At 35.1% G+C, this 72089-nt stretch overlaps 1 protein-coding gene across 1 annotated transcript; it reads right to left on the bottom strand.

Annotated features, from left to right (window-relative positions):
* Positions 1–34517: 34517 nt before the first annotated feature.
* Positions 34518–56133, bottom strand: PPP1R15 (Protein phosphatase 1 regulatory subunit 15). The gene is made up of 3 exons (XM_081728410.1): positions 54372–56133; positions 46017–46208; positions 34518–41818 (listed from the first exon to the last, which is right to left on the bottom strand). Exons 1-3 carry the CDS (start codon positions 55674–55676, stop codon positions 41561–41563), a joined length of 1755 nt encoding a protein of 584 aa, XP_081584536.1. The 5' UTR covers positions 55677–56133; the 3' UTR covers positions 34518–41560.
* Between the last annotated feature and the right edge of the window lie 15956 nt (positions 56134–72089).

Here is a 72089-nt window from a genome sequence, read left to right as displayed (position 1 = left end):
GAAGTCATTGACCCTCCGTAGCTACCTTTGTTTATGCTAAGAATTCGATTAAAAATTTCCTAAATAAAAAGAAATTAAAAAATGAATTGCCTTACGTACTTACACAATACTGAGGGTATGAAACGGCGGGGTTCCAAACCACATTTAGATTTCAGTTTGCTGCAGTGGGGGTGTGAACAGACCATTACGTAAGATCGTCTCACACAGAGCAGGTTCTTGTCCACTACTTACCTCATCTCCTAGACAGCTAGCTGTATTACAGAACCACCTCGAAACTCCCGACAGTAGACTGCAAGAGAGTTCCGTAAACTACTTTGAGCTAAAAAGAAAAGTCCAATACTGATTATTAGGGAAGGAAAGGTAGTTTGGAATTTAATTTAATGTATTTTTGACCCCTGAGGCTAAATGAAACGAGACTTACAGTTTATTGTACAACATGAATAAGGTGTAATTATATTGGGAATTGAATCCGGGACCACGAGCAAAATAACAAGGAAGGGGTATGGTTACTTGATTACTCTATATTGAAGTTTCTTAACCAAATCAATGATCTTCACCAAGCTCTTCGTCACATTACCTTACTTCCGTGTATTGGGGGAGGGGGAGGACACAATGGCTCTTTGGTAGAGAATTCATATTTCATTTCTTTTACGATAGTTCCTGGTTCAATTCTGGGAAACGACTTTGTGGTGAACAACACCGTATCGGCGTATTTTTTCGGAGTTCTCCCGTTTCCTCTGATATTCTCGTAACGTGATAAAAATAACACAATAGCAATAAAAAAATAGTCTTTATATATGAAATGCTATTTAATTTACTAATGTTTATTTTCAAGTATTTTCATATAATAGAAATTTGAGTGCCCAGTACATAATTGCTTCATAAAGCCAGGGCCGTAGCTAGAGATTTTGGCACCCGGGGCGAAGTAGAATTCGGCGCCCCTACACACCACACCAAGCTTGCTTTTTTTTCATATAATAGAAGCCGCTTACAACGGTACGTTGTATATTTTTATATTGTTATTACTTGTAAATTTAGGGCATAAAGTATTTTATATATGTACTAGACTGGTTAGATTATTCAAAGAAGAAAAAGAAGTAAAAGAAGGAAGTTAGATATAATATCGATATATATATATAAAAAAAAGAGATATTCATACGTTTTAAAAATAATATGATTGTCGTTAGGAGATTATCAGAACAACGAGATATATAAATAAAATGGAATTAGTACAAAAACGGAGTGTGTGTTATTTAATGGCTCAATTTATATAAAAAGAACCAGTGATATCGTTGTATATGGTACCGAAACCCGGGAAGTGAAGAAAAAGTTGATATCGTTGTATATGGTGCCGAAACCCCGAGAGTAATCGTATCGTTTTGGAAGTATAATAAAAAGTTATCAATATTGAGCCATATATAAATTGTACTATTTTGAGAAGTGGCCGGATTATATATAGGAACATTATGAATGTTACTGATAGTGGAACGATGGACGATCAAGTAATAAATTCATCAGACAACATGTTGGAAGCCTTATAAGAAATATCACGACAAATCAAGGACCAAGCTAGACGTAGTGATGAGCAGTTTGAGAAGATTAAGGACCAAGTTCATGAACAGTTTGAAAAGGTAAATCAGCACCTGGAAAAACTGGACCAGAAGGTGAATCAACAAGATCAGCATTTTGACGAAAGATTAGAGCAGTTGCAGCAACATAATGATGGCATACAACAGCAATTACAACAGATGAATCAACAAATTGCTGCCAAATTCGGACGTTACGATGAAAATATGGAAAAGATGGTACAGAGATGCACAGGAGTTTAGGACACAGTTGATATTATAGGAACTACGGTAAATGAGCATACCAACCAAAGCAAACAGTTGCCGAATGAAGTAAACTCCATTAAAGAAAAGTGTATTCACGAGAATGCAGTGCGAAATGGTGGGCACATTACATTAGTGAAATGTACGGAGTTTTCACAGAAGCATACTGCCGTATTGGTTGGATCAGATTATCCTAACTTCTTTCCTCATTCGAATATTTTTGACTGCTTTGTTGATACTGTGTGTAATGAAGATCCTGGTATGTGTCAGTGTGCAAAAAGTTATGATCATCTTCATCTTGAGAACGTTATTGACTGTCTGTGTTCCCCGTATGTTCAACATGAAATTAATCCTGTGGTTTATGTAGCAGTAGGTAAGTTGATTCCAATATTCGTGAAATGCAGAAAGAAAACGTGTGTTCCTATTAGTGCTTGTGTTGATTGGTCGATCGAATTGAATCTGTTGAATTCTTCATTCAACGAAAAGACCAAAAAGATGTTAGTAAACAATCTGATGATGTTTTCACAAAACGTGGTGCAGTGCATTGACTTTAATAATCTAAGCATGATATTGCAAAGTTTTGAAAATCCATCAATGGTGCAATACAGTGCTAGCTTGAATCAAACTAACCTTCGTAACCAAGTTCGAAGTGTCCATGTGAGACTAAAGTGTGATCCCAATGTAAAAGGTGATATTAAATCCATATGTACCGGTAATGTAACCGAGCCTAACTACAGAAGAAACAGAAACCATGGCAGGACAGACTACCGTGGATGTCATGTAAAGGACAAATACAGATCCATTAGGAGGCACGATATTTCACCTCCAGTGAAACGAAGGAGAACTGAACCTAGTGTTACCGGTAAGATAACCGAACCTAACCTTAGTAGTGACGGAAAATGGGATTGTGTGACTCGACCTAATCTTAGTGTAGTAAGATTACGTTCACCTAAGAAGCATGCAAGCATTAGATCTAATCACGTTCGGTGGAGATTTCGTAGAAATCCCATAGATGACGAAAATTCTCAAAGTAAGAAACAAAGAGCTCTAGATGTAAATAACGCGCAAGACTGTATTCCGGTTTATGACTTTCAATGCAACCTAAACAAATTCATTGGTCATGTAACTTAACCTAATGTAGGGAAGTCCGAAAGGATATATCAAATTGATTCTTAATATGACCACATATGTCTTAATGTTATGTGTTTTCTTTGATATTTGTATTATCAATCACATTATTCGTGTTCCATGTTATTGAAGTATATTTAAAAGCATCTTTGTAATGCTAGGATATATATTGAAGTTAATAATTTATGTTTTCTATAAGGAATTTGTATTTTAAACAATTCTTACTTTTGTGTTCTTGTTACATTCGAATTATATGCTAATAATATAAATATATCCGATTATTTTACGTTCGAAGAACAACTATATGAATATCACATATATCTTTTTCAAAACCTTCTTCATGTTGCCTAAATATATAATTAATAATTTGTAACAAGCATTTAATGGACCCGAAAAAGGACTTAAATAACTTACAAATCAAATTTCGAATGTGCCTTATCGTCGTTGAAATGTATAAATAAATAAAGATGATTATAAAGTTTAAAATAAATATGATAATAAGTATGATAATAATATTGTTATAAAATTAAATATGATATATATGTATAATTATATGAATTGTAGTTTTCAAATATACGAGGTGCATTCGAAAACTCGAATGATCAACATGTAAAGGTAAACGGTCCAGAATTATTTTTCTTTTTATTGCGTAAATGAATAAAAAGAAAAGTCCGTCGGGCGCCATAATATATAACGGTACGTTGTATATATTTTTATATTGTTATTACTTGTAAATTTTGGGCATAAAGTATTTTATATATGTACTAGACTGGTTAGATTATTCGAAGAAGAAAAAGAAAAAAAGAAGGAAGTTAGATATAATATATATGTAAAAGAGAGATTCATATGTTTTAAAAATTATGATTGTCGTTAGGAGGTTGTCAGGACAACGAGATATATAAATAAAATGGAATTAGTACAAAAACGGAGTATGTGTTATTTAATGGCTCAATTTATATAAAAAGAACCAGTGATATTCGTTGTAAGCTTTTGTTGTTATGCTATGCTGAATTTTTATGAAGTTGCTTGGACAGACCATTATGTGTACGAGCTGTTTTCAAAAATCTTATTTTTAACTTTTTGTTAAACTTGACAAAACTACCTTTGGTTGTATACAAATCCACTTGAAGAACAGTTACGGAAATTACAACAATTTGTAACGTTTCATACTATCAATAAGAAATGAAATTTCAATACATTAGAAACTATATGTTTTAAAATGTTCGAAATGGGTGACAGCATTAATTTCCACTAATAATTGTAAACTTTTGTAATTTTCTTCTGTATGTGACCACACAAATAGCATCTTAATTTCGATTCTTTTAATAGGGCTATCAGCAATTAAACGGGTTGAACTTGTTAATGATAGACTTTCTTTTATTACTCTTAAAGGTCGGTGATGTGATACTATTGTTTTAAATGTATACTCATGTCCAAAATTATTGTCGCATGTCTATAAATATGTTGTTGTAGGAATATAATTTGATAACGAATTCCCCCGGTATTTCTTATAATGTTAGTATGTGTATAATCGGCAAAGACATGTATGTGGCCAATGTCATGTCAAAAGAGCAGTAAATAAGAACAATAAAACGAAAATAAAGCTTTCATGTCCATTTAGCAACATTTTGTTTTACTCATTCTAATTTTCGTATTCATAATTCTTTTCCTATGAAATTTACCACAAATATATATTTCCCGATTATACACATAGTATCAATATTAAAAGAGCCCTGCAAAATCATTATCAAATTATATTCTTGCAAGAAGATAGTTATAGATCATTTTGGACATGAGTGTACATGCCCAAATAGAAGATAAGGATGACGATATAAAAGACACTTTTTAAGAAGAAGTATCACGGGTATTCGACCAAGTCCCGCGATACCAAATGAAAATTCTATTAGAGGATATCAATACGAAGGTGGGGCGACAGGATGTTTTCAAACCAGTTATAGGGAAAGAAAGTCTGCATAAGGAAAGTAAAAACAACTGGGTTAGTTTTGTGAACTTTAGAACATCCAAAAACCTTATCGTGAAGAGTACAAAATTACCACATCGGGATGTTCATAAATACACATGGACCTCGCCACATGGTAGAATACACAATCAAATTGATCACGTTTGAGTAGATACAAGAAGACGGTCTTCGGTCGTTCAAAGAACCTGAATGTGACACTGATCACTATCAGATAGCAGCGATAATAAGAGAGAGATTATCGTTGAATAAAGAAATACTCAACATCTGAAAACAGAAATGTTTAAAGAAATTAGAGGAGAACCAGGCGAGAGGGGAATATCAGATTGAAGTGTAATAAATTATCCTTTTTAGAAGGTTTTGAGAGCTCTAATGTTGAGGATACTTGGGCTTAAAGTAGGGATAGCATTAAAATTTCAACCAGAGAAAAATTGGGGCACGCGGAAGTATGTGGGAACAAATAGGCACCGAAGTAACGGAGAAGGGAAAATAGGCGAATTTGCGTTGGATACAAAATCCGAACTATATAACTACACTAAATTTCGTTGATATTAGACGGGAAACTTCCAAAATGTTTAGAAGAGAGAAACACGATTTTTTGAAAGCTTAAACTAATGAACTTGAAGATGATAGTAAAAGAAAAATTCGAGACATGTTCAAGGGCATCAACGAATTTAAGAAAGGGCATCAACCTCGCGCGTATATATTAAAGAGAGACGACGGAACAATTCTTTCTGATACAGATGACTTCTTGAATAGATGGAAAGATTTCTTTGACGATTTGCTTAACACAGCCAAAAACTAATATTCGTCGGGAAAGGGAAATGCACAGCAGAATCACAAATTTCAGATCCTAGTCGAACAGAAGTACAAATTGCTATAATAAAAAAAAAATATTAAAGAAACACAAATCTCCGGGTGTAGACAAAATTCTGGATGAGTTAGCTAGAGGGGAAAATTGTAAAACAAGATACACAAACTCATTCTCCTTATCTGGAACAAGGAGTAATTACCACAAGAGTGGAAAGAATGAATCATTGTTCCAACTCACAATAAAGGCGACAAAGCGGAGTGTAATAAGTTTGGAGGCATTTCTTTTCTGTCAACATTCTATAAAATTCTCTCAAACTTTTTATTAGCAAGATTAATCCCATACGCGGATGAAATTATTGGAGATTATCAGTATGGATTTAGACGAAATCAATCAACTATGGACCAGATATTTACATTCGGCAAATACTCGAAAAGAAATGTTAATACAATACCTCGATACATCAGTTATTTATTCATTTTAGAAAGACTTACAATTATATTAGGAGATAAATATTATACAACATTCTTGCTGAATTTGGAATACCGAAGAAAGCTAGTTATATTAATTAAAATGTGTTAAAATGTGGAATTCCAAAGTAAACTCCGAGTAGGAAAATTTCTGTCCACGAACTTCCTCGTCGAGAATGGCCTGAAACAAGGAGATGCGTTGTCGACAATATTATTCATCTTTATTCTGAAGTACGCTATAAGGAAAATCAAAGATAGCAATCAGGGCCTAGAGCTGAATGGTATTCACCAGGTTATGGCGTATGCTGATGAAGTAAATCTGCTAGGAAATGATAGAACAATAGAATGAAATGTAGAGACATTATTAAATGCTTGCAGGCTTAGAAGTAAATGTTTAAAAAAAAAAGTACTAAATACATGGAAGTTCACTGGGATCGTAATACTGCAGATTATGGATGCGTCGAAGTATCAAATAATATTTTCGATAAAGTGGATACTTTCAAATATCCAGGATCAATATTAACAGACCAAAATCATATCCACGAAGAAATTAAATGTCGACTGAAAGCAGAGAATTCATGCTATTATTCAGTTCAAAATCTTTTGTCGTCGCGAATTCTGTCGAGGAATTTGAAGCTCAAAATATATAGAACGATAATCATGCCTGTTGTTCTGTATTGTTGCGAAACATAGTCGCTTATTTTAAGGGAAGAAAGCAAATTGAAAGTATCTGAGAATAAAATCCTGAGACGAATATTCGAACTCAAGGAGAACGGAAAACGGGAATGGCGGAAACTTCATAATGAGCAATCGCATAATTTACACCCTATACCAAACATTGTTAGGATCATCAAGTCTAGGAGGCTCAAGTGGGCAGGTCATGTAGCGAGAATGAAAGAAAGCAGGAATGCTTTCAAAGTTTTGACTGGAAATCCAATCGTAAAACGTGCATTTGGAAGACCTAGACGCAGATGGAAGGACAATATTAAGATGAATCTCGCAGAAATAGGAATACAAAGTAGAAACTGGATTCAGTTGTGTAAGGACAGAAGTCACTGGAAAGGTTTTATGAACGCGGCATTGAACCTCCGGGTTCTATAGGCCATAGATAGAGGCGAGTTTTTCGCAATGCGCGATAAAACAAAATGCGTCAGAATTAAGTAATTTTCAGTTTCTTGACGTTTTATGATATTCTGTGTGTAGTTTCATTGGTTTCCGTTGTGCGATAAAACGCGAAATTGGAAATTTTGCGCGAAATTTCTAACAATGCGCGAAATGATGCGAAATTTTAAAAATAAGTTTTAATTAATTTAAAAACGACAGTTTTCCGCTGTAGAACGGTAGAATGTGGCATGAACGGTGCATTTTGGATGATTCGGACACTGCTATAGAGAACATGTTGCGCATTAGCTATCGCCATCGCAGCTGAATGGGGAGAAGCCGTTTTAATTAGCTAGCTAATGGCATGAACTAGTGATAAGTGACAAAAGTACAACAATGATGGAGGAAAATGTGGAAACATGTAACGTGCTTATATTTAATGCTTAAATGTAATTTGTGCCTATGTGGTTTCAGAAGACAGCAAAACTTTCTTACTTATAATAATTTTAGCTACTGATTTTCCTTCAGTTTAATTTTAAAAAATATATAATTTTCTATAAGTGAAATTTACAATGCCAAGTGAAATATTCAGTGTATTAGGTTTTTAACTAATTAATGGCTTATTTTTGTGGTGATCTATGAATAAAAGGAACAATTTTTAAAATGTCAGAGAATATCTTTTTCACAAGAGCTACAAAATGTGAAACTTTACTTGGAAAATGCGACGAAACGCGAAATACGAAAAACGGTACGCGAAATTTTCAAATTCTTCGTGCGAAAAACTCGTGCCCCTAGCCATATAGTTTGTTTGTTGTTTTACGGTAAAAAATATTTTGTGAAATATAACGGAAATGTAGAAGGTTTATGTTTTGTTTATATGTAGATAGATGAAACAAAGCATAACTGATACGTATGCACAGAAAACATATCCTGGCGATACAAGTAGTTGATGGAAAAACGAACCCAATAAATTCCATCAAATTGGAAGCATTTCATATGTCAATGGAATTTTAAAAAATCACTGCTAGTGATTAGTTTTTGAAAAAGACGAAATTCGATGGGTTAAGTTCTGACCCTTTTAGCCCCTACTCTACGATTTTGAAAATGTTATTATTACCCTTGTTTACCTTCATTTTTAATATTTCTGCGCAAACAGCAGCTTGCGTGTCTCTCTTCACTCCTCTCATTCTCTCACTTCAAACCTTCACTCCTCTCATTCTTTCCTGTCTATCACTTCACACCTTCATCCTCACCATCATGATTAATCCGATTGGGTAGATAAGCGTGCTTAACTAAGCGAACTCATCACGATTATAACGCTGAACACGTATTTCAGACTTTGACCGTTTCCGATTTTAAAGACTCTCCTGCGTACACTAGAAGTCATTACTCGACAGCTTATATATCACATCGTCATTAATAAATCATATATAATAACTTCCTTTAAGTAATAAGTAAAAACTTGTTGTGACTCTTATAAAAATTTGGGTTGAGAGCGGAGCGAGCAAGAAAATTTTTAACAAATGTGTTTCTTTGCAAACCGACAATATTGATTTAATAGGGCGCCAATACCTTCTATATTATAAAATTGTGACTCTTGAACCACCTTACGATCTTGATCAAATTTTCAACATAGAATAAGTTCGGGACTGGAATGATTTTTATCATTATACTTTGACGATGCAACGTAGCAAAAGGGGAGGGGATATATATATGTAAATAATAATAATAATAATAATAATAATAATAATAATAATAATAATAATAATAATAATAATAATAATAATAATAATAATAATAATAATAATAATAATGAAAGTGACTGTCTTTGTGACTTCATCACTCTTGAACCACCCGACCGATCTCGATCAAATTTTCAACATAAATGATATTCGGACCTGAATTTTTTTTTTGTATCACTTTGACGGTGCAGGTTAGGGGAGGTAGAGAGACATTTAAAAATGATCGAAAATGACCGATATTATTATCGAATTTATATAACAATAGATAACCATGTATGGCATCTAAACTTGAAAATGTAAATTAGCCGCATATAAACGGCAAGACAACGAAGCAATGAGCTAAATCATAATAAATATGTTATCTGAAAACATTTCAATGTTTTACTTGTTTCCTTGAAGTTCCTTTACAACAGCAAGTAATGGGAAACCATGGTCCTAGTTAAAAGTGAGATTCCAACAGTCTTCCGCACAAAAGACTACAGCACTAATCACTTACACACATTGACACTCGCAATGGAATTGAAATATTTCTAAACCTATTTTCTCCTTTTTTCAAGTAGAGTGGCTGCCTTAACCAGGGCTGGTCCTAAACAACTCGCCGCTCTGTGCAATAGCATCATTTGTTTTCCGTCGAAAGAACACTTCTTAAAAGTCACGATTTTAAATACACTACCCTATTATAATTTCAGTTCTAAAAGTATACAATTCGCTGAACAATTATAATAATAAACATATTTTAGTTCACATGCATAAAGATTTAGGAAAATTTTCTACCACTAAGAGTTACATGGAAAAGAAAATCAGCTCCCGGTCTCTCCAGCGGAAGTTTACATACTATTACCAATATTTCGGCATCAGTTAAAGGACATATCCCATCACGTAGGCTCATGTGAGTTTCAAATTCATTATTTAAGTTTTGCGAATTTGATTTGTTTTTATTTAATTTAATTTATTTATTTATTTTTAATGTTTTCCCTCACTAGTAGTAATTTCGATATTGCTAGATAGTACTTCTACCACAACTTCAACTTCATGTGATAGTTTTACTTACTTCTGTGTTACATGTTTTTATCCAGTGTTCAAATATTTATACGAAGTCTCGCTTTATTGCAGAATACTGAGTTCGTTTTCGGATCCATTTCCAGATATTTGATACCTGCTATTACGAAGTGATTATATTTAAGCCTTTTAATTGTCAGTTTGTTACAATATATATAAATGAGCTAACGCTGCACTGCTGTAATCTATATAAATAAAATGAAAGTGACTATGTTTGTGACTTAATAACTTTTGAACCACCTGACCGATCTCCATCATCTTTTCATCAGAGATGAGGTTTTGACCTGGAATCATTTTCATCATTTCACTTTGACGGCGCAACTTATAGTAGAGGGAAGGGAGAGATGCTTAAAAATGATCGAAAATGACTGATATTAGTGTTGATTCCATACTTTTTGGCATTGCTGAGATAAACAGTGACCAGTGACATTTCCGATGTCATTTAAATCCAAATTCACTCCCCGCAACTTGGGGAGGGGATATATATATATGGTGTTTCAAAACAATACCGACAACCTTTGGGAAGTGATTCCTGACACCAAGATAATACGAAAAGTATGGACCAACCTGGGTGCACAAATGCTTCCTTTCGAAGTTATAAGCTGCCGAAAACATGAAAAAATGAACTTTAAGAGTCCATAGCTCTAAATACTATGGGACCTACCATTGTTGGGTCAAGACTTCACTTTAGAACTGATATGTGGGCTATCCAAAAATACATGTTTCAGAATCTTAAGGTACTCACGCAACAATTTTTATAGAGGCAGTTTGGCTGTGGGCATATAATTTGAAGTACTCGATAACTGTATACATATATATATATATATATATATATTATCGAAAAAAACGAAATCAGAGAGCACTTTCTTATCTTAACCCCGAGAAGCGAGAAATTGACGCTAGTATATATATATATATATATATATATATATATATATATATATATATATATATATATATATATATATATATATATATGAAATGAAATGAAATGAAAATGAAATGAAAATGTCTTTATTGAAGCGGGCGAGGTTCAGCCATGGCTGCTCTACCACCTAACCCTTGTCAAAAGAATACAATATTAAACATTACACATCAAAAGAACAGAAAAAGTAAAAAAAAAAAGAAAAAAAAGAAATACAAGTAAAAGAATAAATCAGAAAATAAACAAGTGACATATGCAATATAAAGCATCGATATTGTTGGATTTAGCTAAGTTGTTACATAAAACTGTACATGTCGTAAGTGCCAGAGGCCAGTCGCTGGGATTTCATCAAATGTGATTTTAATGAATTTCGAAATGAATTAAATGTCTTTATTTCCGTGAGAGCTTTTGGTATTGCATTCCATACTCTCGGACCTGCTCTAGAAAATGATCCTTGCACTATCTTCAGTTTAAGTCTTTGTACATTGAATTTCTCACTGTTACGCGTAACGTGAGAGTGAATTTGTGACCGCTTTGTAAATTTACAATATAAATATTGTGGGGATTGAGTTTTAAGAATTTTATATATCAGACAACTATAACGTAGGTATCTTCTTCTCGACATTGTTAAAATATCGTTTCTATTTAGCACTGGTAGGATATGTTCCGATTTCTTTAAGTTAAAGGCAAACCTAATGCACGAGTTCTGTATTTTCTGTATAGTTTTAGAATTGTAAACGAAGAGAGATGATCCATAGACAGTGTCACAGTAGTCTAATAACGGTAAAACAAGAACTTGTATGAGATATAATTTCATAGACTGAGATAGAAAGTTTTTGGCTTTGTAAAGTCGACGTAATAAAGTAATAGCTTTATTACACTGAGTAGATATATGATTATTATAGTTTAGTTACTTATCCAATATGAGTCCTAAGCTTTTCACATGGGTAGAGTAAGAAATATAAGTGTCCATAATTTTTATTTTTAGATCCGCTGCCTTGATTTTACTCAACTGTTGCGAGGTTCCTATAATCGTAAATGTACACTTACTGGGGTTGATGACCAGACCGTTATCGGTACACCATTCAGAAATCGAGGTCAAATCTCTATTAACAAGTTCTACAGTTTGTTCAATATTTTGTGGTGATGACATGATGCAAAGTTCTGTGTCATCAGCGTAGCAATGCACAGTAGAGTATTTAATGGAATCTATGAGGTCAGCAATGTAAATAGAAAATAAAAGGGGACCCAAGATTGATCCTTGAGGTACTCCTTTGTTTATAACGAGTGACGAAGATAAGGGATTTTGAGCTGTCCTAAGATATACTTGTTGCTTCCTGCCTAGTAAGTAGCTTTCAATCCAGTTTATAACGGTATCAGAGAATTTATAATACCTTAGTTTAGCCAACAACAGGTTATGATTAACTAGATCGAAGGCCTTGGTTAGGTCTAAGAGAACTATGATTGCAACTTGAGAGTTATCAACTGCGTTTAATATCCCATCTGTTACCTCGAGCATCACACTGACAGTACTATGATGCTTACAAAAACCGGATTGAATAATAGGGATAATATTATTATGATTTACATAGTCGTATAATTGCTGGTTTACTAATTTCTCTACAACCTTTGACATTATTGGTAAGATACTAATTGGACGTAGCTCGTTTAAGGAAGTTACGCGGGGTTTCTTTGGTAGCGGCACCACTTTTGCTGTTTTCCAGGCAGTAGGAAAGCAGCCGTTAAGTAGTGAATAATTAATTATTTTTGTTAGAGGTGATATTATGAATGGCAACGCTAATTTGATCATTTTAGTGCTTATTGCATCAAGGCCAGCTGAGTTAGATTTTATGCTGTGTGCCGCCTTTCTCACATCGGATTCATTTACTGGGTTGAATAGAAATGTTGTCTGCAACTGTGGATGTTTTTTAGACAGAAATTTCTTAGTTTGATTGTCAACTCTCTCAGAATTAATAAGAGGCAAACCAGGAAGACTGACGAAATGATCATTAATAATATCTGGATCATTGATTTCACTAGAAAGTGCTACATCATTGTTCCTGTTACAAAGACCCAACTCTTGTATTACTTTCCATTTGTCTTTAACTGCAGTGCAGTTTTTAATACGATAAGAGAAGTAAGCAATTTTTTCTTGTCGAACCACTGACGTTGTAAAGTTCCTAAGCCTTTTAAACTCTTCCCAATCTTGTTGGGTTCTGGTACGCTTGAACTTGACATGTGCTCGATCACGCATTTTCATTAATAGCTTCGTATTACTTGAGAGATATGGGAGTTTAGTTTTAGAAAGCTTGATCTTTTTAATAGGAGCATGCACATCAAATATATGTGTTAATGCGTCCTGTACAAAGGAAACCTTCCCGTCTATTGTTTCAAATGACTCAATGTTTTCCCAGTGTATGTATTGAGCATCGCTAAAGAAAAGATTTTCATCAAAACTACCATAATCTCGACAGCTAAGAATTTCAGGTTTCGGACTAGGCGGTTTATTAATATCAAGAACCATGTATATAACACAGTGATCAGAATTTCCAATAGGGGGACTAACACCATGGAACGCCAGTCTCTCTCTGTTATCAGTAACAATAACATCTAACAAAGATTCACTTGTTTCAGTTATCCTAGTAGGCTCATTAATTATTTGAATAAGATTTAATCTATTTAATATTGAATTTAAATATACCGTTTCAGGTTTGTTTATGGAAGTTTGGTCACAGTTCATGTCGCCAATTAAATACAGAGAATCGACCTGTGGATAGAGCTCGATGACAATATCTTCAATGATTGATAGTGAAGTATACGATATATTGGGTGATCTGTATAATGCAGCAAAACCTATTGAATAAGAGTTTATTTTTACAGTAAAGTTAAGAAATTCTATGTTTGGTTTCTCTAATCCGTCACCAGAGCTGGATGCAAAAGTCGTAAGTTCTAGGTTTTTAAGATAATATACTACTATTCCCCCACCCCTGCCCGTGTCTTGTCGTAAAACAGAACATGGAAAGACACAATAATAGAGTGCCTAAACACCACTACACATACAAAGCCTTACAAGTCTTACAGCAAAAGATCCTTGATCGGATTTTCTCCATCTACTACTAAAATTTATGTAACTTTGAAGCAGACGGTAATTCGTAAACATAAAATCATTATAACATCATTTGAAAACTAAAATGAATTCTATTATTCTGTAATTAAAGATAATGTTATAATTTTGCTTAATATCTGGCCAAAGCAAACACTTATTATTACATTTTTGGAAATATATCATTGCCTTCTTCACATAGGTTACCATCAAATCCCCTTGCTCCACGCGACTGATGAAAATAATGATACATTGCCCAAAACTGTAACACAGATTATTAATAATAAGTGGTTGCTTTGGGCAGATGTTATTTTTATTAAGTTATACGCTCAGTGAAACCTTGTTAATCAGGGCTAATTGAGGAATAAGTTGACAGATTAACTGAAATAACCTAAAAAGAACAGTAGGAAAAGCATTAAAACTATGTTTATTGCTGCAAAACAAGTTTATTGTGGTGCATTTAAAGTGCATTGACCTAAATACACATACTACTATTGTACAGCTCACAGATGACGAAAAGAACCTTAAAACAGGGATAGTGGGGAAAGGTCAACGACACGGTCAAGTCCATTTTCGGTTTTTGAGGTGTGGTCTATACTTAGATGTCGTCTGCTACTCCGGGTAGTTATCTGTGTGCTATTCCGTGGTGTCATTTGACACCCACGTGCGAAAAGTGGGCGAGCCCATACCCACGTCACACTACTTCTGCTGGGGTTCTTCTCGTCATCTGTGAGCTGTACTGTAGTATACTGCCCACTATATATTCCAACAATGGGTAAATACGGTACAGAATTTTTAACCGTCATGGAGCTGTGTGACGAATGCGATTGTTGACTTCTAGACACATTTAAAACTTCTTTTTCTTATTTCTGATTCAGATTAAGTGAAATCCAGCTTATCGAGATTCGGATTGATGACTTTTACTATAGTTAAAAGACTATAATGAGCATTATTAAGATATAATTTTGCAAATATTGAAGAATATATTATTTTAATATGCAAATTTGATAAATATCATAAATAATAGGTTTTTAACAGCTTAAAACCTACTGTATTTTAAATTATAATAAGTAACGGTTTCGGATATCTACCATATACTTCTTCAGACACTATCAAACATCTTTTTTTGATAGTGTCTGAAGAAGGATATGTTAGATATCCAAAACCGTTACTTATTATAATTTAAAATACAATGGGTGTTAAGCTTTGGTCAGTGTTTCTTTTGTTAAAATAATCAATCCCAATCCATGGATAGTCTTGCTAAATAGGTTTTTAATCTAGAATTCTCAGATTCAACTGAAAGCAAGCCCGGAGAAAGCGGAATTTGTGTGATTGGGGATACAAATTTGAGACTGAAGGTGTCTGCATGTTAATTGTATTACCACCATTACTTTTAACACTTATAACAACAGGAAACTACGATAACTGAATTGATAGTTTAAAACATGGAGGAAAGCAGAAAGGTGAAAACAACGGACATCAAAGAATACAGAAGGCAGAATAATGAATTGAGAAGAGAGACGGACAAAGCCGAGCAAAAGTGCGTGGAACAGATATGTGAAGAGATAATGGAACTTCAACAAAGCGGCAGATATGACCTAACGTATCAGAAACCACAAGAATTAGGAGGAAAAGCTAACAAAAGTGTACGCACGTTTGGGATCGAAGATCAACAAGGTCATGTAGTCACTGATCGTCGAAGAGACATTAGCATTTGAGAGGAATAAAAGATCTATATGATAAGAAGAACCGCCCCAAAGGAATTGTGATCGAAGCAGAGAAAGAGGTGGATGACGAAGAAAAGGTACCAATATATTGAAAAATGAAGCAGTAAAAGCCATCAAAGACATGAAAGGCCATTGAAGACGTCGACATATCAGCAGATTTACTCAAGGAATAGGAATTAATGCAATGAAAGTACTGACTTCACTTCACAACAAGATCTACCTGAGTGGGCAAAGCTAAAGGATTTTCTTGATGTTACAATGATTGCATTACCTAAGAAAAAGGAAGCAAACAAGTGCAACAATCACAGAATCATTAACCTTATTTCCCACACCGGAAAGATTATTGCACGTATACTGAACAGGCGGCTGGAAAGTAAAATAATAGAGATTAGAAGAAAATCAATTTGGATTTCGGAAAGGAAAAGGCACCAGAGATGCTATTGGGATATTGAGAATTATATCAAAACGAGTAGGTAAAGGAAGCGTTGTTTTGTGCTTCATCGACTGGCATATAGCTTTCGACCGGGTCAATTGAACGAAACGTCTGAAAATACTTAAAGAAATTAGGGTCAATTGAAGAGACCACTGACTCATTCGCAACCTGTACATAGGACGACTGAAGCTGCGCTTAAATGAAAGAGAAACCAATAGTGTGGAGATTGGAAGAGGAGTCAGACAAGGATGTAGTATGTCATCCCAATTATTCAACATTTACAGTGACTGTTTAACAAAGGAAACAATAGTGGGAATTAGGGATTTCAAGATTGGAAGGCATATCATTAACGAGAACAGGTATGCAGATAATACGGTTATTACAGCTAGAACCGAAGAAGAACTACAGGAGATGATTGACAAAATAGGTGACAGTGGAAAACTATATGGAATGTAACTCAACATCAAACAATCGAAAGTCATAAGAATAATTCGTGGAAATGCGCCCTTACGGGTTTATGTAGAACAAAGAGAACTTGAAGAGGTCAATCATGTCAAACATCTTGGAAATATTTTGACGAGAGACGCTTACTGCACCAAAGAGATCAAGTCAAGAATTGCCGTAGCCAAAGAAGCATTCAACAAGAAAATATCACTCTTAACTGGTAGGCTTAATATTGGACTAAGGAAGTAACTGGTCAAGTGCTATATATGAAGAATTGGACTGTATAGTTCAGAGACTGAACATTACGGAAGTTAGAGAAGAAATATTTAGAGAACTTCGAAATGTGGTGGTGTTGGAGCAAGATAGAGAAGAAATATTTAGAGAACTTCGAAATGTGGTGGTGTTGGAGCAAGATAGAGAAGATAAAATGGACAGAGAGAGAGTAACAAACGAAGACGTTTTAAAACGGATAGGAGAGAAAACGACGCTTCTAGCATCCTTCGTAGGAAGGTCAATTGGATTGAATACATCTTGCGAAGAAATTTTCTTCTTCATACCGCTATAGAAGGAAAGCGAGGAATAGGAAGAACATAACTGACTGATGATTTGAAAAATAAAAGAAAATATTGGTAGTTAAAAAGGAAGCTGAAAATCGAGAAACGTGGAAGAAACATTTCTAGGCTCAAACCTAAAATTGAAAAAAAAAAAAAATCATCAGTCACAGGACGTGCAAAAAGGCACAGTACTTAATAATAATAATCACTAACTGCTAACAAGCTCATTACTTTTAGTCAAATGTATTCTGTACTAAACTAAATGAAAATAACACAAAACACACATTTTATTATTATTATTATTATTATTATTATTATTATTATTATTATTATTATTATTATTATTATTATTATTATTATTATTATTATTATTATTAAGTATTCTGCCTGTTGGCAGGTCTTAGGACTAATGAGTTTTTTGGGGAGGAGGGGGGGAAAGGGATGTTCGGGTCTGAAAATGTTTCTTTCAAGTTTCTTTATCTTCAATTTCCTCTCTTAACTTCCAATATTTTCTTGTATTTTTCAAATCATCAGTCAGTTATGTTCTTTCTACTCCTTGCTGTCCTTCCATCTTTCCTTCTATGGAGGTATGAAGAAGACAATTTCTCCACAAGATGTGTCCAATCCAATTGTCCTTCCTACGAAGGATGCTGGCTAAAAGCGTCTTCTTCTCTCAGATCCGTTTTAAAACATCTTCGTTTATTATTCTTTCCGTACATTTTTTTTTTTTCCATCTTCCTCCAACATCAAGTTTCGAAAGTCTCTATTTCTTCTGTAACTTCCGTTATGTCCAAGTCTCTGAACCACGCATTCCAATACTCCATATATAGCACTTTACCAGTTTTTTCCTTAATCCAATATTAAGCCTACCGGTACTGGTTAAGAGTGATTTTTTCTTGTTGAATGAACCTTTGGATATGGCAATTCTTGACCTGATCTCTTTAGTGCAATAAGCGTCTGTCGACAAAATATTTCCAACACGTTTGAAATGATCGACTTCTACTCTCACCCGTAAGGGTGTGTTTCCACGGGATATTCTCATGACTTTCGATTTTCGACGTTGATTTCATATTGTTTCCCAGAGTCAACTATTTTCTTCACCCCCCTGTAGTTGTCGTTCGAATTGTTTTAATAATCGTGTCATCAGCATATCTAACGTTGTTAATAAGCTGTCCACCAAACTTGAAATCTCTAACTCCCATTAATGCTTCCTTCATTAGGCATGAATATTTGAAGTGACATACTAGATCCTTGTCTGACTGTTCTTCCAATCTCCACACTATTGGTTTCTCCTTGGTTCAAGCGCAACTTCAGTCTTGTCTTATGTAGAGGTTGCGAATGAATCGTCGATCTCTCGAGTTGAGCCCAATTGCTTTAAGTATTTTCAGAAATTTCGTCCAATTGAGTCAGTTGAAACCCTTTTGCCAGTCGCTGAAGCACAAACACAACTCTTCCTTTACGTGAAGAACTCTTTCTAATGCAATTCTCATCAACCTTGTAGCATTTCTGAGCTTTTTCCTTTCCGAAATCCAAACTGATTTTCCTCCAACATCTCTTCTTACTTACCAGCCACCTGTTCAGTATACGCGCAAAAATCTAAAATGACGTGGTCACACAATCATTACCTTTATTTCCCAGTGGGAAATAAGAGTAATTGTTCTGTGACCACGTCTTTTTTTTTTTTTTTTTTTTTTTTTTTTTTTGCCTGCTTTTCCTTAGGTAATGTAACCATTGTAACACTAAGAAAATCCTTTGGTTATTCTCCTTTCAAGTAGATATTGGTAATAAGTGAAGCCAGTACTTTCATTGCTTTATCTCCTATTGCCTTGAGCAAATCCCTCGCGCAGTTCAGCTGACCACAAATTTCAGCTATCCCAACAAGTTCTGTTGACATCATATTTTTACTCTTGACAATAAAACTTTCATTACACTAAACACTCGTTTAATGTGTACATTACTGAATGGTATAGCGAGTGTATACTGGATTATTTTGAACAAGTTTGGTGCTCTCAGTTTCTCATAAAACGTATTCCATAATTTATAACAAATATTATTATGCGTCCAACAAGAGTTGACATTACAGATTTCAAAATTGAAAATTCATTTCATTCTCATAGAGACAAATTTTTAAGTTTGATTCTCGGTTCTGTTAAACCAATTGTGCAATAGATAATACAGTCGCAACAATGAAAAATTAAGCCTAGCTTTTTGTTACAATCCTTGCAAATAATTAACAACTAAATGTAACATATATTGTAAGAGATAACTGGCATAGAAAATTAACTGTAGACAATAGATAATTTAATACTTAAGCCCACAGAGTTAGTTCGTTGGCCCGTAAGTTTCGAATCCAGGCACTCTGGGCGGGTGAGGTCCGGAAATCTGTGGGGGCTTTGACCGTTCGTGCGTTTGGGAGATTTGTCCATTTGTGTGGGTTATGACCGATCGTGTGGGCGTTTTGACATTTCTTGAGTGTGGGCGTTTTGAATTTCTTGAGTGTGGGAGTTTTGGCTGTGGGGGTTTTGACCGTTCGTGCGTTTGGGAGATTTGTCCATTTGTGTGGGAGTTATGACCGATCGTGTGGGCAGTTTGACATTTCTTGTGTGGGGGAGTTTTGGCTGTGGGGGTTTTGACCGTTCGTGCGTTTGGGAGATTTGTCCATTTGTGTGGGAGTTATGACCGATCGTGTGGGCATTTTGACATTTCTTGAGTGTAGGGGTTTTGACCTAGACCCTGTCAGTAAACATATGAATTTCACCATCATAGAGAAAAAAAGAAGAAAAACCAATGTCAACATTTTTCAATTATTTCTGTAAAAGGCCCACTTAACATCAACCTCAAATTTTCAAAATAACTAGCTCTGGTATTCCTGTTTATCCTATAAAAATATTAGGAGGGTGTTTTTTGATATGTTGAAGGGGGGAAAAAATAATTCAAGTCTTATATTATTTAATTTTCTTGTAATACGACTTGCATGGCTGAGTATGTTCCTTTACAATGGTTGATGATTCTTATGAAAAAAGTAATAAAAAACGTAAAAATCCTTCCTTAAATGTAATTTGTGAAATTCTTTTAAAACAATATGTGCCAATTATGTAGCCTATATAGCAGTAACGGACGGTGGTTTGTGGTTTCGGGTGTTGCAGTACGAACGATCGGAGACAGAAGATATAAAGTGGACTCATTGACTAATCAGCATAAATTTAGATGCAAATGCTATGCGACATGTTAAATTAAATAACAATCTGTTTTTAAAAAATAAAAAATGGAAAACATTTAATCCGATTAATCACCTTATTTAATTAGTAAGTTCATTCTTCTCTCTTTGATTGGAACAAATCTGCCTAATACATGCTGGTTGAACTCTAGTATTCTTATTGTCAGGTCTTTTTCGATGGAAAGCATAACCAATGGTGATAACCTTCTTTGGGACATTCAATTTTTGAAAGTGTGAATTCTTTTTGATGTGAAAAAGAACTTTTCTTCTTTTACTGACGCCATAGGTACAGTTAATATTAAGTGCAGAAGCTTTGTAGATTCACTAAATATTTTTTCTAGATTTTTGTGAACAATTCATTCTAGCAAACTCAGTCCCTGACAGTGATCCGAATTCCTCTTCAGTGTAGACTGAAGAGAGTTCGTAGCAGAGATTAATGTTATAAAAAAAAATGTACATTGAACACGCTTTATTCACAATTTATCTAGGAAAATTTCAAATAAATTGTGGAAATGTACCTAGTGCATACAACATTACTGCCATAAGGTGTCCTGTAAACTTAAACTTTTTTTTTTTTTTTTCAAACACTCTCCTGAATTGCCCTTTGCTTGTTTTGTCTAAGCCTTAATTGTAAGTTTTCCTCAGTTGAAAGCTGGGCAATGTTTTTTGTAAGTTATTTACAGAAGTCATGATATGCAATTCATTCAGAATTTGTAGGTTATGTACAGAACTAAAGCACACACAATAAAATTAAATCTAATAACTAATAACCAAAACAGCTGATACAAAAGAGATACTAATATATGAATTGCGAATGTCACATATTCATACATAGGGCTGTAAACTGGCCGGCTTTTCATTGGCCTGGCCGGAAAAATTGATGTTATTTTGATTAAAGCCGGTGACGGGTAAAAACTTCTCACCAGCCCCTTTATAACCATTTTTTTTTTCAAACTTGTATCTAGTTCGAAGTATATACATTGAAAAATAGCTGTCATTCTGTACACTCAAAACTGTTACCTTTCACCATGTATCAACGATTAATATATTTTGTTCACCTGTTTAGACAATTTTAGAGAGATAACAGGGACTGTATCAGGGAAAATTTGAAATTTACTTTCAAGCAATTTTATACATTTATTAAGAGTGGAAAAGGACTTCTTAAAGCAATTTCCTATAGTTGAAGTAGAGACTATATGTTTAAAGAGTGAATTTCATTTTCCAAATCCAAAATTGTCACGTAATGATTATTATACTTTTGTTCATCTGTTTCGATAATTTTAAAGGAATGGTAGTTACTGGTAAATACAATAAATTGATCAATGCCGATTGATCAATTTCAGTTTCTCATTTATAGCACAATGTATCTATGAAGCTTATTAGTGAATGTTCTAAGGACATACAGAATATATGTGTTAATGCATTTTCGTTCACGATAGTACATTTCCTTTCCATGGATAGGTCCGAACAGAGATACTTCACGCTGAGACCTATATCACAGAGAATTTTGAGGGTGTCGGTTCTTTTTATTTTACAGAGTTGGCAATCCTATTCATATATCAACACACACACACACACACACACACACACACTTGTGCGTAAAAGAAAAAAAGAACTACATTCCAAATCATCCGTCTTGGTTGTTACGCAATGCACGATGAACACAATATACTTCCACATGAGGCGAAACAATGTTTATCAAGGTTCTGGAAAGCAACCTTGAAACCCGCCAGATATAGGAACAACATGTTAGCTGGGAGGGGTCCAAAGTATTTGAGGAAGGTCCAATACGTCTACGTAATAACGAACCTGTCTTTTACTGTACCCGAAAAGATAAGTAATTCTTAATTACTGTCACCTATATTTTTAGAAAAAAATGATAGAACGATTATTTCTATAACAAAAGAAAGAGTACATGATGAGGCGTAAAATAAAATATTTAGCTTACATCAATCATTTCTCTGTTAAACAAGTATAGTTCGTTAAGAAAGTCCACAAATGCTAGTCGGGTTTCAAAATTTTGGGAAGGTCCGGACCCGGTGGACCCCCTCGTGGCTACGCCTCTGAGCATTGCTAACTAGTCCCAAATTCAATGTGGCGTTCCCCACTATACAGTTCTTTCTATCAAGAGTATAAAATATACTTATTTTATAAAAGAAATATGTATATACTAAAATACTATCCACAGAGGGGGGGGGGGGGAATTCTGCATATTGACTTATTAATATTTGGTTCACAAATTACTGTAGAAGAAGTTTTCATTACCTATATAAGCTAAGAATTAACTTGTAAATGCGGATCTACTTTCATTTGATTTCTGCTCTACTATATATTTTATTTTTTATTTTGTAATTCTGCTATCACTTTTTTTAATTGTCATTATATTGATTTGCTTCAGTATTAGTACCGTAATATAAAAATATGAATGCATAAAAACAAATTCTATTTGCTAACTGCTAGTGAAATAAAATTTAGAAATCTTATTTAGCGCGAAAACCTTCTCGTTCACTCGAAACCGTGCTGTGTTGCAGAAGCACTGCAACGACCAGACCCTTTAACTTCTGAGATACGGGAAAGGAGACTTAACATTTGCTCCAATTCCCGCGCTGAAGGAATCTGGTCGTTGTATGCTCGCTACAACACAATATAAATTAGAGACTCTGTGACGGATTATTTTTCGCTTTTTAAAACGGATTAACGAAACGGACAGTTAGAGAAGTAAAGAAAAATATGTTATTTAAAGTATATATGGGAGTATTAGAAAGTATTTTTTCTGTTCTTTACTACTATTGCTAATAATATTTTTTTTTCTTGAAATACTTTGGTCGTTGCGCAACGCTGCAACACTAACATTAGCCGCCACTGCTATATAGTGCTTATTGATTTAACAAAACAAATACTGAACAATAGTAAAATATCGTTGTATCATACACAAACATTTATATGTTTGGTTGGATATTGAGCCTAAGATCTCTTACCACCAATTTCAGAGAGGGTCTTCTCAGCTTGAATTTCTTCTTCAGAAATGCTGTAATTTCTGCCAGTACCAGTTGAAATGCTGGGTACTCCAATATTAATGATACACTTTTCGTATAGAATCCAGCATGTGTCAGGTGTTTTTGGCCAAAAGAACATTTTTTTGGGTTCATGGGGATGAAGGATATTCACATTAGTCACGATGTTCCTGTGAATTCTCAACTGTTTTTCCAATCTACCATTTATCTTCAGAAATGCACGCAATAAATTGCTCACATGAAAAATTAATGTATTTCGATTCTGCTCAAGTATTTAGTGAATGTTGTCTTTGAAGAAGATACACGACTGACTTAAGTTTCAACAGGCTTATGTGTTCATAATGATGAATTTCACGCGTTCCTTGCAACGTTATGGTTTTCCAGTCTCTTTTGAAGCATTGGACGAAGGTTTCCAACACATTCCAGGATAAAAAAAACATTTGGTTATAGTTTGACATTGACTGTAGTTTGACAAAATTCGAAGAAATCGGCAAAAGTAACAATCGGTCACCCAGTGGCTCTGTACACTAGCATATCTCGCTAGACATTTTAGAGTCTAACATATGCCATCGAAAACACTTTTGCCGTGGATTGTGGCAAAATACTTCAACTCACAAGTGAATCCAAAATCACTCATGCACGCATAAGTTGACATAAGTTTTTTTATAGTCTTTATATCTGGCACATCTCCAAAGTAGATAACGTGTTTAATCTGAGGAAAAACATCGTTAACATACTTCAAAAAATAACTTGGAAAGCATAAAATGTAACTGTATGGTGCTTTAACATATCACTGACACAACATAATGAAACATTTGATAACAGAAGTTACAGGATCTCTTAGGAAAAATGAAATGAAATCTTCGAGTTTTACTTCCCACGTTATGCCGGTTAGGCTAAAGGAGGCGGTGAATGAAATGAATGGTGGAATGAAGAAAGTGGAAGAAAACGGGAGAACTCCGAGAAAACCCACGCACACGGTTTGTCCACCACAAAGTTCACTTGGGGGGGCTGGGATCGAACCCGGGACCCCAAGCACCAGAGGTGAACGCTCTACCACTGAGCCATCGCGGCCCCCAGGATTTCTTAGGATGTTGCATTTAAAAAGATTAGAATGTTGCAGAATTGAGTAGAATGTTGGTCCAGTTTCAGCGAAATCAACTATAATTAAGCATGATTTCTCATCCAAAGTCTCTATTGTGTGTATATGAAGAAGTCGCTCTGGGATTTGGCTATGAACTGTTGCTGCTCTAATTTGTCATTTTTTCCTACCAAAATTTCAATGAAGTCGTCTGTATCTTTAATCATTGTCTCCATTTGGGATCTGTCAGTTTGAACCCACTGTTTGTACTTATATATTCTGAGTGAGTCAGTTCTTTTAATGCACGAACAGATACTCGGTTTTTTGAAGAGTTTCAATAGTTTTCATAGTCGTCCATGATTTTGGAACTAATGACAGAATCTGAGTTCCTTCAGCATTAGTACTTGAAGTTTGAAATTTCTAGGACAATTCATTTGTTCAATCACCTCAGTCTTGGCAATTATAAACATTTTTAATACGGAAAATTGGAAATTTGGGTTTTTTGTGCAAAAATTGCCTAAATCCGCCCTCAACTTACATTGTCATAATTTGTTTTTCTTAAATATACAAAAAAACACCCTCCTAACATTTTAATGTTAAAGAGGAACACCAGAGCTACTTACTTTTTGAAATTTGAAGTTGATGGTAGGTGGGCCATTTTCAGAAATAATTGCCAAATTTTGACATTCTTTCTTCTTTTTTTGAAATGCTACAAATTCTAAGATTGTTTTAGTGAAAATCATTTACAAATAGCTTCAATATCTCCAGAGATCTAGCGGTTTCAGTATTTTAAGTCGAAGGTCGACTTAGGTGTCTTTCACACAAAACCCTCAAATTTCGAATGGCTCCTACAGCAGTCCCCTTTGAGGTAGAGTTGCAAAATCTGACAGGTGTGCTATATTTGGATACCACAACATTTATACAAAATTTGAAGAAAATCTAAAATACCTGAGCCACCTTGATTTGTTGATTTCATATGGAATGGGCCTTCTGTAAGTTTTGTGGTTGTTTTATTATGTTTTGAGGGAATAAAAGTTATACACATATATTGGAAAGAAGTGTTTGGATGTTTTTCAAGAAATTAAATACAATAGTTTATATATAGATTTGATCACGACTTAGGTTTTTATATTATCAATTTTGTATATTTTATGTCGGTTTTAAGCTGCCCCGTGCAAATGCGCATAAGGTAGAGCCAGCCTTACCAATTATGAAAGAATACCTGGCGAACTTAATTACATAAGAATTTGGATATAAATGTAATAATTTCATCATTACGGCTGTTATCCGGAAGTTCATGTAAAACTGTCATGGCTGTTCGTTCTTGATATAGTAAAAACCACATTTTACAGGACTTAATGCGTAATGACGTAAGGTATTCGTATAGAAATACAGTTCAGCGAAACTAAGAAGTTCAGTAACCTTCGATTTAATGGACAGTATTTAACTAATTAAGCAAATGAAATTCGGATCCGGGAGTGTTGACTTACGAACATTTCAGCAAGTTTAGATATTTATGAAGAAACAGCCAAGGGAAAGCATCTGAAGCTTGAAGCTCTTTTTAACCTTTGTAATAAGCTGTAGTAAGGAGCTTTTTTATTTAATTTTTTTAATTAACATCGTATGTATGTATTTTAGAAGTTTTACATTATACAGCGCAATTTCAAGTATATAGATGTTGTTTCGGATCTATGGTGACGAAATTACACACCTTGTGCAGCACCACCACAAGCGGGAAGAAAAGGAAGTTGCCAGTCGTATGGGTACCTTGGACCATTGGCGAGACAGGTGTGATAAGTACATATCGGGACCGCTGAAAATAAGTGCTTATTGGGAGGGCTACCTAACTGCCCTTTCCAACGTGAACTACAGTTACAGTGTCATTATCAAACTGCGCAAGGAGCGTGGATTCACTGTCCAAAAATGTTATATCACGGGTGTTGAAAGGGGCAGATAAGGCGAGGCGTGGGATAATTCCTGTGGGGCAGAAAGAGGTCAACCCCAGGCCTGAAACGAGCAAGAATTCGGGAAGTCGGGGCTGTGGTCACCAGAGCGAATCCACCCACACAGAGGAGTATCACGAACCGGTTACAGACACCACTGAAGACAGTGCACACAATCATTCACCGCGATTTGAGGTTGGTAAAGCGGCGGAAGAGGCCTATTCATAAGCCTTTGCCAAAACACATCCAAGAACGTCGCACCAACTGTCGAAACTAAATGAGTGGTACCTGGCCGGTGAAAAGTGGAAGTTCGTTGTAACACTGGATGACTGTTACAAGCCACGTGCTTTTTATTTATCGATCAACAGGTGCGAGGGACTTTTAAAGATGATTCACTGAATGCAAGGGAAGTTTTGGCACAAGTTTCATTTTCATTGCTGGATACTCGTACCAGGGCAAACTGACATCACATGTAGCAAAAATACGAAGGTGAATTCGGAATATTATCATCAGGCTAACACCCGTTTATCACCATGACATTCCCCATCTGTACGAAACGGACAAGAATCGTGTGGGTAAATCAAGACAAGGCGTCAAGGCACACATCTCGTTCAATCCGCCTCTTCCTCCAACAAATGACAACATAAAATGGAATTCATGCCATTCCTTTCACAGACACTCCAGTGAAGTCCCCTGATGCGTCACCGATGGACTTTTGTGCCTTCGGCAGGGTTTGCCCAAGTGGGCCCAGCCCGAAAAAACCCGGTGGTTTTTTTCGGATTGGACCCACCTGAAAACCCCACTTTAAAACCCACCTGGGTTTTTGACCTTTTTGTTAGTATATTATTGATACAACTAAGTTGATCACATTGTAAGTGATTTTTACCAGATTTTAGACTTTCCTTGGGCGAATTAGAGGCTTTCACGTTAAGCTATTCAACATAAGACATAAGACCTTTATATATGAATTATATATAAATGAATGTAAATGAATATATATATGTAAATGAATATATATATATATATATATATATATATATATATATATATATATATATATATATATATATATATATATATATATATATATATATATATAAACCTTAGCTTGAGATAGTTATAGAACAAATTAATGTATGGGTTATGCTTCTAGCCTATTTGAATTAAAATAAGCAATTTTGTACTTTAGAAAATATTTTCCGTGAATAGTATAATCGTCGACTTGGCGACACCGAGGGACATTATCACTCATACGTTTGACGGGTTTAAGGTCATAGGTGCCGGTACTAATAGTACATATGTAAATACATTAGTAAAACTATTTCTTATCTTTGATGTAAAACACAAGGTTCTTCAGCTAAAATTTGGTTTTCCAACAATAACAGTTTAATTCAGTCATTTGTTGCTACTCTTCAAATAAGCATTCTGTAGAATCAACACCAGCAATAGCGTAAAAATTCTTGTCAAATTTAAGAAGCTTAATGCTCGGGGTTCCGAAGACTATGTAACGCTTACTATTTCAAGTGCTGAGTTCAAATTTCCGTACTAGTGATGTACACGCCGTGAAAGTGCTCGGGAAATTTCTGAATTAAACGCAGAAGGATCGGAAATGAATGCTTCAACAATAAAACTATTTATTTTACGCTTAAGCCTGCCATACGTCCCGTAAAAAACGGGAATGTCCCATTTTTGGGCCCGAGTGCCTCGCGTCCCCGTAAATTTAGTCGGGACAGGGAAATGTCCCGTACTTTAACTCCGTTCCATTTCTGCTATCAATATCAGCTTTTTCGAAAAGTGAAAAACAAAAAATTCTGACGGGAATCCTGTAACTAGTAAATGAACAGTACGCTGTTGCATGTAACAGTTTCGAGGAAGTTATATCACCACCCTGTTAGACTTGATAGCGAGCAAAATTTGCAATGCTACTTTTTCCATTATACATACACATACACTGTATCGTGTAAAACCAGAGTGAACCAAACACCAGAGTGTTCACCATGGAGAAAATTAAGGTTAAAGTTGGCGTTATATTGAAAAATCCTGGACATTGATTTTATTAGTTTCTTTTTTGAACTTGCTTTATAAAAGTACCAAAAATGTGTACATAAAGTATTTGAATGAAAAAAACAAGTTTTGTGACATGAAAAATATATCGGAAAACAGTGCTTTGTAGTTAGTTCAGTTTGGCATTATACTTACATACGATTTTGTACATAGTGCACTCAACTACGTATTATAACACAGGAAAATAGTTTTAGAAAATGTTTCAAACCTTAGCAATGCAACAACGGAAACCCTTTATACCATATCATGAAATTCATGATCATTGTCGAAACCATGATTATGATTATTCAAGTTCACGATCTTCAGCACGACAATCTTCTACTGATTGCAGGTTCTGGTAAAATGGGTGGTGAACTGGTGGAACAAACTGTAGGAGATAAAGAAGATCTGTCTTCTTTGCTGCACTTATGGAATGTCTAGAAGGATACAAAGAGGATAAGAGGATAAATGTACTGAACTCAGATCTTTTGGTCATCCTTTCACATTTCTTTAAAGTTGATGGAATCATATTCGTCCATATGGAAAGATATCTTGTAATACGTTATTCCAGGAGTATACTTTTCAACTTTTATTTCATTTATCTTCAACCATGGAACTTTGCACTTATTCGAATTCCCTTTCCTGTAGAGTGTCTGTCTGCCAAGCAGCACTGGGTGCCGTGCGTGCAAACGAATCCTGCTACGAGAGGCCATCCTGACCGAAGTGTTCCCTGAGTTTCCTCAGTCCCACCTGGCGAATGTTGGAATGGTACCTTCTGTAAGGCCGAAACTGCTGCTTTTTCACATCCTTCCCCTTCCCTCTCTTGGCCTGAGCATTAGTTGCCTACTGACCATAAATAACAATTCAAATCAAAATACAATGAATTCCTCTTTTACCAATAAGACAAAAATGAAGTAAAATATTGAAAACAAATTGTTAATAATATAAACTGACATAAATGTCTGTTTGGGAACCACATTTCTGATTAAAAACACCAGAGGGTCAGATTAGGGGGGACCAGAGAGAACCTCATATCTGATTCATTACAAATGTTTAATTTATTCGCTTCTACAAAAATAACAAGAAAATACTGGGTCGTTTTGTTCCGTGGTAAGAACAAGCACTTTGCGAAGCATTCGGCTGTTTTGGCAACTTGGCAACGCTGGAATCATAGCCCAGCGAAATGTGAGAACCAGAAACAGAACGGCCCGATATATACATTATCGTTTCATAGTGATCTATCTCCAAGCTAATATAGAGAACATTATCATGCCATAGTGAACTATCTCCAAAATTAATGCATAGAGTCATTGCGTGCATGTGTTCACCAAAAGTACTTTCACTGTCATGTAGCTACTCTTCATCTCTAGCATTTGGCGAATTTTTATGCATCAAATTCTTCATTTACAGATTATTTGGACAATTTTCCTTTAGTTCACTATGGCACAATTCTGTTCTTAACATATAGCGACTGGAAAGCAACAACGTAGTAATATTACATATTACTTTTAAGAAAGTAGTAAGTAACAGTTTTCTTTACATTCCTCAGTGCTGGGAGCATATTGCGATCCACTAACACTAATATCACTCGTGCCTTCTTGAAATTCAATGTTATTACTGCTAGGTTTCTTGGCCCTTAGTTCACGATTGCTTCTGCTGGCAGCCATGTTCTACGTCTCTTAGTTCAGTGTGGCACAAACAAATACAGGTTGTTTTCGAATGGTGATATTTTCGTTACCTGATGTCGCTATCTTACACTCTTTTCCGGTGGTTCTCTCTGCCTCTACAAAATTGAACCATACCTACACTACCCAAATAATACTAAATCCGCAAATCGGCGGAAAGTGGAGTTGGTTCACTCTGGCTTTACACGATACATATATATCAATGGCTTTGAGTGTTTCTACATTTACAAACACAGGGAAGGTGACTAACCTTTTCTTCAGCAACACATTAGATAAGTTAACAAGAATTATTTTTTTTCAGAGGCTAGGAGCACAGAATTGTGCATTGGTCCAGATCTTAGAAAAATGTAAATCTGGTCCTGACACAAGGAGAAAAATCAGCTTTTCATCAGATTAAACTGAAGAACGTAATTTTGGCAAATACAGCCATGTAAATAAATATTGCTAAACGCGCGAAAAATATTGAAAGTAGATTGTACCACTGATTTAAATCTTTTGCATATTGTTTTCCTGTAAAGCATTTTTATAGCACATCTTAAGTTTCTAGGCATCTTCAGTCTATACAATTAATTGCAGGGTACGAACAGAGAAAAGCAGCTGCTGCTTAGTGAACTTTCGCCTATTATATTATTGAAAAAAAAATTAAATAAAATGAAATCTTTTAGTTTTAGTCTCACGGTTATGCCTGCTATGCTCAAGGTGACGGTGATGATGAGAAATGAATGAAATGACGGAAGGAAGAAAGTGGGAGGAAACGTGAGAAGCCCGAGAAAACCTACGCACAAGGTGTTTGTCCACCACAAAGCTCACTTGGCCCGAGCTGGGATCGAAGTAGGAACTCCATGCACTAGAGGTGAAAGCTCTACTACTGAGCCACCGCGGCCTATTATACTTTTGTTCATAACCAGACCACAGTTCATTGCATTGTGTTGGAAAGTTGAGGAAGTGGGGGGGGGGGGATCTGAGGTGTCCCGTATTCTCATGGAGAAAATATGGCAGGTTTATTTACGCTGGAAGATGTTAATTTCATATAAGACATTTTAAAACCTTTATTTATTTCATACAACATGAATTGTATCTTTGTTTTAAATTAATAGACCCCTTTTGGTATTCATATTTGGCGATCGTCAGTCAGGTTTCTGGATGACTTGATCTACATTTGTTCGTTTGTCTGCCGAGCTCCTTCACGGCTATGCGGTTTGTGTACGCGTCTTCCGCGTGGGACCCGGGTTTGCTTCCCGGGGGGAGCTCAAGTGGTTCAGATTCCACGTTAATCAGTAGGTCCCGTCTCATATAGCATCGCTGCTGAAAGGGACGTTAAACACAAAATCAACTCATTTCGTTTGTCTGCCTCTACCACACACACTACAGGGTACAACTTTCGGCCTTTTAAGTTAAAATTTTCAGAATACAAGCACGAGACACTAAATTTCCTGTATAGATTTTGGCGGCATACCAACGTAAAATATCAAAATGGGGGCCATTTTTTTCAAAACAGCGAGTATCCACGCTACGAAGCGCAATTTTGTCTTTTAAGTTGAAATTTTGACGGTGGAAGCACGAGATATGCTAAATTTGCTGTATAGATTTTCTCGGCGATTGAATGTAAAATTTCAAAATGGCGGCCATTTTTTTCAAAACGACAGTAAGTAGAAAATTGTTACAAGTTGTGACAATGACAATCTTGAAATATAAATCATATTTTAACACTTTTACCCCAGAGACATTGAAATATTTCGAAAAAAACGATAAAACCCAATTAAACCCGAAAAACCCATATGGGCCCAGGCGGGTTGGGCTTTTTCAAAAAAGCTCGGTTTTTTTCAAACCCTGGCCTTCGGCCTCCTAAAACGAGCCTTGTCTTACAGGAGACCATGCACCGTTGAAAGGCTATGGAAAGCCTGCCAGGAGAAATGGTTGCGGCTTTACATGACTACATTGCGTGCCAGTCTTATACAGTGGAAACTTCGCTGTCTGGCAGTTACCGGTTCACCAAATTGAACACCCCCGATGATAGTTACATGATTTCTCTTAAGGTAAGTGCAGTTGGAAATCATCATAGGTCGGAAACAATCTCTGTAACATCCATCTTTGAATAACTTTTATAACACAATTCGCAATTTAACGAAGTACTGATTTGACATAAACCCTTTCGCTCCAATTAGTCTGTTAAATGAATGGTTTACTGTAGTTCATTTTCAAAATAATTAAGTAAAAGAGAATTTTGCAACTTAGGCTCCATAGCGATATAGCATCGAAAGCATAATGAAACAAAATAGTGATCGCCACTGTTTTATTGCTTTTTTGACCACTTCATTAACGGACACTATCATAGTGATGGAAAACTTTTTCGTATTTTTTAGGTACTACATCCTTACAGGGCACAAATCTTGACACTGTTTAGTTTTGTCATAATGAAGAAGAAAAAAAGACTGACTTCCTATTGGGTTGCATTATTGATATACAAGGTAATCAAAAAAGTTCTTGCCGTTCTTGACGTCACTTAATCATGCGCTCACAGAGAGGAAACGAAAGAACGCACGTTCCTGCCAAGCGATCGGGAGTTTTCCGACCATCGACCTTCAGTAATACAGCCACGTTGCCCACATACGGCAGTCATAGCTCGTCCAGTGTCAAAGAGAAATGGAAGTATCGAAACCACTTGTTTGTGTTTCTTGTTTAACTTTAAAGTGTGCCTATCAGCTGCCGCATGTCAGGCATTTGGAGAAAATGCCGTGAACGAACGCACCGCCAGGCTTTGGTTCCATAAATTCCATTCTGGTGAAACAGTCCGACTGCACCTGCATGAGATAGGAAAGCCATACAAGTTAAGCAAAGTTTTGTATTATTTTTACAGGCAATCAGTGACAAGGTAGATGATGTGAAAAGTTCATCGTTAGATCTCGGTTCATGATTTTGTGATGAATAGCACAGTGTTGCGTTTTCTTGGGGTTCTCCCATTTTCATTAAACATCCTTCATTAGCCTAAAAGGCATAACCGTGGATGCTAAATTATTATTATTATTGTTGTTTCTCGAAAATATAAAGTAATTTCGTATAACGCAGAATGAAAAAGTAACTAACTGCACCAGGATTCGAACCCGGGACCTCCGGCATACCGTGCCACTGCGTTAACCACTACGCCACCGAGTCCGCTTCACAGAACAGCCACTCTCTCTCTCTCCCTCGAGGTCGGTGCTCTCATCTCGGACCACATGGGTTGTACCGCAGACTTCTGCTGTGATTGGATAATTCTGTGTGCATATACCGAGCACCTTATGACGGTTGTAATGCCACATATGACGCACGTTACAACCGTTAACTAATAAAAGGAGGAATCAACTGACTTTTTATTTTACACACCAAATCCTCTATAGGTGCGAATTTTAATGCAAAGAATTCTAATTTCATATACATACCTTGATACCCCACATGTAAACTCTAGTACAGTGAAACCTGTCTTTAGCGAAATCGAGCGGGACTCGCAAAAATTTCCGTTAAAGTCAGGTTTCCGCTTAATAGAGGTAGACCTTTCCTTTTAAAAATATACAATAAATATGCTTATAACGGACATATTGAGAAAATACTGTATGTTGTTGTGCGTAGCTTGTTCAACTAATTAGTAGCTTTCTTCTACTAATAAATACACACACAAAAAACACCTTAAAATGAGCACAAAATATTATATGCATTCCTGCTTGCTGTATACATTGCTGCTTGACTCTGCACACACACTGCAGCCTGAGAAACTACATTAAGTAAATGAGTCATTTTTCCGTAAGGCAAATTGTCCAGAAAGGTTTAAAAAAAAAGCGAAGACGTTATTGCAGACAGTGTAATATATATGTTTGCTCCTCATAGAATGTCTAAAAATTTTCTAAACCCTGTAGTCCGGAACCCAGAATTTTCCGTGAAAGGTTTATTTTGCTTTCCGTTGTCCGCGTAACACAGTTTCCGCTTAACGAAGGGATTTCTACACGTTTTTTGCTCCAAAATTCATGGGACCGTGAAATATTTCCGTTCAATAAAGGGTCCGTTGAAGGCAGGTTTTACTGTATTAATTTAGCAATGTATCTAATGAAGATGAAGAGTGATTTAATATACTGTTACATTATGGTTCTATTTTGGATATTAAACATACAACCAAATAAAGAAACCTGGCGTATTATTCATCCTGCATGAAAGACACCTACAAAATACATAGGTAAGAAAATGGGTGCAAACAAAAACTTAATTTTCATGCATTCTTTTAATTGCAAATTAAATCCCAAAAAAATAATATTACATACATCATATATATATCTATCTGATAATTACATACAGAAGTACTGATACAACATATCATAATCTACTACTAATATAGGTCTATGATTTTATACAGCAAATACAATTATTTATACATTAACAAAAAATTACAAATAAAGTACAAAATCTTTTGCCGTATAATTCTATAATTATCATAGTTGGTATCAATGTAGCAGTTACGCTACATTTTACACAAATTAAGGAATTTTTCTTAATCTTACTACAACATGCAGTATTACAAGTATTAACTCACCAAAGTAACTGAATTAATATTTCACATTATTAAGCAGGATATAGAGGAGAAAAAATACGAAAAATACTCACAAAATGAACTCTCAACGGTTAAAACAAAAACAACCACTCAAACATTCGGAACAACACGAAATAAGCTAAGTACAATGTTTTAACTGTTACTGAAAGAACACATTAAAAAAAAAAATATTCAAGGACAATTTCAAAGTCACACTGGGCTAACGAAAGATATATCAACAGAGATAAATGTTTTGAAAAAAAAATATTTTCATTAGTGGAAATAAGACTGCTGCATGTACCACATTGTGTAATTGAGACGGGAAACAAATTCTGTTAACTTTCTTTAATTAGAACGTATTTCAGACATAACATCTTACAACGAGGGAAAAAATGTGTAATGTGTGTATTGAACCAGCATCATAATACGTTCAAGAAACAATTAAAATATGAGATAATTACGCACTTAATAGCTATATGCACACACACTTCAATATTACAAAATTAATTTACATAGCCTCTGAATTAGATGATTTTTTTTCCCTGAACAGCTCAGCCATAGGGCCTATCTACCTGCACCCGAAGGTAGCATGTTGAATCCATCGTAATTTCACAATTGCAAGTGTTGATTAGCCAGTGATTTTCTATAAGAAACTCTATCTTATTCGACTCCGTAATTGTACATACGCATAGTAAACAAATAAAAACCCAGTAACAAAGTACCATTACATTAATCAATTCACTGTAATTAATTTTGAACAGCAGATATTATTTTGAGCCTTCTAACCTATAAAAACTGATGTAAATTCACATTGCAAAACCACACTCAGGAATTACAGAAACCTGTAAGTGGAATGATAGCCTAAATTCACAACTGCGTCCTAGAAGTTCTTTCAGGAAAACGCTGCAGCATGCGGTAGCACCAAGAATGTAATATTTGAAATTCGGCATACGATTTGAGAAAAGATAATAGTGAGTATAATAAATTAAAAAGTTTGTCGACTGTGATGTTTTACTAAAATAACATCTGAGTTGTTTAAATTTATTGCTTCTTAAAGTTACGAATATTTAGATTTATGATTCAAAATGTCTACTCCAAAAACTTTCTTTTGTACTCACCATTTTAAAAAATAATGGTAAGTCCTTAGAATGTACTCCAGGTAAAAAGGATTAACTACGATTATTTAAAACAATCAACATGGTAAATTGTTTGGAGTGATTAAGTGCGTGATTTAGCGTTTGAACGATATTCACTTTACAGGTGTCGCTTTTCTCTCTCTCTCTCTCTCTCTTTAATACTTCAGTATTACAATAATGAACACACTATTTTGCATGCATTATAAGATAAAAGGTAGTTTCACATTACTATACCTAGAACTGATAATAGTTATCGGTGATCCATCTTCCAGAAATCGCTTTTGGTTACAGAAATATTAGTTACACAGACCGTAAAAGAACATTCCTTATGTACAAGTCAAGTTCTGATACAGTCACAACTGAGAATGGCGCATATACGTAATTCAGCGATGGATAATTTCTTGGAACTACGGGAACATATCGTAGAGTCTACTAAAGAAACTAGTATTAAAAAGAATGGAACAAAAAATTGTTTGATCGTCATATTGACAATGATTATAGAATAATAAACATATATTAATTCGAAGATACTAACAGAATTCACGAAAAACTGTAAAATCATCTTACTTTTCCACAATATATTCCAAAAATTAACTCGCAGAATCGCTGCCCTGAATAGAGATCCTAATTATTAATTTGAATGTACAATGGCATAGCAATGTAATCTTATTAAGTAAATATGTTACATACTGAAGACAGTGGTACTGTTACAACTTCTTTCAAAAATTAAACAAATACACACATTACACCTCTGATAACCAATTAATAATAGATTTAAGAGCTTGGGAATACCTAACATAGACGTAGACACGTCAATTCCTTTCAATAATGTTTGGAATGTTACAGCTTACAGCTCTTGCTCTTTATTTACTGCATTGTGCAATAAATATACAATGCAAACAGTTTATAAGGCACACAGTTGCAGAATACTAAACACGGAGTAAGTTGTATATGACAACATTGGTACTGTTTGTAACTTCACACTGTCATGATGACATCTACGAACATTACTTTACTTTCATTAATTCCACTAAAAATTTAATATTGTGATATCAGTTACGTTCACGCCACCTGTGTACTGGCATTTACAAATAATCAGGAAATAATATGATCAACAATATTCAATACTTTTAATAGTACATTTTTTTTAAATATATATCTAGACTGCAATCAATTCTTCATGGTGTAGAAATATAACTTACAGCAATTTCTCTTCAGTACACTTTTGTCCAACAGGTTCACAGAAGTTCAATCTTATCTTCTTATATAAATATCTAAAATGGTTCTACCTTCGAATCATTAAGGCAGACTTCTCAACAATATGTATTAATTTTAACAGAACTTTAGTTAATGATGTTTTGTAAGTACAAGTAAACTACGCTACAGTTTACTTGTACTTAGGAAACACCATAAAACCTGTAGCGGACTGTTTTGATATTTTCACAGAACGTCCATAATTTATTTTCTAGTCTTGTTTCAAAATATACGGCGAAAGCGCCAAAATTTTGTTTGGAACACAAACTGAAATTTGTATAGATGTTTTCCAATTCACAAGTTACCTATTACACAAAGCTTAAATTTTACTGCTGAGATTAATTAAAATACATACAGCAGCCCTAGTGCTTACTTTTTTGTGATACCATTATGTCTACACTTTGCAGTTCCCCGTTCTGTTAATTATAACAGCTACCGTTATGTGATAAATTCAATAACTTATCACTTACTAAAAATATTTCACCTTGTCAATGACTAGTCTCATTTTATCACAATTCATCCACGCATACATAATACTCCTTTTCTATTAAAATACAACTCGAACAGCGTCCTCTTATGTTTACAAGACCAATACTGATGTCTAGTCAAGACTTGTACTTTGATTAAAGTGGTCGCTTGAGGAAGAAGCTTTTAATGTCTCCACTAATATCCCGTTCATCCTTCGGTATGCTTAATATCAATCAAAATCGTGTGTGTAAGACAGAAGCCATTAGAAACAGAATTCGAACAACAAAATGCGTAAAATTTATCTTTAAACATACACTTGCATATGATCTTAACATGCAAGACCAGATCTCCACAAAAATATGCAAGTATTTTAATTTGTAGAATTTTTAAAACTTGTTTCTATGTTAAACTCTACTACCCGTACGCAATGCTTTACAATATTGATGAAAAAAAAGACATGATTATGATAATGATATAAAACATTTTCATATCATAAAATAAAATATTTTGTGAAAAAACTGTTTTCAGATATATAGGCGAATCACAGAAACTTTTCATATTCTAATATACCATACATTCTAGGTAGCACATTTAAAAAATAGGATTTGTACTAACGGAAATACAGTTTATAATTTTTGTAATAAGTTATTCATTTTAAATTTCGTGACTGGCCCTTCTCATTATTTCCGACAAATAACGAATTTCTTATTTAAACGAATATAAACAACATCAATCACTTAACCACTTTTGTTCGACAAACAACACCGTATTAACATATTATAAGACATATTTTTGCGTAATATTCATCCATTTTCCCTCATGAGAAGTACAATACCGTATTTACGAGAATCTAAGACGCCCTTAAATGTAAGACGCACCCCCAATTTTTGAAGGAAAAATTGGAAAAATAAAATTCCTCGAATGTAAGACGCACCCTTGGCGAAAATGAGAAAAAACTACTGCACTAATTTTAAATAATAATAATAATAAATATATGAATTTAAGGTATATTCATGTGCATCTGCTAGTATTTTTTTTCTAATGTAATTACGGTACAACACTTGCTTGCTCAGTTTTATAGCAACCCATTATCGGTATCATATTACATCAGTATGTAGTAATTTTTGGCAAAACTCCATCTAATCTGGTCTAAATTTGCATAACTCAAATCTAAGACGCACCTTGATTTTGGAGGGGAAAAAATCGACAAGAAAGTGCGTCTTAGAATCGCATAAATACGGTATATAATTACTCTAAAACGCTACCACGCCCTTAAAATTTCTCCAACAATAACTTATATAAAGAATATCAGTACTGGTTTTGTTTTACAACAAAGAATTAAATATGTACAATCTTGAAAGAAATAAAAAGATCATATGTACATTACATTTTCAAAAATAAAAGAAAGAAAGAAAAAATACTAACTTAAGGAAAAATATTAGCAATTCGTATTAATTTCTTATTGTTAAATATAGCTCTGTGCTATAAAATGTTTAAACATTTTCAGCTCATACCATGAAAACTAGTGAAGTATACATTACAGTATTTCATGAGATCCTTCAAACATAGTATCAATCAAATCACTACACCCCACGTTCACAATATATCCTTGACTGTTTCTAGCTTAAATTTCCATCCTCAATTCAGATAGCCTAAAACACTGATGCTAAGAAATACTTGAAGTAAAAACAAGCAAACACTGCTTTTAATTGAGAAAATTCAACTTTCAAAAGAGAGGCATCATTACTTCACACTGCATTTGTTGTTACCACACTAGTTCCCTTCCATCAGCTTCTCCGACTCTGATTTTCTTTTTAATAGAAACTATAAAAATACCAATAATATTAATTCCATTTATCTGTGAGCACAGGACGTAGAATAAAACAGATAAAACTTATCTTGTATACTATCAATATTTCAATCACCAGCTGGGTTTTGTTCACGAATCCACAAGGACGTAATTTCAACCTTACTTACGGATTTATGAACGAAGTCACAGCTAATAGCTGAAATCCTGATAATGCCAAGTGCTTACGAGGTAAGACAAGACTATATATAGAGTTCTATTTAACCAAGTTACGTGTCACTGATATTAGAACGGGGCAAATATTTTGAGCCTAATTACTGATCGTTTTGTATTAGACCATTTGCTTGTTCATTAATTCATTCATTTGTATTCGATGTTTTTAACATGCAAATAGTTCTTGAAATAATTTACGTACTACAGTGCTGATTAGTCCTACATCGCTTTTTTATATTTTGAAATGTCCGGAAAATCACAGAAGAATAATTTCTGTCATCATAATCAGCGAAATTCCGACGATTAAAGATTGTTTTGAATGGATCCATAGCCAAAACGAGCAAGTTGATTGATTGGGAGTTTAGCATCCCTTTAACACAGAAGCTATATGAGATGAGGATCTACAGTCTAATGTTGTATCAGAACCACATACCACCAGGAATCTAACAGGGCACTCCGCACCGAGGGTGCGTACGCTTACTATACAGCCGAAATAAGTAGTACGGTAGGTAGTTTTGTGTTCAGTTAGACATTGTGTATTTTCTAGCTCCTACAAAAAATTATACAGCTCTAAAAAAAAAGGTCAAGATGTGCATCACTGCCAAAGCAAATGACTTCAAATCAATTAAGTCACCGATTTGCTTACGAAACAAACCACTTCAGCAATTAAAACTTCTCGACAACTTTATCCTACTAAGCAGTATTTCTCAAAAAGCAGAAAACGACGCAGTAACATTGTGACAATATAATTTTTACTGTCGTACAATGAAATGCAAATGCCTGAGATTTTTAAAAAATATATGAAAAAGTGAAAGTAGGACTAATGAACACTTTTTTTTCCTGAATACATAAGGTTTTTTAAGCACTGCGATGAACTGTATCCTACCTTATGAATATGCGATGCCGATTTATAGCAAAAAATAGCCCCTTTTTTTACAGAATCAAGGACAAATTAAGCAGACGATGTACAGAAATCGCCAGTTATATATATTTGGGTAGTATAAATCAGTGATCATTTCCGTTTGTCTGAAAGCGTAATTGGATAATTGCACGCATTGCATTCATACATCGTGATTTACATATCCAACTGTTTCAATCCAACATAATCCTAAACTTCAATTCTCACCTAAATTTAAACATGAACGACCGAAACAGGAACATTCTGATACATTCAACTTAATGAAAGATGTGCGGATAATTTTCCATCACTCCACAGACCTAAAACTGTTACAGTGAAATATGTCGAGACAAAATTTGTATTATAATGATTTACAATATTATTCATGTGGGCTTCGAATACCAATATTTGAATGAACTACAATTTAATTAATTAGTTAATTAAAGAAAAATATAATGCCACTGGGGCGCAAAGAACATTTTCAAAATAATGATTTCGGTTCCTCGTTTCTGAACAGGACAAAATCAAATCGTCGACTGCATTTGATACTCGACAACGCTACCCTCGGTCAATTTAATAAGATAACTAGAAGGGACGATTTTTGTTCAAATTGCTTATAAAACTTAAAACTAATGAAAGCAAATTATTACTTTTGGATGCGTTCAGAGAGATAATACACGTCTTTGTTAGAAAAAAAATTAAAGGATAAATAATAAACTATGACCTTTTCAGTCTCATAAGGACACAGACCGGTCAGATAGCGCACGTTTTAATGGATGATGTAAAGTGAACTTTCCTTTCATTACAATATCACATATGAAATGCGTAACAACTACCCTGACATGTATAAGCATAAAGAATGCTAACATATGAGATCTGAACAGAAAAGTGAAAAACGATTCTACCTTCCACTCTGAATGTAGCCTTTAAAAGTGGAAGTTCTCATGTTAACATCCAATTACCTGTAAGCATATTATTATTATTATTTACTGTCGAGTTTAATTTTCGCCAGACCTTTTCTCTATGATCTTTCTGTAATATAGGTGCTAATACACACTCAGTCTTCTCTATTCTGGTCTTGAACCTTGCTCGATCTCTGGCGTATTCTTCCCATGGGCCACAGCGAGCGGCACGATAAGCAAAATCCCACGCAATCATACGATGAACGGTCGTGAGATGTTTGTCTTCTACAAAACGGACCTGAAAATAACAACACAATTTATAAAGAAATCATCCAATTTTGCACAAATACTAAAACAGAAAAGAAATTAGTATTTACTATTATATTGGCACGCATAGGAAACAGCTTTAATGAGGGATTAAACCCATTTAAATTATAATAATGGAACAGGTACAAAATCGCCAAGTAATATTATCACTGGACTGGCGAATAATCTCACTCCAATCTCAAGTTTCTCATGCTACCACTCTACTACTGAGCGACACGATCAGCTTTCTGGATGTGTTGCCCGTCCTTGGAGTAACTAACAGCAATTTACTTGTCTATGGCTATTAACAGGCTTTGTAACTAATGAAATATGGAATAAATATAATATATCTTGTGTCAGTCATACACAAAAGTACATTTCATAAATTCGTATCGATGTAAGTCGTTTGTGTTTCTACACTTCAAGCGATTTACACAGTACAAATTGACAATATATGGGATATTCTCCTGAAAGTCAACAGTGAAAAGAAACAAACTGCGCAAAATCAATTCCGTCTGGTGGGTTCTCCTTGGTTTGCAACGATTTTATGAGCCCCTAAGGACCTCAGTGCTTCAACGTTAGCATCATACAAAGAACCCATATGATCACGGTCTATCTTTGATTTGGTGACGGAGTATCCTAGCATCGGAGGCACATGAAACTGACGGAAGAGTAGTTGCAATATCACACTACAATACTTCAATAATTTGTCGTTAACCACTACTTAAAATGTACTAATTCCATATTATTCGGGAGGAAAATACTAGAAAAGGTGGTCGGATAGTAGAATAGTTTCCTTGCAAGCAAAATAGGCCACAACTAGGTGCTGTATCTCACAAAACAAGAGTTCTTTGTGCGACTTCCTTTTCTCATTCCTGCTCCCTTCAACTGATTGGGTAGCTACCTTTTTCAGTTAAGGTATTTCAATACCCAACAATAAATTGTTTAAAATGGGACCCACCACCTCCACTTGAGTAAGGCATACTGTTTAAAGTGGAACCAGACCACTATCACTTGTTTCGGGTGCAAACAAGTAACCACCAGGGATTAACTCGTGGCTACGCACACAGAAAGTACGCGCGTTCGCCACGGCTACATGTAATACAGCTCTCTTAGAGATGAGAAAATGTGGTGGGGAAAAGTTTTTTTTTTTTTTTTTTTTTTTCTTTCTTCTGTATGAGGTACCCTTGCCTGATCAAGCCTCACACCCGCCTCTTTCTGTGGCTGGGAATCAACATTACTAATAGGTCATCTCCTTCATAGCTCAGTTTTACATAACAAGCGAAATTAATTAATATTTGAAAATATCAGATTGTCTAAAAAAACTTTGAGCATTTGGAAGTGAAAACTGGAAATACATTTTATTGTGGTTTGAAAATAACATTATGAAACCCCACACACTATTATGGTCGATAACCTTCTGACAATTCTCCGGTAAAACCGTCGTTATTTAACTTTTAAGTGTGACACGTGGTTTTCACAGGCCATTTTTGAAACTAACTTAGTACCATTCAGGGAATTCTACACGAACAGAAACAAATAATCTGACGGTGACAGGATCACGCTGTACGATGGATGCGTGAAAAACTCCCAAACAAGTTCTCTCAATTTCAGATGGGTTGTTAAAAATGTATGCAGTCTGGTGGCATTGTTAGCTTGGTATACGACACCCCTTACTGTTGACCAGTTTCAGCTGTTTCTTTAGAATTGCTAGGTGCACTCGTCCGAACTGAGTCAGTATAAATACGAGGCTATCGTTCTGCCTAGTGGCAGTAGCTCGTGATGAACGATGCTCTTTCAATCCTACCGAACGGACTTTCCTGGGCGTCAGTATGAGTTCTGCAACAGACTGTGACCTTCTCCTCAAAACAACTGAAGTTCGTTACGTTTCAATAGAGATTCGCAGACAGAAATTCGATCGAGTAAATGCATTTGAATCACATTATGTGGCACCCATACGCAGAGCTTCTTTTTGTAGCCAACTTTCTCTAAATAGTTTAACAATTTGGTGATCGGTATTTAGGTCATCAGCGATGTCTTATCAGTCTTGCTCGACTTTTATCAGAATATCATCCACTATTGATGTGACTGGTCGCCCACTGCGAAGAGTATCTTGAACATCGAAATTCCCATAACGAAAGCGAACGAATCATCTTTCTGCTGTTGCTTTTGATAACGCACCTTGCCCATAAAATACGGTCCTTCGCAGCATAATAGTCTTTATCAAAATAAGTGTAAAATGTAGGGCAGTTTTGTGGAAAGTTCACTCATCTTCACGGTGCAACACCTTATGTCTGATTAGAATAATTCCAAAACCCTATGCACATGGACTAGCTTCAATTATCAGCTGCAAAATAATGTTAAGCCTGATCCACTGTGTCTCACACTCTGAGTTTGGACACTTAACACCATCTCGTGCGCAAAAGGCTCTGGTATATTTCATTCACCATTATGCAAGTATTCTGAACAGGTAAACAACTTGATGTACCAGAGTCTGAGTACGAATAAGTTTCTACAGAGCTTGCAGCACTGCACTATTATAACATTAGTCAGCGTTTGTACACAGCCTGCACAATATGTACTATGTTATCAACGATTCTGGGTTGATTACGTGCATTCCAACTGCTATTGTCTGGATTCACTATTTTCAAATCATTACTGCGCCATAGCTTGCTTATTTATGGCTAGTATCAACCAAAACTTTAAAAATATAGAACCCTGAAGGGTTAACTAAATTCAGTTTTCAGGTTTTCTAAATCCGTCTGTTTCACAATTGGAAAGCATTCCTTGTAAAATGCATACGTTAGCTATGACTAGGCTGACCATATTTCTTTTGATACAAAACAGGACATTAAGCCCCTTTCCCTCGCAGGTTTAGTGCACGTTGTCCCAGTGGAAGTGCCTTACAATTTGAACGCATTACGGTGGTTCGAATTCCACCTTAAATTGTAAGTCGACGTCTCATATAGCCTCGTTGACCACAAGGCACGCTAAGCGCCAACCAACGGGGAAAAAGACTTTGGTTTATACAATTCATTTATCAGCATCGATAGGTAATCATTGTGGACGAAGACTCTGGTACATGATATAAAGTACGATAAGCCACAACAGCTTAACTGTATGAGCGCAAGTATGAGAACTTTCATTTTCTATTCAAAATGCTATCTTTCATATTCTCCGAATGAATCATGCAGATATCGATACATTACGAACATAGGTTATTACTTGGGGGTTGGAAGATCATGGCCTCAAAACTGTGAAAATGACGCTTAAATTTGTAACTGTAACTTTAAAAGGATATATATACCCTACATACATACATGACCAGGCACTCAAGGCGGCTACTGAGGCTAATAATAGCCGAACACACAGGGGAAGCATTGACTTGCACCGCAGATACCATTCGCCTACATCCGCATCAGCGTGGGCAATAGTATAAAATGAGACGATGGATTCCACATGAGTTGATTAAGAACCCGGAAAGCGAAAAAGAAAGAAAGAAAAAAAACTATGTTTCTTGTTGTCTCGTACTAGGAAGGATTCGTTTCTGGACAGAATGATAATGTGCGCTGTGAAGTGAGTTTTATGTATAATACTCATCCACTGTTTTGCAGGCGATGAAATTCTCTACTTGCAGCAGGCTGAAACAGCGCCTGTAAATTACAAAGGTATTATTCTGCTTCAAGACGAAGCCAACTCATCTGTTTATGCTTACTTATCGAGTGTAAAAAACATATTGTAATACCACCAAATTATTAATATGGTAATGTTCTATTCAATTTTTCCTCCAATATCTCGAATGGGATACTCAATCATCAGCTCAGGACCACAATCTCCATTTCACAACACAATCTTCACATTATCTTCTTGTGTCTTACCAGCAGTAATGAAAGAGGATTACATAGATCTTATCAAAATTTGTCGTTGCTTGTCTTTCCCAATAGTAATATTTTTTTTTTTTTTTTTTTTTAACCAATTGGAGGAAAGAACTGAGAAGAACATTATCAGGTGAGTAATTCGATGACATCCGTTAATAGTTACCCGAGACCTTATTATCCAATTTGGCTGAGAAACGCTAGTGCACTATTCATGTTCCCCGAACATAAGAATGTGGGTGATACGCGAAACATTATTCTGAAAACTTTTTTCAAACATTATTTTTAACGAAATGTAATTTAAAGTAGTGATACCTTCTTCTGTGAATCCGTCTTTTCTTTCTCCTTTCGCACAGTGCTGTCTACCTCCTGCTGCCATCTTTGATTCACTTCTTCTAACTCTCTGCTGGTGTATGGGGATGGGCAATATTCAAAGCAATCTCCATCAAATACATGGCCATCAAGTCCCAGACATATTTCTACAGCAAGGCTTTCACAGAAGTCAATCTGAAAATTTAAAAAGTCAAATTAATACGCGGAAACACCAAGGTTTCACAAAGACTTACATTTAACAGGTTTTACTTTAATCCATCCTATTTCCCACTATGACGAATAAATCGTACTATACATAATTCAAATTTAAGTACTAAATTCCTGTTTTATTACAGCCGCAAAAAATGTAACGAGGATGGAGAGTAGAATAACAAAGATTAATACTCTTTCACGGAAGTTTATCTACTGAGTTTTTTTCCTTTAATTGTATATTTCCATCTCCTGGGATGAACTCCAGCAACATTCTTCTTTTTCTTGCGTCACCAGATCCTTATCTTTACACCCTCAATTTTAGCGACAATAGCATTGGTAGCAGCAATATTAAAAGATAATGTTCTGGTGACAAATTACACTGACAATCAACAGGTGAAATAAAGTGAAAATGAAATTAAATCTTTGAGTTTTACGTCCCACGGTGATGCCGGTTAGGCTAAAGGAGACGGTGATGATGAGTAATGAATGAAATGGCGGAATGAAGAAAGTGGAAGGAAACCCACGCACACGGTTTGTCCACCACAAAGTTCACTTGGCGGGGGCCCAATCGTGGGCATGGTTAGCGTATGCGTTTTTAGCGGACACGGATCCGATTCCTAGTGGAAGCTCATGTGTTTCAGATCCCATGTTAACTCATGTGTTTCAGATCCCATGTTAAGTTGAACGTCCAAGTCTCATATAGCACGCTCCTGAAAGGGAACTCCTATCCAACCAATAGGTGAAATATTAATAACTGAAATCAAGATACGGAAGGTAAGACTCTAGTGAGGTAGAAAAAGAAAGAAAGAAAAAAAAAGTGCTCTTAAGATGCTCCCAGCACGGATGGAAATATACAATTAAAGGACAAACTGTGGAACACGATAAGTTAAGTTCTACGTAAGGGTTTTACAATACAAATATAATTATGTATCTAAAAGTAATAGCAAATGGGATTTACAAAACTGAATTCTAATCCTTGAAAGACCTCTTGCAATTTTAGTGTTTCAAGCTAGGAACGTGTTCTCTAGCCGTTATATTTTTAACGACTTACTTTAGTCAGTTTAATTTGATCCTTTCCCTGTGCTATCCCAATTTATGGGGAGGTATAAATTCGTAAAATTACAGAAGAAATCATGTTACTTGACTTCATAATAAGATTGCAAATCTATTAATCCTCTGTCACTGGTTACATGAAACGAAAAAACAGTGCCTTTTCCTTTATTAGTAGGGTACCAGAATGTTCGGCTACCTATATCTTTTAAAACTTTCCAAAACGTATGCAAAGTTTAATACAGCAAAATAATCTATATTAAAAAATGTCGCTGGATTACATTTATCGGACTTTCTGGGCAAATAGTAAGACTGTATTTGCCTATTTACTTATAGGATACAATATTCTCACTCTATATCTACATTTATTTATCTATTATTTAAATATGAACTTCATATTTGAGAACCTGTACGTAAGTGACAGAATCAATAAATGGTGAAGCTGTTATATGATCAGGGACTTTAATACTGACATTTCCCTTACAGTCACTTTTGATATTACTACTGCTACACAGATCATCATCATTCGCATACCCACTATATGTTTCGATTTATTAGAAACAAGAAATGAATCACATGAATCCACTTTTGGGCGCAACTACAGCAACCAGCAAAAATTAGTATACACACCCTTTTTCTTTCTTTCTCTTTCCCACATCCTCCAAATGGTTTAAGCAATTGGAATACTATTTTCTGCATCGTATAGATATTCACGTGACTAACAAATCGCCAAAAGAACACTCAACTAAAATATTACGGTTTCGAAATTATTGATAAAAGCAATATGTATCTTCAATTATACAAACAGAAGCAAAGTATTTTATTCCTCCTACGAATTTGGACTGTAACTACTAGGTTCTATATTTAACCGCAGGTACTGTTCATTTGGCAACTCAACGTAAAGAACTTGAACTGGTACTGTTCATTTTGCCTGTGCTACTTCTATGCATACGCACAACCTGAATAAGTCATAAAAGAATCAAATCGGTTACAGTTAAATAAAAGAATTTCATAGTAACTCAAACTACTTAACTCCAGAACGTATTCTCAGTGTGCACTATGACCGTTTCGGCAAAATGTTATTGCCTTCTTTCGCCAGTGTGAAATTGTGAATACTGGTTTATAGTGTTGAAACATACATACAGCACACGGTTTTGCAACATTTAGTTAAGGAAATGGTTCAAGTAATTGATATCTAAAACTAAAGGTACTGCTACAACATTAAGATATTCAGAGCACATTTTCGATTTTCTTAGCACGTCTGAAAATGGAATAAAAGTGAGACACCTGAAATTTCAAATCAATGCCATTAATTACTAACCGCTGATTTTATACGAAATAGGTTCATTTACAAGATATAGGTGGTAGGGATTTTTACATGAAAATCTTATGTACAAGGTAGCCCAAAAGTAGGTATACAGTACTGTACTGCATTTTATATCATTTGTTATTGTTATCCATCAGGTAGACTTAGTTTCTTTATTATTTGTCCTTAATGTGTTTTTACTTATATCTTAAGCTTGGAAGAGCCGAAGCAAATAAACCCATAAACTAGAATTCTATACTTGATCAATGCAGAGGTGTATACCTACTTTCGGACCACCCTGTATATATATATATATATATATATGGGTGATTCCACGAAAAAGGGAAATTTTCTGTCACGGGCATTTCTTCAAACTACTACTAGAAAGAATCACCTCATTTTTATTTTGTTTGGTAGTAACCGTCACAAAGTAGGTATGCCATGTATAACAGTTTGCAAATATAACACGAAACATACGTAAAAAATTAATTATTACCCAATTTCTCAACACCGTGGGCTGTCACAGACTACAGTTGACTGATTTTAATCAATAAATTACAACTGAAGTCGCAAATCAAACATCATTTAATGGTAATTAAATGGAAGAGAACACTTCAATGTTTCGGTTTTGTGGAAAGTAAATCTTTATAACGATTATTTTGGAAAGCTTGACTATGCTTCGTTTCTGTCACCTCTATTTCGTCTCAACTCCATGGCAATAGAAAAAATTATCATTGCTCTCAACAGATAGCATGGTCGTCCACATTGGCAACACCCACAAGAAGACAAGGCAGACATGTTTGACTGAAGAACAGAAAAAGTTGTGTGCATGTGTTAAAAGCTATAGGAAAAATATTTTTGTGTGTGGAAAGCAGGTGCGTATATTAATTGATTCTCAACACCATGGTATTTATTACTGAATGTATTTGTATGGTATATACCTTCTTTCTCTTGAGGAACCTACGCCTTAACGTAGAAAATTCGTACATAATTACTCACATGTACTGGTTAAAAAGTGGGCCGGTAAAAATAAATTATATTCGATTTTCTCAACTCCATGTCCATCTGAAAACTAAGGAATCCACGGTTTGAGACAAGTCACGGAGTTGATAATCCTGTAGTGTTTGTTATGCTCATGCTCTTCCAAATATTTGTTCTTTCAATATATTGATAGAAATAAAGCTCGTTTATGGTCTAGTGACTGGTATGCTCGCCTTTCGTGCGTGGTTCTGGGTTTGTTTCCCTGTGGAAGCTCAAAAATTAATGGTGTTTACTTCGCACAGTAAGGCAATTAAAAAACTCATTTGAGTAGAGATGTACTGAAACCTGATCGCGCAGACCATCGCAACGGTCGTAGGAGCCGACACGCTGACCACGTGTCATTCACACTCAAAGACCGGCTGAAGGGTCCTAGCCCATTTAAGGAGTGTTTCGCGGAAGTTCAGATTTGGGGCTGTCAGGTAGCCGGAGGTAAAACTTCAGTCAAGTCAAGATGGATGGTATCTGTTTTTAACCTATTGACGTCTGAATCTTATGATCAACTAATTGTTTTCTTTTCAGAGATTGTCGAAGAGTCTGAGGGCAATATGCGGACAGTCAATTTTATGACGCGGATCGGGAGGAATTTCTCCTGGCCTACTAAACCTGACGTTTAAAAAGCGTTGGCAGCGTCATTCTGTGTAGACTAGAACAGCCCTTCCCTGTTTCCTCAAGACATTTCCTTCATTGGAGTGGAAAATGAAGGCTACTTAACAAAGAACATCGAATTATCCAAAGAAAACAGAAATGATGAGTGCCTTACACTGTCATTTAGTGTGCATTATACAGGGCGTTTCAAACAATACCGACAACGTTTGGGAGGTGATTCGTAACACCAAGATAAGATAAAAAGTATAGACCAATCTGGGTGCACAAATGCTTCCTTTCGCAGTTATAGGCTGCCGAAAACATAAAAAAAATTAACTTTGAAGGTGAAGGTCCATAGCACAAAACTATGGGACTTACCGTAGTCGGGTCAGACTTCACTTAGGAATTAGTATGTGCGCTATCCAAATATCCATGTTTCAGAATCTTGCGGTACTTCCACAACAACTTTTATAGAAGTAGTTGGTGAGTACTTCAGCTTATACGCCCGTAACCAAACTCCCTCTATAAAAATTGCTTCGTGAGTACCTCAGGATTCTGAAACATATTTTTGGATAGTGCACATATTAGTTCCTAAGTGAAGTCGTGACCCGACTACGGCAGATCTCATAGTTTTGGAGCTATGGACCTTTAAAGTTCATTTTTTTTTTTTTTTTCATGTTTTCGGCAGCCTATAACTCCGAAAGGAAGCATTTGTGCACCCAGTTGTCTATACTTTTCGTCTTATCTTGGTGTCAGAAATCAGCTCCCAAACGATGTGTGTATTGTTTTGAAACACCTTGTATATATACCAAATATACGGTACAAATACACTTACCAAATGTTGAAAAAGTATTGCACTTTCGACGTGTGGACTTGATCACACAGAGAAGACAAACGGTTTACATAAGCTCAGAAAACAAATGAAGTAGACAATAGACAGGTTTAGTGACTACTTCGTCTGTTTCGTAAGCTTATGTAAAAAGTTTGTCCTCTCCATATGATAGTCAACAAATTGAAAAAAAATGAAATCTTTCAGTTTTACGTCCCACGGTTATGCCGGTTAGGCTAAAGGAGACGGTGATGATGAGAGATGAGTGAAATGGTGGAATGAAGAAGGTGGGAGGAAACGGGAAAACCCCGAGAAAACCCACGAGCACGGTGTTTGTCCACCACAAAGTTCACTTGGCGGGGGCTGGGATCGAACCCGGGACCCCAAGCACCAGAGGTGAACGCTCTACCACTAGTCAACAAATTGAAAGCGCAATAATTTTTCAATATTCGATAAGTGTATGTGTATTTCTTTTTTTCTTATTTACGTCACATATTCATATATATATACACTCAATTTTGGAACCTTCATTAGATATATTTTCATATGCTTGCAGTATTTTCTGGAGTATTTTTGTATAACAAATTACGTGTCATCTAGTTTGTTAGAATTTTATTCAACATAAGGAGAATAATTCTAACTTACAAAAACTATTGGAAAATTATTTCAATTTTTATGTAAATTATAAGCTTAATCACTTATAAACCAAAACTTATCACCCAGATGTATCACGTTTCTCAACTCCACAGCAATTTTCAGCTCCGTGTTAACTAATCTCAACTCCGTGACCTATGGTCTCAACTCTGTGGATGCTGAAAAGTTTATTATTTTTTTATTTACTACACCAATAACGATTCAGCTCTGCTGAACACCTAATTAACATGTACTTAGTAGTAGTAAGTGCATGTGATATTTTTATTGAAATAGGCGACCATCAACGGAACAAAAATTTTCCAAGTGAAAATTTCCCTTTTTCGTGGAATCACCCATATACACGTATAAAACAAGAAACAGTATGAAACTAAATGTCATGCTTACAGTAAACACAGGTTCCCAACCGCTATATAGTGACACACTGGTGTGTCGAGAAATTTTAGAATTTAAAAACCATGAAGCATTCTGTAATTAGTTCAAACTAATTTTGAGACATACTATAGCAGTCAAGTCTCTAGCAGCAGCACCAATGCTTAATACTAGATACAGTCACTACTTCACAGAAATTTATATTATAATGAAAAATCAAGTGTATGTTTGTTGACATGTCGTGGGTTAGTACTGTGTCAGAAAAGGTTGTAAAACACCGTGCTCTCAATTTTTTTAAAAATTAATTCCTCGACTTTTGTGATGTAGTAAATTGAAATATATTCAATTCGGGTTTGACTTACTATGAAATATTAAAAATAAGGAACGGGTTAATTCGAGGATACGGTTCTACCAAATAGAAAATTTATAAGTACAATACGATGTGGAACATTTTTTGTGAATGAATGAGAGTGCGAAAATACGTGATCACTATCAGTGAATAGCATATTGAAATGAATTTTGAGTGATAGTAAAAGTATTGGATCTGTAAGTGTGCTGTTCTAACCTCGTTTATGCACATGCCCACCATCACTGACGCGCCTGCTCACTACGGACACCCTCCTAATACTCAGGGCCTCCTGCTGCGCTCCTGCAGACTCGGTTAGATAGCATTCGTGCTTTTTAGTGGTCATCTAGCACAAGCTGATTCGTATCTTACGCACTGTAGTTTTTATGACATACGTCCACACCGTATTTACTATACTGAGCCCTCCCCAAGTCAATCTGCAACTAGTAATCAAATTCCGCATTTAGCACTGCGCTAAAAGAAACACAAAGCTCTAAGCTCTACCTGAAAATGTAAAAAAAAAAGTCAACATTTGGTAGAACCGTCTACACGAGTAATGCCGAAGGGTCTTCTCGTTGTTGAGAAATTATCGAACATAATGGTTATGTACCTTCATACGGTTATAAGACACCCCTCACTGATCTTCAGCCACTGTAGGTAAATATAAATTAAGAGCACAGGCATTAATAACATCCTTCACAATGCTCTGTCTATATTTTTAAGTTTCACTTTACAAAAGTTTGGATGTTCCAGTACCATTTTTTTTTAAAAACAAATCCATTAAAAAAATTGTTTTGAAATTTGAAATCTTATCATTAACTTTTATATCTACTCGTGCAGTAATATCACTATTGTACAACCAATGAGTGTTGGTGGAAGCCTGGTAGGTCAACAGTTATAGGTTAAGATGAATTTACCTCTTCTGCTTTCGTTTCAGAATTACAAATTATTTTGTTGTTGTATCTAATTTTGTTTATATGGAGGGTAATTACGAGACGTATGTTAGATCAATGTATTTGAGAAATAACTGGGGAATCTGCCTCCGCATCCTAGTATGTTAAGTTTCAATAAAGCTGTATTCTTAGTAACTTTCAAAATTGTAGACCTACATTATTTTGTTGAAAATAGCTTACGCTGCATATCAATATACCAACACATAAAGAAATAAAAGTAGCCTAAGTTGCTTTTAGTGAACAGCCTACAGCTTGGTCCAAATTTGTTTCGTTAAGCTTATTTTGTAACCTGAAACTATCTAACATAGGCTATTAGCCTATAGGCCTATTATAGCAACTCACAAAAATGTTAGAATAACATCAGTAGCTATTTCCACTTTCTTGGTTACTTTATTGTAACTCAGCCAAATATGTGTGTATCTTTATGTAATAAACAAAATAACAAAGACTTCTTTGTCTCACTGTACTCCTTCATACCTCAATATCACATACAGAAAGCTGGGGACAACAGGTGCCTCTTAATTACCCTTTTGGAGGGAAATTATAGGTCAGCACATATTTGACATATCCTCATCAACTTATGAGATGACAGGAAATTTCTTAGAAGCAAACTGTTACTTTATTGGCACCATAAACTGCTTTCAAAACTAATGTGAGCTGAGTAACGTGGAAACGTTGTGAAATCTGTCTCATAATTACCCTCACTGATCCTATATTTATGTACATCATTAAGCTTGAACTAACCAACCTTCCCTCCTTCCCTAATAAAAAGTTAAAGAACTGTGAAAATAAGGTGTTTATCATGAACTGATAAAATATCTTGACCATAAGTAGTACCGCACAAATTACAGGAATTATTAACCCAATCTTTCCTAAAAAAATTCTGTACACTGGAACTTGTAGCCTGAAAGGTTTTGTAGTTAACATACCATAAAAAGAAATACCCATATTACAATCTCGTCTATCAATAGAAGTGCAAAATTAAGTATGTATCTCATTCTTCTCAACGTACCTCATCTTCTCCATCAGAGGTCTCATGTTCGCTCCAAGCTTCTGATACATCTGAATCCAAGACAGAACATGTTCCATATATAAAAACACCATCCTCAGGAGAACATATACTTTCATCGAATATCACGAAACTGTCCTCACTATCAATAGAACACTCGGACGATGATCTCCTTCGATATGCATCTTGTAACGCTTCGAATGAACTATATGAACAATCGGAGAATGTCCTCTGTCTTAGTTCATGCATTGGATCGAAGGAACTACATGATGTGACCGAAGTTAAACTGTCCGTACTGGTTTCACTCCCTGCACAGTCAGCAACAGATTTTACAATACAAATAGCAGCACTACTTCCACCCTGTACTGGAATGCAACTATCCCCCATGGTATTTTTACACGCTGGTGAAGAGGTTTCATTTAACTTATTATTCTCTTCAACAATCGTAGATATCCTATTGGACTGCTTCGAACTCTGAGAATACTTGTTTTTTTCTGAGTTTTTACTCGAAGTTATCTCGCGAAAAGCACAATGGGCTCGCCAATCTTTCGGAAGAGACCTAGTTTCTTGTCTGTTACCGCAGTTACCCTTCTCAGATTTCTCACAATGGTTAATTTCATTCCTATCGTTATTTCGTCTTCGCCTCCAACTCCAGCTTCTACACGAGGACCATGGTTTCCTTCTAAACTGATACATGTTAAAACAATTTTGCCTACTGCCTTTATAATTACAATTATTGATATGATTTAATTTGTCTTCAATAGGCTTAACTACTTGTGTCGATTTTTCCTCTAATGGAAAACTTTCAGAGCAATTTTTCGTATTTATTTTGGCAACTTCAGCGTAAGTAAGTTTAATACCTGATGACTCTTCTTTCACTTTTTGGCTTGAATTAGACTGATTTGGACTAGGTTTACCTATATTTGTGGAATTGCCTTGTCGTTCCTTGGGTGAGGTTATTTTGGGCACAGGCACACATTTCGGATTTGTTTTCAACATATGATCATCTCCACCAATTTTCACAGGCCACGGCCTGCTACTACGCCCTATAACACTCAGCGTAATTTTAGGGGAAGACACTGATTTATTATCCATAAATAAACGATTACAAGGATGACTAGACTTAGTTTCGGGCATTATCATGTTTTGGATTTCAATCTCCGGTAACATATTGTATCCTTCAGTAACCTGAGTAAGAGAATCTAGGCTTTCTTCGCTCCCACAGCTACTAAGTCGTAATAATTTTTTAGGGTTATGTGGTAAATTACATGCACTGTTCCCTTGACTTACGGGGGGAAACACAGCCATTATCCTACACTACTATTTGTATTAATTAGTACAAACTGTATTTTTTTTTCACTGACTTAAAAATTCACTAATATGTAAATCACAAGGATGAATATGCGTATGAGGTGGATCCTTCATAAACATATGCAAGCAAAGTACAGATGCTTTTTTCCTAAATTTCGCAATATTGTTCCCTTTCGCTGCACAAAATGCACAAACGATAGGCTTTCTTCTATAACCAAGTTCACGTGGCATAAATTCGAGGTCCTCGAGAACCTTTAAGCTGCTTTTGTTATATTCACTATTCTTCACTTCAGATGAACTATCCATATCATCGAAATTATCTCCAAAATAACTGTCACCTCCCATGATTGTCAAAATCACATTCACTAACAAACTCACAAACATCATTATTCAGCCATTGTTGGTACGGAAATGTTTAAGGTTTCGTTACGTTTCTCGCTCCGAGATGGCGTCATACAGTGTTGCCATGTGTACATGCAAGAGATTGCCATGTGTTTTGTCACGTAACTGGCTGATGCCGTGCGTGCGTAATAAATTTCGAAAGAATATTGTGCAGCACATGTCTATCGTCTTTGTGATCCCCCAAAATAAATCTCCTTTACTACAGTACGGTAGGACGCAGTTTTTCAATGACTCACGGAGGAAAGTTTCTATAATGATGCTGACCGATAGCAGTCAGTTCCCGAAAATTACTGTTCTTGCACTTGAAATTAAACTCGATATTCGACTCATATTTTCAGCGCTAATATTAACATAATAGTTCCCATTCATAGCTGTGAATCAACTCCGCTTTGTAGACAATTACCAATCAAGCAAGGGAAGGAATTTGAGAAGAAAATCGACTAAGACTTATGTTTGAAATACGATTTCAGCATTAAACTGTAATAGCAGACCGTGTGATTTGAACCCCGGACCACTTAACTACGAAGTAAGATTTCACTAATTTCTCAGTTAATAGAATCCGAATCACGTATCTGATAATTACTTGTGATCAACCGAAGGAGACATTTCCCAATATTAAAATTTTGAAGCTCATACGTAGTACATCTCCCCTTCCTCGTGTATATTAAGAAGTATGGATAAAAACAGATGGAAAATCTAGTTTGATACATTCGATTATTCGGGGCATGGTGGATATGTGTTAGAGCGCTTACCCCTGGCGCATGGTATCCCTGGTTCAATCCCCGGCCAGGTAAGTTTGTGTACAAAATCGTGTCCGTGGGTTTTCTCGGTGTACTCCAGCTTCCTCACACATTATCATTCCACCAATTCTCCCATCATCATCATTATCCACTTGCTTTAATCATTTGTCTCCCTAAAAGGCATAATTGTGGGACATTAAATTGAAAGATTTTTTCTTCGATGTGTAACAGTTAACTTGAACATGTTTACCTATTACGCCGGACTTCTGCGACCCCAAATAAGAAAATTTGAGAAATAATAGAAGTTTAATATAATTGAAATATGTTTTTCTTGTTTTATAAACCTGCAATCATAAATAAACTTTCCTCCAGAATAGAATTTTATGAGTCCGATTATTATATTTATATAGAGTAGTAGTCCCCGACGTATGGCCAGCCGAGTCAGCAAAAATTTTTGTGACGTCATAGGTCAAAGGTCAATGACCTTGGCCCGGGGTCAATGACCTAGGGGTACCTAGGACCACCCCCTCTAAATTTTGGCAGGGGTACCTTGGCCCACCCCCTAAATTTTGGCAGGGGTACATAGGACCACCCCCCTTAAATTTTGGAAATTGCCAAATTTAAAAATTTGGTATGGTAGCCTAGGACCTTAGTATGTACCTCTATCAGTATTGGGTGTCTATGTCGTTCCCTTTTATGGGTAAAAAATTGCCAAAAATTTAAATTTCGGGGGTTTTTGACCTAATTTATCCCCTTGGATGAGGTGTTATTACCCTATATAGTTATATGGGCGTATACAGGGGTCCATTACCTTTCATAAGACATGGGTATATTAATGCACCCCTTGAAAAATTTGGGAGGGGTACCATGGCCCACCCCTTCAATTTTGGAAATTGCCCAATTTCAACATTGGGTATTATAGTACCGGACCCTAATATGTATCATGATAAATTTGGGTGGTCCACCTCGTTCCCTTCTAGGGGTACAAAATTGCCAAAACTATAAACGTAAGCAATACGTTGTACCACGTGTTTGGTTTTCGACCTAATTTATCTCCTTGGATGAGGTCCTATTACCTTATATGATTATATGGTCATGTATAGGGGTCCATTACCTATCATAAGACATAGGTACATTTGTGCACCCCTTTAAAATTTTGGGAGGGGTACCTTGGCCCACCCCTTCAATTTTGGAAATTGCCCAATTTCAACATTGGGTATTATAGTACCGGACCCTAATATGTATCATGATAAATTTGGATGGTCCACCTCGTTTCCTTTTAGGGGTACAAAATTGCCAAAATATAAACGTAAGCAATACGTTATACCACGTGTTTGGTTTTCGACCTAATTTATCTCCTTGGATGAGGTGTTATTACCTTATATAGTTATATGGGCGTATACAGGGGTCCATTACCTATCATAAGACATAGGTATATTAATGCACCCCTTGAAAAATTTGGGAGGGGTACCTTGGCCCACCCCTTAAATTTTGGAAATTGCCCAATTTAAACATTGGGTATTATAGTACAGGACCCTAATATGTATCGTGATAAATTTGGGTGGTCCACCTCATTCCCTTCTAGGGGTACAAAATTGCCAAAAATTCAAATTTCGGGGGTTTTTGAGCTAATTTATCCCCTTGGATGATGTGTTATTACCCTATATAGTTATATGGGCGTATACAGGGGTCCATTACCTTTCATAAGACATGTGTATATTAATGCACCCCTTGAAAAATTTGGGAGGGGTACCTTGGCCCACCCTTAAATTTTGGAAATTGACCAATTTAAACATTTGGTATTATAGCACAGGACCCTAATATGTATCGTGATAAATTTGGGCGGTCCACCTCGTTCCCTTCTAGGGGTACAAAATTGCAAAACATATAAACGTAAGCAATACGTTATACCATGTGTTTGGTTTTTGATCGATTTTATCCCCTTTGATGAGCTGTTATTATCCTATATAGTTATATGGTCATGTATAGGGGTCCATTACCTTTCATAAGATATGGGTATATTTGTGCACTCCTTTAAAAATTTGGGAGGGGTACTTTGGCCCACCCCTTAAATTTTGGAAATTGCCCAATTTAAACATTTGGTATTATAGTACAAGATCCTAACATGTATTATGATAAATTTGGGTGGTCCACCTCGTTCCCTTTTAGGGGTACAAAATTGACAAAATATAAACGTAAGCAATACGTTGTACCACGTGTTTGGTTTTTGACCTAATTTATTCCTTTGGATGAGGTCCTATTACCTTATATGGTAATGTATAGGTGTTCATTCCCTATCATAAGACATAGGTACATTGATGCACCCCGGGAGGGGATTCGGTATCATAGTACATGACTCAACATGTATCATGATAAATTTGGGTGGTCCACATCGTTCTCTTTTAGGGGTACAAAATTGCTAAAATATAAACATAAGCAATATGTTGTACCATGTGTTTGGTTTTTGGTCCAATTTCTCCCCTTTGATGAGGTTTTATTACCTTATATGGTTATATGGTCATGTATATAGGTTCATTTCCTATTATAAGATATGGGTACATTGATGCATGCTTTAAAAATTTGGGAGGGGTATCTTGGCCCATCCACTCGGTTTTAGAAATTGTTTAATATAAGCATTTGGTATCATAGTACAGGTCTCCAATATGTACCACTATAAATTTGGATGGTCCACATCGTTCCCTTTTCATAGGTAAAGAACTACCAAAAATCGAATTTCGGAGGTTATTGACCCCTATTTAGCATGTTATATGGATATGTACAGAGGTTTATTACCTTTATATGTTTATGTTCCCTTTTAAATTTGGGAATTATCAAATAACAAAATTCGGTAAACGTTTTCTAGGACCCATTGTAGATGTTGGTGTTCCTCTTATGGCCAAATATTCAAAATTTAAATGTTATTGACCGGCTTTATTATTGAATAAGTACAGGATTTATTACTTTTATTTCTATTATAGGTGTATTTGTGTACCAATCTTAAATTTTGGGAGGAGGTACATTTCTTATTGTCGTATCAATAATTGGTAATTGGATAGTATCTCATTCATTGGGTAAATCATTATGATCACGTGATCGGTTATTGACCTATGATGGGATTAGGAGTCCAGGACATTGGTACATTGAAACTTTGTAGGATAATTTGATAATGCGTCATTGGTTTTGATTATTCCCGCCAAATATAAACGTAAGCAAGACGTTGTACCACGTGATTGTCCTTGATGAGGTAGTGTACAGGGATTCATTTCCTTTGTTGTGGTACTTCTTAAGTTTGAGTACACACACACTTCTAGAAAACAGTTGGTTCTACTCAGGTAAACAATTGACGGACATTATTGACCTTATTGAACATATAATGATATGATTAACTCTAAGACTTAGGTATATCAGGAGAAGTATTCTTTAAATTTGGGAATGGTGATAAACAGAATTTTAACATAAGGTGCGAAATTTGAAACAATACATTGAACTTTAGTCACAGCTCATAGTCTAAGATCATTGGTGGTGATTGATTTGAAATCTGATAGCTAACCTTATTGAATCTTATGACTCATAGACGAAAGGCAATACATGATACAACAGTTTGAAATTTAATCATAAGGTGATGTAATCTGACACTAGCAAAGTTATTGTTAATGCAATTTGATTGGATGATCACTATCTTTCCTGCAATCTGATTGGTTGATCACTATCTTTCGTGCAATCTGATTGGCTGATCACTATCTTTCGTGAAATCTGATTGGTTGCTGATTTTCAAATCTTTGCTGCATTCAGTTTTAAGTTTTGTTTAACATTTAAAAATCTTGGTTTCGTTCAACATTTTGCACTCACTGATAAATATGATCAAAACCGTTTATTTGTTAATCGAATAGTTAAAAAACCGGATAAAGTTTGACGGTTAACCGTGAAACGTAAAATTTTTTGTTTCAGAATTTTGTTTGAAAATTTTTTGTTTCAATTTTTTTTGTTGCAAAATTTTGTTTGAAAATTTTTTGTTTAAAATTTTTTGTTCGAAATTTTTGTTTTGAAATTTTTCGTTTCCAAATTTTTTTGTTTTGAATTTTTTTCAAAATTTTGTTTGAAATTTTTTTTCGTTTGAAAATTTTGTTTCCAAATTTTTTCGTTTCCAAATTTTTTAAAGATTGTGCACTCATTAGTAAAGAACCGGAACTGTTTAGAACTAAAACCTCTGGCAACATTGTGGTGCAATAGTACACGTCAGAATATGGTGCAATAGTACACGTCAGAACACGATAATGCAACGTCATCAGTTTTGCATCATATATAAGTATCGTTCGAGTTAGTATTCATGATAACATCATCATGGCTACTTGTCTGCAATTTCTAAACACACGTGATGTGATGAAATCATTTACCAAGATTACTGATTTACAACAGAATGTACCTCATAGAATCTTAGCTAGCCAAATCATACCTACAAAGTTTGGATTAAGAATCGTAGTGAAGCTTGAAAATGATAAGAATATAATTTTACCAGCAAGATATTTACCCATGGAACCATCAAAACAAGAAGAACTGCTGCGTTTCTTAAATACTGGATCTGTATCTTTATGCTACAAAGGATTCTTGGGTCGAAGTCATCAACTTGAATTTAGTACACAGCCAGATTCGTCAGCCATTGTGATGAAATCATGAATCAGCACATTTCTTTCCAATGACGTCAGCTGTAGTTGTATGAATTTGGTTGGTCAGCAACTGTGATGAAACCATGAATCAGCACATTCCTTTCCAATGACGTCAGCAATAACTATAAATCAACCAATACACTGTCATCCCACGAAATCATTTGAGCAAGTGCTTTTCAGGAGGAAAGATGTGTACTTATAACGATAAAGAGTTCATCTTCGCAAGCTATTATCCAATAAATATATTTCAAACAAAACATGTGGTGATTGGTATCAGTGCTAGAACATTTGAACCTGTGATTCGATTGGGCAAAGCAGAACAATTTGGTGTACAACTGACCTGTGAAGAATGGCACGAATCGACCAAATGAACGATTATTTTCATGATGAGCTAAATGTGACCATAGTCAAATCATTAGGCTCAAATCATGAAGTGGTGCTGCGTACAGTCCTCGAAGAGAAGATGGTGCTGTTACGTAAGAAGAGTACATTCCATGTCCCTCGCAACATGGTGTATCTAACACAAACGGAATGGAACAAATTCATCAGCGTATTTCAGTGTGTGAAACATGCAGTGGAAGTGTGCAACAAAACAAGTATATTCCTGAAAAAGTACTATTTTGAAAAATGTGTTATGCATATTGTACAACATGTATCTAGATATTGTGATGGTTGTCAACATCGTTCGTGGGTGCATACCTGTATTGATAAACAGTTTATTTGTGATCAAATGGACATTGAGTTTCCACCAATTGATATTGCATTAGACCTTAAAAGACTTCAATTGGAATTAAAATTATACGCTAAAGACAAACTAGTGCAAGAAGTTCAAAATACATTGTATCGACAATATCCAGAACCACTATCTGGTATGGATGTATGTGGAGTGTAATAAAATGATCCATTTCAATGAATTGTGTTTTTTTCATTTCAAGTACAACCCCAGGTTCTGACGTGTACTATTGCACCATAATGTTGTCAAAGGTTTTTGTTCTAAACAGTTCCAGTTCTTTACTAATAAGCGCACAAACTTTAAAAATGTCAACTCAAACTTTGAAACAAAAATTTCAAACAAAAATCTTTGAAACAAAATTTTGAAACGAAAAAAAAAATTCAAACAAAAAATTTCAAACCAAAAAAAATTTCAAACAAAATTTTGAAACAAAAAATTTCAAACAAAAAATTTGGAAACGAAAAATTTTAAACAAAAAATTTTAAACAAAATTTTCGAACAAAAATTTGCAAACAAAAAATTTCAAACGAAAAAAATTTCAAACAAAAAATTTCAAACGAAAAAATCTCAAACAAAATTTTGAAACGAAAAATTTCAAACAAAAAATTTGGAAACGAAAAATTTCAAACAAAAAATTTTAAACAAAATTTTCGAACAAAAATTTGCAAACAAAAAATTTCAAACGAAAAAAATTTCAAACAAAAATTTCAAACGAAAAAATCTCAAACAAAATTTTGAAACGAAAAAAATTTCAAACAAAAAAATTTTTAAACGAAAAATTTTGAAACAAAAGTTGTCAAAAAAAATTTCAAACAAAATTCTCAAACAAAAAATTCAAACAAAAAATTTCAAACAAAAAATTTTCAAACTAAAAAATTTTTACGTTTCACGGTTAACCGTCAAACTTTATCCGGTTTTTAACTATTCGATTAACAAATAAACGGTTTTGATCATATTTATCAGTGAGTGCAAAATGTTGAACGAAACCAAGATTTTTAAATGTTAAACAAAACTTAAAACTGAATACAGCAAAGATTTGAAAATCATCAGCCAATCAGATTGCATGAAAGATAGTGATCAACCAATCAGATTGCAGGAAAGATAGTGATCATCCAATCAAATTGCATTAACAATAACTTTGCTAGTGTCAGATTACATCACCTTATGATTAAATTTCAAACTGTTGTATCATGTATTGCCTTTCGTCTATGAGTCATAAGATTCAATAAGGTTAGCTATCAGATTTCAAATCAATCACCACCAATGATCTTAGACTATGAGCTGTGACTAAAGTTCAATGTATTGTTTCAAATTTCGCACCTTATGTTAAAATTCTGTTTATCACCATTCCCAAATTTAAAGAATACTTCTCCTGATATACCTAAGTCTTAGAGTTAATCATATCATTATATGTTCAATAAGGTCAATAATGTCCGTCAATTGTTTACCTGAGTAGAACCAACTGTTTTCTAGAAGTGTGTGTGTACTCAAACTTAAGAAGTACCACAACAAAGGAAATGAATCCCTGTACACTACCTCATCAAGGACAATCACGTGGTACAACGTCTTGCTTACGTTTATATTTGGCGGGAATAATCAAAACCAATGACGCATTATCAAATTATCCTACAAAGTTTCAATGTACCAATATCCTGGACTCCTAATCCCATCATAGGTCAATAACCGATCACGTGATCATAATGATTTACCCAATGAATGAGATACTATCCAATTACCAATTATTGATACGACAATAAGAAATGTACCTCCTCCCAAAATTTAAGATTGGTACACAAATACACCTATAATAGAAATAAAAGTAATAAATCCTGTACTTATTCAATAATAAAGCCGGTCAATAACATTTAAATTTTGAATATTTGGCCATAAGAGGAACACCAACATCTACAATGGGTCCTAGAAAACGTTTACCGAATTTTGTTATTTGATAATTCCCAAATTTAAAAGGGAACATAAACATATAAAGGTAATAAACCTCTGTACATATCCATATAACATGCTAAATAGGGGTCAATAACCTCCGAAATTCGATTTTTGGTAGTTCTTTACCTATGAAAAGGGAACGATGTGGACCATCCAAATTTATAGTGGTACATATTGGAGACCTGTACTATGATACCAAATGCTTATATTAAACAATTTCTAAAACCGAGTGGATGGGCCAAGATACCCCTCCCAAATTTTTAAAGCATGCATCAATGTACCCATATCTTATAATAGGAAATGAACCTATATACATGACCATATAACCATATAAGGTAATAAAACCTCATCAAAGGGGAGAAATTGGACCAAAAACCAAACACATGGTACAACATATTGCTTATGTTTATATTTTAGCAATTTTGTACCCCTAAAAGAGAACGATGTGGACCACCCAAATTTATCATGATACATGTTGAGTCATGTACTATGATACCGAATCCCCTCCCGGGGTGCATCAATGTACCTATGTCTTATGATAGGGAATGAACACCTATACATTACCATATAAGGTAATAGGACCTCATCCAAAGGAATAAATTAGGTCAAAAACCAAACACGTGGTACAACGTATTGCTTACGTTTATATTTTGTCAATTTTGTACCCCTAAAAGGGAACGAGGTGGACCACCCAAATTTATCATAATACATGTTAGGATCTTGTACTATAATACCAAATGTTTAAATTGGGCAATTTCCAAAATTTAAGGGGTGGGCCAAAGTACCCCTCCCAAATTTTTAAAGGAGTGCACAAATGTACCTATGTCTTATGATAGGTAATGGACCCCTATACATAACCATATAACCATATAAGGTAATAGAACCTCATCCAAGAGGATAAATTGGGCCAAAAGACCAAACACGTGGTATAACGTATTGCTTACGTTTATATTTTGGCAATTTTGTGCCCCTGGAAGGAAACGAGGTGGACCGCCCAAATTTATCATGATACATATTAGGGTCCTGTACTATAATACCAAATGTTTAAATTGGTCAATTTCCAAAATTTAAGGGGTGGGCCAAGGTACCCCTCCCAAATTTTTCAAGGGGTGCATTAATATACCCATATGTTATGAAAAGTAATGGACCCCTGTATACGCCCATATAACTATATAGGGTAATAATACCTCATCAACGGGGATAAATTAGGTCAAAAAACCCCGAAATTTAAATTTTTGGCAATTTTGTACCCCTAGAAGGGAATGAGGTGGACCACCCAAATTTATCACGATACATATTAGGGTCCTGTACTATAATACCCAATGTTTAAATTGGGCAATTTCCAAAATTTAAGGGGTGGGCCAAGGTACCCCTCCCAAATTTTTCAAGGGGTGCATTAATATACCTATGTCTTATGATAGGTAATGGACCCCTGTATACGCCCATATAACTATATAAGGTAATAACACCTCATCCAAGGAGATAAATTAGGTCGAAAACCAAACACGTGGTATAACGTATTGCTTACGTTTATATTTTGGCAATTTTGTACCCCTAAAAGGAAACGAGGTGGACCATCCAAATTTATCATGATACATATTAGGGTCCGGTACTATAATACCCAATGTTGAAATTGGGCAATTTCCAAAATTGAAGGGGTGGGCCAAGGTACCCCTCCCAAAATTTTAAAGGGGTGCACAAATGTACCTATGTCTTATGATAGGTAATGGACCCCTATACATGACCATATAATCATATAAGGTAATAGGACCTCATCCAAGGAGATAAATTAGGTCGAAAACCAAACACGTGGTACTACGTATTGCTTACGTTTATATTTTGGCAATTTGGTACCCCTAAAAGGGAACGAGGTGGACCATCCAAATTTATCATAATACATATTAGGGTCCTATACTATAATACCAAATGTTTAAATTGGACAATTTCCAAAATTTAAGGGGTGGGCCAAGGTACCCCTCCCAAATTTTTCAAGGGGTGCATTAATATACCCATGTCTTATGAAAGGGAATGGACCCCTGTATACACCCATATAGCCATATAGGGTAATAACACCTCATCCAAGAGGATAAATTAGGTCAAAAACCCCCGAAATTTAAATTTTTGGCAATTTTTTACCCATAAAAGGGAACGACATAGACACCCAATACTGATAGAGGTACATACTATGGTCCTAGGCTACCATACCAAATTTTTAGATTTGGCAATTTCCAAAATTTAAGGGGGGTGGTCCTATGTACCCCTGCCAAAATTTAGGGGGTGGGCCAAGGTACCCCTGCCAAAATTTAGAGGGGGTGGTCCTAGGTACCCCTAGGTCATTGACCCCGGGCCAAGGTCATTGACCTTTGACCTATGACGTCACAAAAATTTTTGCTGACTCGGCTGGCCATACGTCGGGGACTACTACTTATAGCATGGGAAGAGTAGGGTTTATGGGAAATACATACTTTAAAAGATCTATTTGAAACCTCTTTACCCCTTTAGAATTCTTATTTCAGTCAAAATGAAATTATAAAAACACAGCTCGACTTGAGTGTGTTTACTGTGTTCAAAAATCCATTTCAAAAGGTTGTCTTTATTTATTTATTTATTTATTTATTTACAGTAAGAATTATATGAATACAAAATCAAAAATTAAAGTACCATAGAAATTATTCCCTTTCGAAGAGGGATTTTCGAAAACTTGGTGGGCGTATCAACTTATTTTAATGAGAAATATAGCTATCGAGTTTCTTCTCCCTAGGGTCTTGTGTCATACAATTTAAACTTTATTTGCTTCCCTCCCCCGTCAGGATACGCAATGTAATCAAAATGACATGATAAAACCCAGCTCGATCCAAGTGCTATGTTCAAAAATTTCCTTCGAATGGTTCATCCGTTTTTCCGTGGTGATGTAACAGACAATATCGATTTCATTTTTTGGATCAAAAAATCCAATAGGCCTATATTTCAATCAAAAATTTTCTTGTACGCCTTAGAATATATCTGGAGAATTACATATAATGCAGCCAAATCCAAACTATTACTCAACTCAGTATAATGTGCTTATTCCGTAGAAAATACAAGAACTTGATTATGAGACCGTTCAAAAATTTTGGTGATTCAAAAACTACTTATTGGCCAAGATCGCGATCTTTCGATGCACTTTTTTTTTTTTTTTTTATCATTCCTAAAATTCTTGTATTTATGTAGATTGAAGCCAGCCTAACAGTTAAGAAAATATATATATGTGAGTCTATCTGCATGTTCCGCAACAACTTCTGTGAAATTACCGTATTCCAATTTTAATTAAACTTTCCTTGGGTTTTCTTTAAGTGTCAGGAAGTAAGTTTATTGCTTGGGGTTAAAATCGGTCAACAAGAAAGAGATAAATTAAGTTTACAAATATAAATTCTGTTATGACGAAATAATTTTCCACAATAAATTATCGTAAAAATAGTCGATTGGTTGGTAGATTTGGACCTTAGTGTCCAGTTCAGCAGCGAGGTTAAATGAGACGTGGACCTATAGCTTAACGCGGATATGAACTACAGGATTTTCCAGCAGGAACTGAGTTCACGTCTCCCTTGTGCTAACTACATAGCCACGAGGGAGTAGACCTACGTAAAAATATTCGAATGTGATTAAATATGGAGCAACCACTGTATATTTTCCTCACTATTGCTTTTGGTTCAAAAAGTTCAAGAATAATGAATAGATTTAGTACATCTTTAAATAAATATATATTCCCCGATGACTTTCGTAAAATTTACCCGATTTTCATTTTTAAAAAAATGCCCGTGTTTTTTCGCCTAGGGTTCAAATTGGTCAAAGGCAATGATGACTTTAATCCAATGTTATCGTTACAAGTTACGGAAAGAAAAGTTACCTAATTCTTGTACTTATTATTTCTGAAGCTGTATGAAGCTTTCTTCCCTTTCTTCCCTTTCTAGCAGTAAATTCAATTTTCTAGCAGTAAATCCCTGAAGAACCGCCACTGGCTCAAAGTTAAAGGTAAATCTCTCCAAAAACTTTTTTTTTTTAATAGTCTCTATTATACCACTAAACAACGTGCAATTTAAGAACCCATTATATGACGAAAAAGTCTAATTCAGAAGTTTCATTTTATGTTACTACAGTAATAATGTGGTAAATGTCCCTCGTTCATAGTGCACCCATGGGGTGTCCACCTGGTTCGGACCTTCCTTGTTTAACAGGGAAGTGATTGATGCAGCATAAAAATTTGACCTTACAACTCATCTATACTCTTTCTCTTATAAAAACAATCAAGTATCTATCATTTTTTCTGAAAATATAGGTGGTTTTACAATTACTTATCGTCTTTTCGTGTGCAGAATGACACCCACTCAATACTACATTGACGTAGTGGCTTGTAGCCTTGAATCCCTCTCCCCGAAGCTTGGATGAATCTCGACAAAGATTCTTGAGTGCGCACCTACTCGGATTCACTGTCCCCCCCACACACACACACACACAAATACAATAATTTAAATAGGCCTATGACGTTCAATTTAGTTGAAAGCTTAAAATTTTCATGTTTGATTACTCGATCTAATCTATATCATTACTCATGAAACACTAAATTGTATGCCTTAAGAATAATACAACTTTGTCAGAATTTCGGAGTTAAATATACTGTAGCTTCGAATACACCTGAGGCCACTGATTTAACTTTAAAACCGGTCTTGTTTGTCGTAAAAGGAATTTCAGAAAGAGTAAAAAGAATACATAAAAAGAAGTAAGATAATAGGAAATATAAATTTTTCCTGTGTATTCCTGCTAACGTCTGATCCAGTGATGATTTCAGGGATGGTCCGGGAAGAAAGCCGCCCCTGGAGACAAAAAATTCTCTCCCGGAACATTTCTTCCAACACGGCCAACCTAGGTTACCAGTAATTTTGCAGTACTAATTTCACATTTACTCCCTGTTTATTTAAATTATTTGCAGGGAAAATGTTCTAAACTCATTACTGTGCTGATGGATTCGTCTGGCTGAATACATATGGTAGCAAATAGTATATTATTTGTACTGTCACAAAAAACTATACGTACCTAAAAAATGTAGCTTCATCTAATACTGTAGTCCTAAAAATTTTCAGAGGGTATACTCTATTTTGTGATCATCTACAATGATTGTCATAAAAGACATACAGGTAGAAGGCATTTTAATGAACAATTTCAAACGCATGTATTAATTCAATTGAAATATAATGGATGCTTTACTGTTTTATAGTCTAAAAGCAAGACTCGCACCAACCATTCACGGCATCCATTTCATCCATTCCCGCTGGGTATGCATGGACCCGCATGCCCTTCCCATACCCATTCACTTTCCACTGTAGCTTATAGTTTTTGGAATTTTATTCGCGATAGGCCACCAAACTCTGCACCCTCCCCCCCCCCAGCACTGCAAGCTCTGCGGGCTCCTCAGTTACGCCACTGGTTCCTGGTAGTTCGTTCGGTTCATTTTGAGCGATGTCTTTTACAGGGAATAATAATATTACATTAACATGACCATTCTTTTGCATAGGAAACATGACGAAAACTGATCATACTCGTATTTTCATGACAGTGAAATATAAAAAGGAATATAAACGAGTAAATTTAAAATTAATGTGAATATTGTTGATTAAACAGAATTCTACTGTTGCGTCGAAGCTAGTGTTAGCCAGATTTTGTAATTAGATGTTAATTCATTGGTATAGCAACACTGTTAGCATTGATTGAACAAACTTTTTATAATAGAAGTTTTTGCTTCATGTGCAAATTGTACATAAAGCATTTCTATTAATAAAGTAAGTTTTTAAATTCATGATGATATTTGTCTTTCTTATTATTTATTGTTTAATATTTATAACTTTGTGTTTCGTATTGCATCAGAAAATCTGTAATTTCTGTATCCACCGTTTGTGGGAGTGGCGGCAGCACTTGAGAATGACAGCAGCTTTGCCAACTTCATGAAGTAATGCTGCAACACTCAGTCACGCGAAAACGTTATTGTGTTCTTTCCCTTTCCCTTGAATTAATGAGTCGCACAAAATTAGAAATAAATTTCACATCCATGTGCAATTTTACGTTAAAGTAAATACCAACAACATCTGCTAAACACCAATTTTGTTGATACATAAATTTTAAAAAGTCTTTTAGCTTACAAAACATTGCCAACCAGAAAAAAAAAATATATATAACTTCTAGGTCATGTTTATCATAATTAAGCAGACACAATACCAAGTTCTCATACACTCTGGATTTTCCGTAATTGTCTCTGATGATAAGATATGCTTTTGTTAGAATTTTATCTTGTTGATAAAGAACATGCCTGTCTTTTTTTTTTTTTTTTTTTTTTTTTTTTAAGTTGGAATATTCTAAATATGTTAACCTGTACTTTTTCTAATACCTCAAAACATGTTGATTTTTCTTCTGAGCCATAGATAGGCCTAGTCTATAAATAAAGTAATGAAGTAACGAATAGTTTTCGTTCGGAGTTACGAGGCATCTAAAATCTTGTGAACAAACTTTTATGTAATTTGTAGTGATATTGCAATGCTATTGTTTGTAATTTCTTGTGCGGCTCTAATGCTGTAGAATTGAATAGTTGGAAGCTTACTTTTTTTGTCTTCGTGTTAGGAAAACATTTATTCAATACAACTATTCGATAAATATTTAAAACTTCTCAAACATGCGAGAAAGAAGAGCTAGCAGACTGACTTTTATTGATGATTTGGGCTAAAATATTTGGATACTAAATAAATAAGTAAATAAATAGAGGAAACAAGAATTGTTTGTAACTTTTTTTCTTTTCAATTCAAAAAGTTTTGATTATTTCCGAGGATCTGTGTCTTCGTTCTGAACCAAAACAAAACCTTTCGTCTTCACTTTGTCGATAAAGGCGCAATATGTTTTTTTTTTTTTTTTTTTTTTTTTTTTTTTGAAAAGTAATTTTGATTTATGACCTCTATCTAGCCTTATTTAACCTGTTCTATCAACGACAATGTTCATAACTAAAAATACCTTCAGAGGTGTGAAATTTTTGAAAATGAACGCACAGTACGTCGAAATGAAAGCACGGTACAATGCCGGATTTGGGCTGTATGTATTATATGGCCGCAGGTCCCTCTCAATATATATAATTTATTTATTTATTGCGAGGAACTTTCTACCATAAATTGCCTACATCGTTTTATCACCTGACTGACACTCACCCGTCAGCTGTAGTCGACGTTGGGTCAGCAGTTTAGTATATGACGTTACGCAATGCTTTTTGACGAATGTTGAGGGTGAACTATGAAGTCATTTTGGCAAAATTTAAGTTTGATATTTTAGGGTAATAATAAGATGTACTAAGCTAAATAAAACGTAAAACGTTACAATAATAGTTTAGAAACCCTCTGAGTTCTGCACCTCTAAGCAGTTTGGCTTGCTCGCCTAGCCGGAAATCCGATGTTGGCACGTTATAACCTTAAAGGAGACATTTTAACAGCTTTACTGTAAATTAAAAAAAAAAAAAAAAAAAAAAAAAAAAAAATCAGATATACCACTAGTCCTTTCACCGACAAGTTTTGAATAAGAAAGTATTAGAATATAAAGTACAATATATATAAAGTACATAATAACCATTAATGCAACTTTTAAACGTTGAGTGAAACCAAGGACACACGTAGAATTTCCCCACGTTGCGAAAAACTGACACATAAGCACAGACATGAATATATAAGCACCTTGATGCATCTTTTACATATTTCATGTAATATAGCAATTATTGACGCACATTACATAACTTTATTGACTACAGTAAATAGATTAGAGAAGGTGGTAATCAGGGGAATTTTTACACCCCCTCTGTGATAGGCGATATCCCCCTTAGCAAAACAGGTCGATACACCCCCAAAGGGGGGTGTACAATTTATTT

This window comes from Thermobia domestica, chromosome 10 (genome assembly GCF_964235325.1).
Source record: "Thermobia domestica chromosome 10, izTheDome1.hap1.1, whole genome shotgun sequence".
Lineage (NCBI taxonomy): Eukaryota > Metazoa > Arthropoda > Insecta > Zygentoma > Lepismatidae > Thermobia > Thermobia domestica.
This window is presented reverse-complemented; position numbering and strand designations above follow the sequence as displayed.

What these genes read in the sequence shown, in the direction of transcription:
- PPP1R15 (XM_081728410.1), bottom strand. Translation starts at nt 55,676, where the DNA reads ATGGCTGTGTTTCCCCCCGTAAGTCAAGGGAACAGTGCATGTAATTTA. An exon ending in CCTCTGATGGAGAAGATGAG is followed by an intron (nt 46,209 to 54,371) that starts GTACGTTGAGAA and finishes TTAAATTTTCAG; the next exon opens with ATTGACTTCTGTGAAAGCCT. An exon ending in AGACGGATTCACAGAAGAAG is followed by an intron (nt 41,819 to 46,016) that starts GTATCACTACTT and finishes TGTTATTTTCAG; the next exon opens with GTCCGTTTTGTAGAAGACAA.